A 72,089-nucleotide genomic window follows, 5' to 3' on the forward strand; every position below is an offset into this window, starting at 1 on the left:
AGATTCCTATGAAAATAAAATACTTATTATATAATTGGTTGTAACCATTGCAAGTAACTATTTTCAAATAAAAGTTTAAAAAGATAATGATATTTTACCCATCACTACATTTAGATGATATCTCATAAACATCGAGTGCTTGCTTAGATGGCATCACAGTCAAAAGGTTAGAGGTTCAATTTCGGCAAAGTCAGCCTCCAACTCCAAGGATGAAATCTCTAACTCCGTCTTGATGTTTGTTGAGAGCAGAGGGCTTGTTGGGCCAGACATGGGCCACTCGAGTGAATGGGCCAGGCCTTCACACCTATCACATGGTTGGCATTAAGAAAATGGTTGCATTGAGATAATATTTAAATTTACGAAGTTGAAGCTGAGGTGGCCTTGGAACGTCTGAGAAGCGATCGAAGAAGTCGTGGAGCAACAGCACTCTGCTTCGAGATTTTAACAAGATAAAAATATTGAACATATGAAATTGAAGACGAGGTGGGCTCTGAAACCCAAGGTCTAAGTTGTATATATTTCTCATTGTTAAATATTGTTAATATTATCATTTTATCATAAAAAAATATTTTCTAAATATATTTGCCAAATATATATTAATGTTTATAATATTTTAAAAATATTGGTACCAAATAGTAATTAATTTTTTACAAAATCTTCCGAAACCTGGCACTATTTTCTTTTGTTATTTAGGCAAGTCTAAAAGCTATATGACATTGATATTATCTATTTTTGCTATTTACTTGTAGACAAGTGGAGTTTATTAAGCCAAGAAAGTCCAATCTAATTTGATCTATAACTTTGAAAGAGGGTATGTCTAATAAAACTAGTTTGTGAAACCTAATTATGATAAGATAGAATACTCTCCTCATGAGGGAGAATGTATCTACTCTTCTTAGTTCCAAAATTAATAATCGATCATTCAAATTAAAGATTCACATAATTGATTGTGAATTACACTACTGAAAAATACCTAAAAATCAAAATTCATCTGTTTTGGTGGTTTTTAACTTTTATATCAAGTAAATACAAAAAATGGATAGTTTTCATTGTGCTAGTATGTTAAGATACATAATAAAATATTTATATAAAAAATTACCTTGTTGTTTATGATCTATACGTATTCAAAAAAATTGGAAATCAGTAAATTTAGTGAATATAGGGTTATATCATTTTGATCATATATCTTGTACCCACTTGCAACATAGATTAGAGATCCCTAAAATACATAATTTTAGTTTTTAAGCATTTTTAATAGTATATACCATGTACAATGTTATGAATCTTTACTTTGGATGCCCGATTATTGATGTTGAATCTAAGAAAAATAGTTACCCATCATCTCAACAAGAACATAATCCATTCTATATATGATTGTTAATATATAAATATTATCATCATCATGACCTTTGATATATGCTTACATGGCTTGGATAACGCAAGTTAAGGCAGCAAATAGATCAAAAAGCAAATTAGGACCAACTTGCATCACAAGATTTTTTAAATATAACAACTTGCCCATATCCCATAAGTAATTGTTCCCAATGCTCAGCCCCTCAACACTTACCCTATGCTAGATGCCAAGGTTCCTTATCCCTCCTTGATACACACCCTATCACTGATCCTCTTTCCTTGTGCACTTCCAATAATTGCTTGAATTATCCTATTTATTTGTAGTAAATGATTTTTGATTGATAGAACTTTTTTGGAGTTATCAAGGTTAACTTTTTTTGGAGTTATCAAAGTAGCTATAGATTGGTATTCTTCTCCGCTCTTATGAAGATAAGCACTTTTGTTGTACTTATGAGAGGGCAACTTGCTTGCTCTTTTGCTTATCAAAAAAAAAAGAAAAATAATTACAAAATGCCAGTACCCTAGAATCAAAACGAAATCCAAGATTTACTTCCTTTTAGTTAGGTTTTTAAAAAAGAAAGATGCTACATTTTCTAATAATTTTGGTGGTATCAAGATTAGGTAATCATTTTTAAGCTTAGGTTCTACTAGAGAAACAATAACATTTTTATAGACAATCTCATTGGCTTCCCTTGCATAAACAATCTCTTCTACTTCGACATAGCCAGCTAATTAATATCTTGCTGGTCAATGTTTATTCTTTCATTATTCACCAAGGTATGAGCTTGTTAGAAAATGAGAGCCCACAATTTTCTATAAAAAAATCATAAAATTAATTATTTTGTTCGTTGATATATATATATATTATGTTTCTTTTACTTATACCTTTTTTTATCTCCTTGCAAGTAGACTTGTCAATCACTTCCCTCTCATATATGCATCTTATTTATATTAAACACGTGTCTTCACGTTCCGTCTAAAATGAAATAATAGCAACAAGTAAATGAGATTAAATAAGGAATATGTTTGTCAAATCTATTTTAGATTAGAGGAATCACAATCCTTCTCAAGCATATCCTTACCTTATTCATCTCGAAATAAAAAAAAAAAAAAGCAAAATAGTAAATAACGCATGAACCTTATCCCTTTTAGATAGTTACATGTGGGAAATTTGATTGAATTGCACTTGAGCTAATATGTGGATATGATAACCAACACATTGCCTAATTTGACTGGGTCCCAAAAATTGAATCTCAATTTTATCATGTAAAAAGGTATATAATGGCCACTCAACAACATGACCTGAAGCTTTCTGAGACGTCCTCCAAAACAATCAACAACAATTCCAAAATTCCTGGTCTATGGCTACACGATTCTCCAGATATGATATAAAAGACTTGCATGGCTCTCTCAGCATTATGAGATCTAAAATTGGATCACTCGATATTGATTACACGAGAAAACAACCACTTTCTTCAGCATCCCCATGCCATGTGTATCTCGTGATTCAAATTCATGATCAAAACCTTGTCATTTCCAACAATGGTGATGATGTAAGGGTAAAAGAAAGTAACAACAAGAGCCCATCATGCCATCGACCCCCCCCCGGAGGGCTCCACCACGTGTCACGGTTCAAGCCACCCACCTCTTTCCGGATGAGGTGGCAAATCCTCGGCCGCTCGTGTCCCCCCAACGTGGTGCTGCTCCACGTAATCTATCCTGGATTTTATCCAGATCCAGGATTCCCCTGCCACGTACTCGCTCCACGAGGGGATGACACGTGGCTGGCGACGTCGACGTGACCTGCTGTGGCCATTATTGTACGGGCGGATTGGACGTGGGGCCTGGTCCAGCCAACAGGACGAACAAAAATGGTATAGGGCGCGTTAATATCAAGAATTATTAATATATCTAGAGGTGAAGTTAGTAGGTGAGTTAGTTAACCCCATATCCCGTCATAAGGGGTCGGTCGACGCTTGGGGCCACTAGCTGTCATTTTTTATTCCTTAACGGGAGTCCACGTTGAGAAAAATAAATATATCACCGTATCCTCTTTCTCCTTCGTATCAAGAAGAAAGGCTATTCATATTCTCTTTCTTTTCATCAAGCTTCCCCTTCTATCTAATTCTTCATCAAGCCATCTCTCCAACCCATCTCTCTCATCCTTCTCTCCTCGAGTTTCTTTCTCCTCCAAATTTTTCTCTTTTTTAAGATCTTTGTATCTAAGAGTTCATGGAATATGAGGAATGGTATGTATATAATTTTTTATGTTATAAAAAAGAAAAAAGTGTTTTTTAATCATTTTGTTATTTTTTTTCTTTTTTTCATAAATTAGCTAGGAAAAAATTGGAAGAGTACTCAAGAGGTGAAATTTCAATTTACTAAAAGATAGATCCCCCTCCCCCAACCGTGGAATGTCTCCTCACCCCATTCTTGGAACGTCTTCCAAACTTGGCCATTGCTTTTTTTCTTCGTACCAAAAAAAAATTTAACTATCTTGTACCAAAAAAACAAAAGAAAATCTATGGTCATAAGAAGGCCATTGCTTTTTTTTCTCGTACCAAAAAAAAAAAAAAAATGTTGCTATCTTGTATCAAAAATAAAAGAAAAGCTGTGGTCATCGGATGAACATGGTGGTAATGTCAAATATTTAAAACAAAAGTTTAAGATTCTTCATATATTAATAATTCTACTTTACTCGGTTAAAGTTTAAGATATGTCCGGAGAATTCTAATTGTTAAGGAGAGAGATCAAATCAAATCCATTGTAATTTGGTGAACCAAGTATCGAGAATCATTAATACATCATGAATCATTATTATACCTGGAGGTGAAGTTAGTAGGTGAGTTAGTTAACCCCCACTTTCTCTCTCTCCATCATTCCCATTGCGAAGTTGACACGGCGTCCACCATTCGCGGACCCCATCTTTTGATATTTTGATATTAACTAACTTCACCTCCCGAATCCCTTTGCCGACCCCATCTCTTGGACGTGGCCGAAATAGGGGCGCCACGCGCTTTATATGATTTTTGTTCGATTTTTATTCCCAACAGGACGACTCTTGTCGCCTTGTCGGTCACCGCCATGATGCCACGTCATCGGTAGTTGTTGGTTCACCCCCGAAAAGCGCCCGCTCTCGAGAGAAAGTCCTTGAGCTTTCGTTAAATTACTTTATTGCCCTTGAACCTACATTAGCACTGCATATAAGAAAGGGGTCTCTCTGTAATTTACTTGAAAGATTGAGAATACGATGGTCTTTTTGATGACAAGTTTGGGATCCGGGGGAAACTGACGCCGGTGAGTCTGCGTAGTTATTTTTTTGTATCCAAACAAGAAATTTCAAACCAGTCATCCGGATCAGCTACTCAGCCAACTCGATGGCCTATCGTAGATATCAAATAAAAATTCGACACGTAAAACAAGAAAACCCAAATTCGAAATACGTGGCACATAAGAAGAACCGGTCATGTACTAAATTAGTGAGGGAGCGTCCGGCTGATCACGTGACTTGGGGACCCGGCGACTGGCGTGAACAATTTCCGTGTCCCCAGCCGAAAGTTTGAAGAAAAGGTTCGTAGATTTCCGCCGTGATCCAATAGAACTCCTTCCACCGCAGCATCGTCGTTCCAAGTATAGCCTAACTGAGATCAACCACCGGACGGCCAGAATCGCGCCACGTGTCAAGCCTATAGGACTAGACTCTGCTGATTAACCTCCTCCCCTGCGGGCCCCACTCTCGCCTCGCGTGTATGGCTGGCAGCGCCACGTTAGTGCGGGCCCCGCTCTGCTTCGCCCCATCTCCACCGCATCATTCAACAGTGGAGCCTTCGGAGTGCCGTCGCCCCCAAAGCCGCTTAACCAGCGAGGAGATCGGCGAGACGCGATCCCGTCGCTTTCGTTTTCGGATGCTCGACCTTTAACATCCCCCCCTCGGAGGGGTCTCTCCGAGTCTTCTCCTCTCCTTTCCCTCCCTTTTCGCCCCCAAAAATCGCTGCTTTGAGGCTCCCCACTCCCCCCAGCTTTGTTCAGGACACCTCTCTTCTGCCAACTCTATAAAGCTAGGGTTTTGTTCTCCCCTCTTGCTCTTCTCGTTTCTTCTCTTCTTGGGATGAGAGATGGCGGCGAGCTCGAGGGGGCTGGAAGCACCGCCGTGCAGCCTTAGGATCAGGTGGATCTCGGCGTCTCCTCTCGCGCGGCCGATCCATGGACTGGGATTCAGAAGGGAATGGCTGGGAGGAGGGGCTCGATGTTGCTCTGGCGATGCGGAGTTCCGGAAGCTCGGAAAGGGGACGAATGCCGCCGCCGAGAAGGCCGAGGTGCGGTGGCTGGAGCCGACGAAGAGCTCCCGGAGAGTCTGCGTGAAAGCTTTGCCCGCGGTTCCCTTCCCTTCGCATCGGTATGCACCCATGCTTCTTTGATCTGATTGTTTTTCTGCTTTGGATGCTGGAATCACTATAGTTTAATCAATTTCGGATCTTTGAAATTTAAAAGCCTTCTCCTTGTCTGAGTTATTTGGTGCATTGTCCTGTTTAGTGAGGTGCGATAATCCTGATAAAAGGTTGTGCTGGTTCATAATAGTCGTAGACTAATTGGTATTTTTCTCTGTATGGTTATTGTTTTGGGAACTGAATTGTTACTTTGAAAGTTTATGGCTGGATTGAGATGTACTGGGAACTGAATTGTTACTTTGAAAGTTTATGCTTAGTTTGGTTGGATTGAAGTTTCAATCAATATTAGTGGAATATGCCTGTGTGTGGATTATTAAGGCTGTATTTTTACTGACTAAACGGATTAGTAACAGTGGATACAGTGGTAAACTGCAAGCTCTGCAGGCTCGAGTAAACACTTATAACTCTGTTTTCATAGTTTTCACTATGACTGAATTCATGGGATCATAGACAGGTTGCAAAAGTGAATGCTTTTCGTCCTTACCTATTATTAGCTCCCCAGTTGTTTCATCAGCTTTATCTATTGACTTCTGCTAATGTAATTATATCAGCAAGCAAGGTTGGTATATCAATGGGTTTGCTTGGATTTATGATTCTACTTAAGCTTGGAAATTGATCCGGATGCCTTAAAAGACAATAACCCATTTTCCCATTCAAGCCTGTCAGTTGATGCATTTGCAAGATGCACAAGAGGAAAACATTATATGTTTATCAAAGAAAAAAAGAGGAAAACATTATACCATATCTGAAATAAAACTCCGATAAAATTGGTGGACAAATGTTAACTTCTGAATCCAACCATTGATTATGAACTACACATATCAAAACTTTAGATGTTGTAAATCATGATCAATGATATAGATAATCAATTTCAAAAACAAAATGCCTACTCTTTTATTTTTAGTAAGACTGATGTCTGAGCCTTATTGAAAGGAGATAGTTTATCTCATTGTTGTTAAAGGTGCACATGAGGTGCAAGGCGAACCTAGGCACAATCTTAGTGCCTTGCCTACCTCAAGGTGATCAAGGCTCTCTAGCAGTGTGCATTTGTTGCCCCTAGCTGAGGTATGGAGGTGCAGAAAAGGCATGCCTCTGTGATTACATGTGTTGTATGTGTCTGCTGTCAGTTTGTGTGATTATTTGAAGTTGTAGCTGAAATTATTTAGGTTCTTTTTTGTGTGTGTTTGTGTGTGCATGCGTGAATATGTGTTTGTTTTCGTTATGTTAAGTACAAACATATTATGTATGCATATACATGCAAAAACATATATAAACATACAAATATATTTTTACACATAGAAATATGTGAATATATACGTTGATATGTTTGTATACTACATATGCACATGCACACATACATAGATAAGTATATGTTTATGTATATATTTATATGCATATGTTGTGCCTTTCTTTGTTAAGGCAGATACCTCACTTGGTGCATTGCATATAGGCTCCACAAGACCTTGGTACCTTAGTTTGCTTTAATCCTTAAATAACTTTGGTCTCCTTTTCTCTCTCTGCATTTATATTACCATGGTTTGCCGTACCGGTTGGTACTGGTGTGTATTGACTGTACTGTACTGTATTGGTCGGTACTTGTGTGTACTGACTACACTGTTCTATACCGGCACCGAATTAGTATATGGTACGGGGCCGTACCAACATTCAATATGCCAAACCGGCTCCCACACCGAGCATACCGACATTGTAATAGGAAGGTACCAGTATAGGGTCTGGTACTGAGACAACGAACCTTGTACATTACATTTTTTTCAGAAGATAATAATGCATTTTTATAAATTAAAGATGGGAAGTTAGTGGTTTACCTAGACTGGAATCTGTGGTTATTAAACTTGACCGAGTCTTCTCAAGGGGCATATTAAGAGATGACTTGTTGAAGGTGGTGATTTGTTGTTCTTAAGTACAATGTCTTAGAAGTTTTAGCTATCTTGAGGTGTGTTGGTTCTATTATAATTTTAGCCACATTTAAAGCCTATGGCAAGCACAGCAAAGACTTGGAGGCTGAAGCTCATGTCTTGGATGGCAATATCATACATTTGGATGGAGCATTGGAATTGAATAGTCCTTAAAGAACTGAAATAGTATTGGGATAAAAGGAATTATAGGCTTTCAATTACATATATTGTTAGTCAAGCCTTAAGACAAGAGCTAGAGCATGGCAAAGGAAGGCGGCAAGGGATGAAGAAAAGAGTATTTTTATGGTTTGTGCCACATAGGTGGTCTTCTCAAGGAATATTCTTTTATCAAGGCCGTAGGGGTTCTGCTGACTCTAAAAGTTTGATTCTTCTAGTCTTTAACAGGCAAAGGGCCCAAGGACCTATTTCTTTTGAAGCAGCAGGGCGTAAAAGGTTTCCTACTTGTTTTTTTTTTTCCTAAGCAAAATTACTGTGCAGTTTCATGAGAATTTAGGATTCCTCCATCTATTCATTCTGGCAGTGTTAAATAAACTCTGTGGGCATCTAAAACTTAGAAGTAATGCGATGAGCATTGATGCACATTGGATTGGGCTAGGCAATGCCAACTCATCTCAATTCGCATAACAAACGTGGTGGGTGATTACCATGTTGGGCTGAGCTTGAGCTTGAAAAGCTTGACTCAAATTCAGGCCATGCATGGTCTAGTTATTAGGGAACCGAATAGCTGAGTGAAACTTGGGTTGAATAAAACCTAGAAATGCATGGCATAAGAATATGTTTGTCATCAATGTACATTGTTGCAAAATAATAAAGAATCTTTATAGCACTTAGATGCCCAACATGTGGATATTAAGACTTTCATATGATAATTGTCTGCTATATGTGAAACTTTAAGAAAATTACTTTGGTAAATAAAAATTCTGTATGATAAAATTGGCTTGTTTTGGGTTCTTGGATCAAATCAAGTCAACAATGCACCATGCTATAGTAAATGATGTTGTGGCTTGGGTTTTGGTTAGGTTAGATTATTCTAAGCGTAGGCTGGCCAAAGCTTAGGACCATACTTTAGTAAGTGACCTGTTGAGTTACACAGTACCGTTAGCCTTGAACATTCTACCCAGCATGTGACCCCTTGGTTGCCTGAAGTAGGTGTGGGTGGCGGTATGCAGAAATGACATGGTTTAAAGTTAGGAGGTGGAAACGGCTAGAAAACATTCAAGTAATATATGTATGTATCTATTATGTGTATGTATGTGTGTGTATATGTGTATGAATATATAATATTTAGTTATAAATTTAAGGATTACAACCCATTCAAGTTGATTAAAAATTATCCCTATAAGTAAAGGACTCAATAAAGTAATTAAAACAAGGAAACTACCAAAGTCTACCTACTAAAGAAAAGTCACTAGCAAGTGCCCTCTCTTTTCCCCACTCATGCCTCAAATCTCTCTCCCTCAAATCTCTCTCTCTCTCTCCTCTTTCTTCCTCCTTTCCTCCTCCTATAGTTAGTTACCTATTTATGATCGATGGATTTGGCATATCTAAATAGGTAACTAACTATACACTTGTAGATTTCATATTTTAGAGAGATATATCTTTTATAGCTTCCTATTCCAACATGGAAATATCTAGCAGAAACTTGCAGCCCAATCCCAAAAATATGGTAACTAAAATAAAGTAGAACTTTTCTCCTTTTGGAATTCTTTTGAGTTTTTTTTTGCTATAGAAAGAATCTTCAGCATTTCCACTCAGAAGACCTGCAATTCGGGATCCTCAAGATCGTGTTTTCTAGCTGAATCAAGTTCAAAACTCTGAAACATGGTTCTATGATGGGTACGATAGGCTAAGTAGATGCTTCCTTCTAAATGTAACCCTACCAGTGAGACATCATTCCACATGCTATCAAAAATGAATAGCTCACTAACATGATCTTGAATCGCATCATAATTGTTCAACCTCTCACCGTTTATAGTTCTTAGGTATATGCAGAGATGAACTTTAGTATCATATGCCATAACATATGAGCATCCAATTTAGAGTTCGTAGCACATTGCTCTCCTTGTTAAGTCCATGGTAAGTGCTGTGTGACCATAGAGATTAGATGTGATTTTGGCACCGGGACAAATATGTTCAGCCTTGATCTATAGCATCCCATAACAGACGACTGTGCTCAGGCCATGACAGTAGTCTTAGAAAACACAAAAAAATGATGAAAAGCACTTTCGGGGGTGTTAGAATGGCAAAGCCTATGTAATGAACAAACCCACATTCTAGATGATCAACTTATATGAGATCAAGGAGTCGAATAGGAAACCCATTAGTTAGGGCGGAGCTATGTATAGTTGAGGTAGGCCCCCTCTCCCCAAATTTTTGGAAAGCCTTTTATAGGATATATAAATTGGAGCTCTTTTAATGTGAACAAGTTCCCCCTCTCCAGCCAGTCAATGAGAACACTTGGTTGCCACCATTCGCTTTCTTATGTCGTCACATCTCCAAACATTTTAGGCATGATTTGACTTCCTCCCTGAATAGGTAATTCTTCTGATTCAAAATTTCTAAAATTTTGACTATATATAGACGGCCAATTAGATTCTTGATAAATTTGGATGAGATAATCAAGGGTGTGTTGTTGGAACAACTATATTTCCTTACAGTAATATAATCATTTCCATTAAGTGGCATACAAGCATCAACCATCACTATTTATATGCCCTACTACTTATGGACATTTCAATAGCCAATTAAGCCACTCTCTTGCTTTATAATTGATGCACAAAACCATCCTGATTCTACACTAGTTCAGTACGACATGCCCCAAACTGGGCGGTTTATGATGGTTTCACCTTCCTTGTGGTCTGCTTATCCAACCAATATCATCCTAGACATCTCCATGCAAGAATGCCTGGGCATGATGCTGCCTCACCCCAAAATCGTGTCATGTTAGACCCTTTTTTTTGGGACTTATGGCTTACATTGTTGGCCTGCACCTCTTCTCAAATATCCAAGGTTTTTTTGGGTTTCCAATCTATGTGATATATCATGGCACTTTGCCACAACACTCCAAAACATGCTACACAAGGCCCTCAGCAGCCATATTGTGAGAAAGCCTTGCCATACCCTCCTACAGTCCAAGCTAGGCATCCAACCATTGGCCACCCCTAGGTTAAAAGGTCTTGTGGAAGCATATATTCTGACTTGATTTGGACTCATGTTCTGCTTGGCCAGGATGTCTCGTGTGTCTGGGATTCACATCTCACACACACCACAATGTCAATTCTTATGTCTATGATAGTGAGCTCCCAAGAGAAGTAGCTTGGAGTTTCAGTGCCCTATGATCTATAAATCACTATGGTTTTCGACATTGCGGATATTATTGCATTCCTTAAAAGGTATGCTGAACCGACCGGAACCGATGAACCGGTCGGTTCAGCCTGTACCGAACCGATGCCGACGGGCACCGGTACGGTACAGCATATAAAAACGGTTCCGACCCAAACTGGGTCGGAATCGATTGGTTCCGTGCTTGGACCGGTGCGAACCAGGCCGGTTCGCGCCGGTACAAGCCGGTCTTTCCCCGCGTGCCCACACGCGGGGAAGAGCGCCCACGCGGCTGGAGCCCGCGTGGGCCTCTTAATGCCACAGAGTGGCTTTAAGCGCCCACGCGGCTGGAGCCCGCGTGGGCCTCTTAATGCCACAGAGTGGCTTTTTACGCGGGCCTCTTAATGCCACAGAGTGGCATTTAAAGCCACTATGTGGCATTTAACGCGTCCGCGCGGAGGCGAATTTTTTTTTGGGAAACGCGCGCGGATGCGCGAGCAGAGAATGCGCTCCCGTGCGCGTTTCCCCGCGCAGGAATCGCGCCCGCGCGTGATTCCCCAGCAGGGAATCGTGCCCGATTGACGCGTCCGCGGATGCGTTTTTCTTTTGGGAAACGCGCACGTACGCGCGAGCGGAGAACATGCGCCCGCGCGCGATTCCACGCGCAGGAACCGTGCCCACGCGCGTTTCCCCAGCAGGGAATCGCGCCCGAGCGGGGCACCGTGCCCACGCAGGCTGCCAGCCCGCGTGGGGGCATTAATGCCACTCTGTGGCGTTTGACGCGTCCGCCCGATTTTTTTTTTGTTTTTTTTTTTGAAGTCCGCGCACTCGCCGCTGCGCGCGCGGCTCCGGTTCGATACCGGTTCCAAGCCGGTACCGAACCGGAACCGTACCGGTGCCGGTGCTCATCGGTACGCTGGTACAGTCGGTCCGGCGAACCCTGATGCCAAGCATCTTGGACAGTCAGGGGAACCTATGCCTAGATGAGCAATTGTTGCTTTGGTTGGTAGGCCCATCTAGCATACTCGGCACATAAATGTAAGCATTCTCAAAACTGCACCAATTTACCATGTCCACTCTGTTGATCCTCTCTTGTTGTCAATGCCTTCCCTTGGTTGTTTATATACAGACACAGGGATGCAGATTCTGTAGCTAGGTACCCAATATAATTGGTCTCTTGCCACTATAGTGACATAAGGTAAATTAATAATTTTGCCGCACCAGGTGTTGTGGTAGGAACAGGCTGATGAGTTGCTCTTTCCCACCTCATCGTATGCCAGTATCTTACCCACTGACGGAATTTTTTATTGATCAAATCCATATTCACCAGCATGATCGACTTGTTAGAATGTAAATGACCAAAACAAACATGGGATGATATACTTATCTTGTCCCTGTCCCCACAATACACTGAAAAATATTACTGATCAAATTGGCAGTTTCAGCTGTCTACTTCCAAACTGGGGATGCACCTGGTGGAGATGGTTACATTGATCTACTTTATTTAACAAGTCTGTCACTGAGGGTGGTTGTGCTATGGAACCTATGCAGCTGTGATTTAGTTTACATAACAAAAATCACAGAACGAGCCTTACCATAATGTGCAAAATCATCTATTAATATTATGAAATTGAACAGAATAATACATCAACTATGATTACTAATACAATTTATGCATCAACTTGAAATGTAAAAGATAAAAAACTAGCTGTCAATAAACTATATGAAGTGTATCATACATGTGTAAACTAGGCAAGTGGACAATTATTGTCTATTTTCTCGTGAGAATGTCGTCAACATTTTTAGAGTGAGTGGCTGGTAGCTGTTATTTGTCTTGGTATTAGATGGTATACTGTTTAGGACATCCTGATCTGGTTTAAGTGTACTAATAAATTAATTAGGAATTTTAGATTATGCATGTTGGGAATCTATCATATCAAGCTATCCTATTTATAGAACAACTTCTGCATATTTGCATGTTAACCCCTATAATTATCTTAGTTGTTGCAAATTCTTTTTTAAAATTAAGAAAAGAGGAGTATTTAAAGAAGGCACTTTACTCTTTAAAAAAGACATTAAAAAGTATCCTTGGAGACGCACTGATGAAGGAAGAGGATTCTGAGAGAAGGCACAATGAAATGAGAGTAAATGCCTTGGGCACCTGATCTCACTCAGAGTGGCCTATTCCAGTGGGAATTCAATTGCCTTTCTTATTAGGACCTATTTCCTCCACTACTTAACTATTAAGGCCTAGTGGTTGTTAGTAGAATTGTCTATATGCAGCTTTATATTTTAGAGGGGTCAATATGCAAATACTAATCTTTTTAGGATATGTATGTAAGTAAGATCATTCAAGGTTGTCTATGCAAAAATCATTGTTATTTGATAAATTTAAAATTTAACAAGTACAGTTTAATATGTGATCAAGTTTTATATTTAAATTCAACTTTCTATTTTTTTTTTTTTTTTTTTTTTAGGGTGGGGGGGGGGTCTGTTACATTGCTAATACCAGACTTGTCATGATGAAGCATAATCAAGTTTTCATTGGTGACAACACTCATATGATGCGAAAGGTCTTCTTTGAAGCAGCTTGTTTTCAAGCAAGAAATGTGCCATACTCAACATTCCCTATGGATTTATCATTTTTTTGCCTTTTCTTCCATTTCTTACTAGACCATGAGACAATTCCATCAACTTCAAGAACAGATCCAGATAAAGAATTATCATCTAAATCAGGAGCAGCCAGTTCCATATTAAGTTATAAACTCTTTGTTCAAGACATTGTTGCCATGCTTCTACATTTTTTTAGAATTTTTTTTGTGTGTGTGTGTCTGCATATCCACGCTGCTTAACTCAAGACATGAGTGAGCTATAACCCATTGTTTGTATATTTATAGGGTCATTGCCTGATAGTTTTTTCCATCGCATGCTTGAATTCCAGCTGACATATTTTTCTCAACTGTATGGTATCGAAGTCCAACAATCCAAGCTTATTTTCTGCTTTATTTGATGGAGAAATTGTTTAGGTCTGGTTCCTGAATTTTCTTTCTTTCATTAATTGTTGGGTTTTGGTAGGAAAGTATTTAGCAATTTTACTGTTCACAACTTTGTAGCGCAAACAATACATGCTACAGTAACTGTTATCAGCATATAGTGGTTTTCCTATTTTATTTGTAGAGTGCTAATTGGGCCAGGCAATTTTCTGGGTGGTTAGTAGCCTATATAAAAGGGTCACTGCTGGCTGTTAGGGTCGGTTCCGTTGAAGTTGATTTTGAGTAGGAAAGTAAGGAGGAGGCCTGGTATGGCTATTTCTCTCCCTTTGTTGTTCTTCACAACAACCCGCCTGTCCCCGCACACCACCACCCACCCCCCCCCCACCCCCCCCCCCCCCCCCCCCCCCCCCCCCCCAAAAAAAAAATCCTCACTTTTATTCTTATTTTTCCTCTATCCTGCAAAAATCTTTCTTTTATTATAGTTTATGTTATGTTTTAATTCTGTGGGCTTTAAAAAGAAAAAGGAGGAAGAAGAAGGAAGGAAGATCTATTCTTCTTTCCCTGCAGTACGGTATCTTTTGTGTTTAACTGTTGAATATATGCTAAGTAAATCAGATCTCTGCTGGGATTTGATCTAAACTTTTCTGAAATTTAATTTCGTTATTCCTTTGATCTCTTGATAAGCCCTAAACACCTGGAGTTTAATTCCGACATTGGGGAGAACTAGATTTTTGTTTTCCTTCCCTTCCACCCCTCAATTTCTGAACTCTGTGCACTGTTGCATGAACTTATACACATCAACCCTTTAGGCCTTGGTTTTGGATTATCGAAACCCTAGAAGCCCTTCTCTTAGTTCTTTAGAACCTGAAGCCATCCTTTCAAGGGCCACCATTGCACCATAAGCAACTCTAACATCTAGGGTCCTACATCAGTTGCAAAAAGGGCTGAGCTGAAAGCTTAAAAGTACTCATGTATGAGTTCTGAAACCATTCGATTGTTCTCCACTATAGTATGTGATTGTTGTGAAAGATCTATAAGATGTTGGCTGCACACCATGATTTGTTAACTCCTACTTTAGCTGTTTGGCTGTTCTGTATATTATCTGACCTATTTCCACAGTGCAAGCATTGACTTTTCCCAATTCAGATTTTATATGCTTAATCAACCTATTACGCCACTTGATCTTACATCGATGCTATCCCTTTTTCTGAATAATGTATTTTTTCAATGAACTTCCATTTTTCTCAAACCTGGCCTCAAAACAAGTTTATAAAAAATTCACATTAACTTAATGAACTTCTATAGTTAATGGAGCCTGTGACACCACATAAGAAGGAATACAAGGACAAAGATTTCCATATTCGACTTTAAAAAGATGCCAGTTTTAATTAATAAAAATTGTGACTCTAGTTTCAACTATTATTTGACAAGTTGACTTCCAAACTTTGTAGCTCACGGGGGCTCTCCAAACAACAAGACTTCTATCCTCGCTGCAGTCCAAGAAACTCTGGTCCTCAGTCTCGTGATACTCCACCAAAGAGAGGTGTGTTCTATTGCCAAATATTTTAGTTGATAATATTTATATGAATTTGTTAAAAAGGCTCCAAAACTATGGTATATGCTTTCATGTAGGGAATTGGTTCCAGCAAGAGCCATTTATGCATAAGCCAGCAACATGCACATCTTAGTGCCATATTTTTCTTGTCAAAGGAAAAGCTCCACGTCTTGTTGCTACACTTTAAATTTCTACTCCTATCACTTGTAGTTTCTAAGGAAATACATTTGCTTCTTTGACATCTTCCTTATAGACACTGGTATTGCTAGTGAGAAGGACTGGGGTATCAACCTGCTAGATGAAAAGGTCGACGAGTCTGGCACAAATGAAGATGGTAGTACATGGTACCGGGAAAGTGGAGAAGATCTTGGTGATAATGGATACAGATATCGTTGGGCTAGGATGGGAGGCCAATCTCGTGATGGTTCCACAGAATGGAAAGAAACTGTATGTTTTTTCGACTTTGTTTTTTTGACCATTTCCCAAATGAAAGTAGTTTTACTTACACAAGCTTTGCCTAGCAAGCAACAATGTGGCAATTATGTTTAGGACTGAGCAGATATTGTTTTTATATTTTAAAAAGTTTTTTTTTTGAAAAGAAATAAAATGCAATATTTTTGACCCTTTCAAGTGACATGAAATTTAATATTTCTATTTTGGCATACATAGCATTGATGTCCTTTTGTCAGTTTTTGCCTATCCCAACATTCAAGGAGTCAGGAAACCATACAATTTTTGTTTTTAAATTTTCCTATGATGCGTAAGTTCTTTTATCATTTGACTGACATCTGTTTTCTCCTAGAAGGTTATTGAAATCTTTTAAAGATTATGTAATGATTTTGCCATTTATGCTTTTCTCTTGTATAGATGGTGGAATGCTTACCACCTTGGTTACTTTGACATGTGTATATGGCTCAGACTAATGTCGGAGTTAATTATAACCAATAACTGGAGCCTTCTAGAAGTGACTTGGTAATTGGATCTTCTCAATACTTTGATTAGAAAACAACCATGCTGATTGTTCTGCTGCACAGTTTACTGAATTCAGTAGCTAAATAGCTAACATCAGCATCCAGACAGTCCTGAAGCATCACTTGATTTGATATTTTCTTTGAAGGTTTTTCTTGCTTATTCACCGTCTGTCTGGGTTGAACACAACTGTCAAATTGGCAGGTCAGTTCTCTGCAGTTGCCACAGTATGGAAACCTGCTGTTGCAGCTTGATCTCTCTCATCATTGGACCACCAAATTTGGATTGGAGGTCCCTCTCTAGTTGCTGAATCATCCCATATAATATTATGAGGGTTCTGACTTGAGAGACGGTCCTGAACTGGACTGGCTGTCTATTAAATCTAGCTGTTCATTTTATGTAGCCCATTGTTCGTGTGCATGTTTTCAGTGCATGTTTGAGTGCTTTCTTGTCAAATTAGTCTGTTCTAGTGAATAGGATTTCAATGCTTCTTAGGCTTTTAAGTTGGCTTTCCTATCTGTCTCCCCTTTTGATCTCAAAGTGTGGTTTTTTCTGTCCCTATTTATTATTCTGCTGCATTTAATTTCATTTAGGTTCTCTCAGTTTGGATGTGTTTCTGGATCTTTCTCTCGTTCTTTGTCCTTCTCAATGTACAGCAAGTTTTTGATTACTTGCTACCATGTGTAATCAGTCTAATTGAATGTATGACTGTCAAGCATGAAGGACTATTAAACTATCATATCTGAGGTCCATTTTGTGAAGTATTTTGGATACATGAGATATTGATGGCATGAATTTTGAATTCTCAGTTTTAGAGGGCTGAAAGGTCATTTGTGAATGGACCTTGGTTAATAAATTTATTAGGCCCTTTTGTCTCAGACCATTATTTCCGTACCTCTGCTTTGATCATTTTCTGAAGTGCATACCATGTATGATCACCTTGTTAGATTCTATTTTCAGTCTGGAGTCATGCTGGTGTCAGTTGATAGGGTAGAGATACTTGGCATACACTGGTGCTTACTACATACAGGCATGCTGTTCAATGATAGTGGATCACTAGTAGCCTTCAATGCATAAATATGGTCTCTATGCATTATGCATTTTACACCTGAATTTAGGCCCTGTTTGGGGGAGCTATTAGTAGTAGAGCTTTTGGAAGTAGAGCTGTTGGAAGTAGAGCTGTCTGAAGCAGAGCATTTATAAAAAGCTGTTTGCTGTTTGGTAACTACATTTTTAAAGTGCTGTGGCACTTTAACATGTATTTGGTAAACAAATTGAGAAAGTACTTTTGTGTAACAAAATGACAATAAATGACATTACCAGTATTATACAACAGAACATAATAAAATATAATACGTATTAACACATAAATATATGATATAATATAATATTAATGTAATATAATATAATATTATTATAATATAGTACTATAACATTATGTATTATAGAATAATAATTTAATATAATATTAAATTATTTACAACGTATTATGATATAATGTAATATAATATTATATTTATAGTATAATACAATAATAAATATATAAAATATTATAATTATTAGTGTAAATTAATTTTTCATCCTTCTAATGACCATTTATCTCTCTAACAAATTTTCTAGCTAGGTGATAAAATTGGTTAAATAATTACTAATATTTTTATTTATTTATTTATTTATTTAGATCAGATTATTTGCCACTCACTTATTATTTTTCTTTTTATTTTATTTATTTATTTATTTATTTATTATTTTATTTATTTATTATTTTATTTCATTGAAATATAGAAGGATCGCCGGCCATAGGTGGTGGCTGACATGGTGGCTGCCACCATGGGCAGCCACGAGCTCCCAAAACAAAAAAAAGAAAAAAAAAAGAAGAGGAAGAAGGAACAGAAAGATTTGGCGCCGCTCACTAAATTCTGTGTCCCTGCTCTCAGTCATTGAATCAGCACCAGACTGAGGATGGGGGGCCGATCGACGTCGGCATTGAGAGGAAGAAGGAACAGAGAGGGAGAGGGAGAGGATGGGTGAGAGAGGAAGAGGTGGGATGAGGGTTTTGGAGAAAAAAGTGAGATTTAAATGGGGGTATTTTGGTCCAAAAAACAGCTTCCCGACAAAGCTGAAAACAACATTTTCGGAAAGCTCCAAATTGGAGCTTATCCTCAAAAGCTGTTTTCAGCTTCCCGCAAAAGCTGAAACAGCTTTCCGAAAATTTTACCAAACACCATTTTTTATCTAAAAGTACTTTTGAAGGGCCAGAAAGTGCTTCCTGGCCCTCCAAAAGCTCCCCCGAATAGGGCCTTAGTCTGTGTGTTGGTAGATTCTTTCACAGTTGTGACTGCCTTATATTGGTCCGCATTGCTTGAGATTCTTTATATCATCTAGCATTGTATCCTTGCTACACCATAAACTGATGCATCTATCTTGGACTCACCCTGCTCTTGGCAATGAATCTTGCGTCTAATACACATAAGGGCAGTCAACTTGGACCTTTATGTTATCCAAGTTCCCATACTTGACATGAACCTTTTTTTTTTTTTTTTGGTAGTCAACTTGTACTTCATCGTAACCTCTCTGTGTGCGCGCGCGCGCGCATACACGTGCGTGTGTGCTTATTGGGATAGGTTGTAGACCAAGGTTGTCAAGGTGGTTGGGTGGTTCCTAGTTGGTAGGGGCCTTTATTGCCTTGGTGATCAGGTGGATCACCTAGTGAAAACTAGGCAGCCAAGTTTAGAAAAAGACAAAAAAAACCCATAAATGGTCATAACATAACACAGCTAAATCTTTTTCAGATCATACAACAAAAAAATCAAACTACTATAGCATAATAGGAGATAAGATTAATTAAAACCAAATGATCATTTCATTGCATGTGAGTCCACCAAGTCAGATATAAGAGTGACAAATAATAAGGAAAGCAATCAAATCCAACAAAATTAGAGAAAAATAATGGGATAGGCTGTAGACCAAGGTTATCAAGGCAGTTAGGTGATCCCTAGTTGGTAGGGGTCTTTACTGCCTTGGTGATCAGGAAGATCACCTAGTGAACTAGGCCCATTTTAGAAAAAAGGCAAAAAAAAGCATAAATGGTCACAACATGACACGATTAAATCTATTTCAAATCATACATAAAAAAATTTGTTAAACTACTATAACATAATAGGAGATGACATTAATGAAAAGTAGATGATCATTTCATTGCATGTGAGTCCACCAACTCAAATATAAGAGTAACAAATGATAAGGAAAGTAATCAAAACCAACAAAATTAGAGAAAAATAATGAAAAATCACCCTAAAGGAGAGGGATTAGGAGAGAGAATAGAGGGATTAGGAGAAGAAGGAAGGGGGATGAGGCAGATGGGGAATGATAGTGGAATGGTGGGGATTTTTAGGGGGGAGGAAGGGATAGTGGCCGGCTGCGGAGGGAAGCTGGTTGATGGTTGATGGTTGATGGTAGCGCTCGGAAAGAGGGGCAGCTATGGGGCTGTTGCATGGGGAAGAGGGAAATGGGGGGATCGCAGAGGAGAAGAAGAAGAAGATCAGGGGATTACTAGGGCTTATGGTGGCCAAGATCGGCCGGATCAAGATGGAGACATCTCTAGCATGTAGAATAACCATTTAGATCTTGGAGGATATGTTGAGGGACTGTATCTTAGACTTGGAAGGTGCATGGGATAATCATTTTCTTTTGTTGGAGTTCGTCTACAATGATAGTTGCCAAGAGAGCATTTAGATGGCTTCTTTAAAGGTATTGTATGGTAGGAAGTGTAGTTCTATCTTCTAGGATAATTTTGGTCAGAAGAAATTGTTGGGAGCTGAGATAGTACAGCAAGTTGTGGAAAAGTTTCAGCTAATAAAGGGCCGCTCCATATAGCTTAGAGCAAGTAGAAGAGTTATGTAAATAACAGAAGGGGTGAGCTAGAATTTCAAGTAGAGGACCATGTTTTTTTGAAGATGTCTCCTACTAAGGGTGTGATGAGATTTAGAATTTAGGTCTAGCCGAGTTCCAGATATGTGTCCATTTGAAATTCTTGAAAATGAAATAGCATATTGATTAGAATTTCCACCTACCCTATCTGAAGTGCATAATGTGCTTCATGCATCAATGTTGAGGAAGTATGTGTTGGGCTCTAGCCATATAGTAGAGTTTGAGCCAATGCAGCTTCAGGAGGATCCGACCTTTGAAGAGCATTTGATATGGATTGTAGATAGGATTTAGCAATTTTGAGAGGTCGCCCCATTCCTTATGTCAAGATTCAGAGTAGCAATCACATCAAAGGAGAGGGTACTCTGGAGCTCAAGGATAGGATGAGGACTAAGTATCTTCTTTTTGAAGATTCAGATATGTCAATTTGGAGGACGAAATTTTTTTAAGGAGGCGAGGATGTTAGTCTATGATGGCACATAACTCTACATTGGCTGTGTTGAGGTGATCTTAGGTAGAGATTTTGAGTACTTATACAGGGCCAAGAAATTCAAATAATACTTTATGACTAGCCTTTTTGTGTAAGGTCATAGGTCATTACAAATGGTATCAAATCAGACTAAACCCACGACCCATATGGATTGGGGAACACTGCTGCACGGGTCCATTTAGCGATGACCATGGTCAATTTTGGTGTTTGTAATTGGATCAAGGTCTGCCGTACCGGTCCGGCTCGGCGTACCGGTCGCCGGCCGGACCGGTACGGTACCGGTCCGGATCGGTACGGTACCGGCCGGGCTCCGCGAGCCAGACTTTTTTTTTTTTTAATGTTGTCTCTGTTGGATCTTAAATTAAATGAAAATTGATGTTTTTTTATTACTTTTTTCATGATTTTTGATATTTTCATATTTAAATTTAGGGTTGAAATTTGAAACATATATGATGCATCATTGCATGTTATGTTTTCCTCCCGTTCGAAATGATAAAATCATACACATAAAATATCTTCGAATTAAGATACAATCATTTACATACATTTAAAGTACTCTAGGATATCTAAAATCGGGACGAGTGCCGATGGCTCTCGTAGATATCTGGATCATAAGTATAATCAGGAGGAGGCAAATCAACCCAATCAGAAGGAACACGCGCCAGGTTATAAAAACTGTCGGATCTCTCGCTCACGCTCTGGCTCTGAGAGGTGTCCTCTGATTGTGTAGGGGCCCATCCAAATATGGCGGAAGCAAAATCCAATGCACCATATCCGTATTCGTCAGGCTGAGGCTGTGGATAATAGAATCCGTATCCGTATGTCCTCGGATCTGCAGTCGTATCCTGTCTTCCTGAATGACCTCGAGGAGCCCGTCTTCTATATCCAATAATATCCTCACGATCTCTATCAGGTGGTCGACCGTGGTCCGTATCCTGTGTAGCACCCATAAATTGGGACTCACCGGTGAAATAAAGACCACCCTCCGGCTGTGTCTCATGAGTACCATACTGTCCTCCGCTCCCTCCATGGCTAGAAGATCCATCACCACCAGAACCTTCATCGCTGCTAGTCCAAGTCTCTTCCTCGACACTCTCCATTGGGATTCTTTGTTTTCCTTTCCTGGCCCTCTCTGTCTGGCTCCCCTGTGCCTGCGGCTGATCAGCTCTGGGAGTGCGTGGAATATTGCGCTCAGCCCATTGCTCTGGATCGACCCCAGCTTCGGTGGCTATGAAGGTAGCTGGTCGTGGAGGCGATCCTGGCTCGTCAAGCTCGGGCTCCTGCTGCTGGCCTACAAGCCAGCCGAGTAGTGGATCATCGTCATCAGCGGTGAAGGACCCGTAAATCGGATCTGTATACTTGAGCTCCACTTCCTCCTGGATGCACTTTAGCCTCAACCGCAAATTGTAATGCACATAAACAAGGTCGTTGAGGCGCTTTTGCGTCAAACGGTTTCTTTGTTTGCTGTGGATAAGGGCGAAGGTGGACCAATTGCGCTCACATCCACTAGAGGAGACTGTTTGGGAGAGGATCCGGATAGCTATCCGCTTTAGATTTCTCGCGGATCCGCCAAAATGCACCCACCATTTAGCTGCAAAAATATTTATGAAGATTACATATATGATAGTTCCATAATAGTAACTAAGTAACACCAGGTGAATGTTTTGCTGATGTGTCACGTACCTGGATTCATATTGTGTTTGCTGACGACAGCCGCTCGTTGGCCAAAACTGTAGCTGCCCTCTCTAAATAATTTGCTCTGTGAAAAATAAGCATAAGAAAACCATGTTAATAATTGAAGATGCTGATATACTTACACATGCTAGTAATTACTAAATCATAATTACCTCTTCAAGACATAGGGCCGCTTTTTCTGAATCTGCCTCCATCTTGTAAATCACATTACGCAAAGCATCCAGAAGTGTTTCATCCATACCAATTCCATCTATGCTGTACTGAAACCGGGGGTTTAGGTAGTATGCTGTACATATACGAGACTATCTTAGCATAATTATATAATTATATCCATCACTATAATTGTCACTATAATTATATCTTAGTTTACCTGCTAGATGTAATTCCGTACCCATTTGCGCTCCCCACCGTTGCTCAATGATGTTGATGTATGACCGGCCATGTGCTGGATCTGCCTCCATAATCTGATCGTTTGCCTTGACCATCATGTGATACAAAAACCCCATCTGGGGGTAGATCTCGCTATCTACGGCCCGCAGCACTTCATATAATGGTTTGATAGCCTTGACTATTGTAGTAGCCCGCTGCCAGAATGGCTGTCTCGTCACCAAGTCTTCTATCTTGCTTCCTTCAGTGCCGGCATAAGAATATCTACTATCATACCACTCGGGACTGGCAAACATCTGACGTAGGGCTCCTCTCTTCTCGAGTATGCTATCAAGTGCGATGAAGTTGGTAGCAAATCGTGTGACTCCTGGTCTTAGAATCTCTCCCCCTGCATACTTTCTCATCAATGAAAGAATCCAGTTATGGTTATAAATATACCTCGTAATGCGTTGGGCTGTCTCCACCGTTTGTTGCACCCTACGGATCTTTCCAATGTCCATCAACATAAGATCGATACAATGTGCAGCACATGGGGTCCAGAAAATATGTGGCCGCCGCTCCATCAAGACCTGCCCGGCAGCCTTATATTGCGGCCCATTATCAGTGACGACCTGCACGACATTCTCCTCTCCTACCAGATCAATCACATCCTCCATAAGTTTCAGCATGTACGAGGTGTTGTGCACAGAAGCCGAAGCATCAATCGACTTGTGGAAGAAGGTCTTAGCATCACAGTATGTCAGAAAGTTGATAATGCTTCGCCTGGTCGGACCGGTCCAACCATCGCACATGATGGTTAGTCCATATATGGGCCACTTGCTCTTGTAGGAGTCAATCCAATTCTCCAGCTCCTCCTTATTGTTGTCAAGAAGCTCACCGTATATATCCTTCGGGCCTGGAGGAGCTACACCGGGACCGGCAGCTTGTATGGCGGCAATGGCAGACCTGTAGTATGTATTGTCTGCCACATTCGCTGGGATGTGGCTGAAGTGAAACCAGGATCCAATAGCTCGCCACATAGTTTTCTTCTTATCCTTCATCCACATTGTGTCTACCCTCTGCTGCCTTGAATCTCTACTGGGGAGAGCATGCGGATCTACATCATGAATTGTCGCTCCTTCTGCAACTCCTCTAGATGACTTCTTTCAGCTACCAAAACAACCCAGCATAGATGCAATCCGGCCACGTTCTTTGCCGACGCCCTCCCTTACTGAAGTTGTCCTCAAGAACTCTGGATCTTGTCTAGTGCTTCGAGAACCGCCGCCCGACTCGTATGCAGAGGGCCCAAATCGAGCCCTATGCCTAGCCACCTCCTCCTGCTGCCACTGATCATCCAGGCTTGCATGCATGGCCGCCTGAATATCTGCCTCCTCCTCATCTAGATCCTCGACCTCCTCTGGCTCCCTTGAGTGATAGGAAGGTGGCTCTGCCGCTTGGCGATCGACCTCCGCCCTCTTCTTGGAAGCCATCTCCTTCGCTTCTTTGGCCTCAGCAAGATTCTGCCTCATCAGCACACGAATCTCATTAGGACAATTTCGGCACGTAGCAACCTCACCGGAATTTCCGGCTAAGTGTTGCTTCAACCTGGTTACCCCTCCTCCCTTGAAAACCTTGTCGCAAAACTTGCATTGAAACTGGTGTCGTTGCCCCTCACTTTCCAGTCTTCGCCCATAAGACCAGCCAATATCACGCTTTGCAGGGTTCGTTTTTCTTGATGGCTCCATTTCTATCATAAAAGGACAACTTATCAAAAAATTAAGCTAATAAAGTAAATTTTTGCATTATCTTATTATTTAAGTAATTTATAAACTATTTTTTTTAAGTAAATTATTAACAAAATTAATGAAATAATATAGGATAAAAAAACCGCACCTTAAATAGTCTCCGCTGGATTTTTTGGGCAGGACCTCCTCCTCGCTATCTCTCAAATCTTTCCGTCTCCGCACCTTAAATAGAACCTCTCAAGTCTCAACCTCAAATTGTTTGGGAAAGAAGTGAGCCTCGTTCGGTTTTTATAACCGAACGAGAGGCTTAAGATCGTGCTGTTAATCCCAGATTAACAGAAAATCCCAGCTTAATATCGTTAAATTGGTACGGAAAGAAGTGGCCGGTTGGCCACTTCCTTGGTTTTTAATGGGAAGGAGTGGCCTCCGGCCACTCCTTTTCCCATTAAAAAAGGGAAAAAGCTGTGGCCTGTCGGCCACAGCAATTTTTTATTTTTTTTTTTCTTTGAAAGAAGTGGCCGGTTGGCCACTTCCTTCTTAAAACCACGCGCGGCGCGTGGTTTTTGAAACCACGCGCCGCGGTGGTTTTGGGAACCACAGCGCCTCGCTGTGGTTCCCCAAAAAAAAAAAAAAAAGTGAAAGAAGTGGCCCGTGGGCCACTTCTCCCTTAAAACCACGCGGCGCGTGGTTTTTGAAACCACGCGCCGCGCGTGGTTTTTGAAACCACAGCGCGAAGCTGTGGTTTCTTTAAAAAAAAAAAAAAACTACCGGCCGGTACACAGATGAAAACCGGATATACCGGTTTTCATCTGTCTCCGGTACCGGTCAAGCACCGGACCGGTTTGTACCGGCCCGTACCGGCCGGTACGGACCGGTACGGCTTTCCTTGAATTGGATGATTGGATTTAGATCCTTAGCCTAAAGAGAATGCCGGAGTTTAAATAGAAGAGTATGTGAGGACCGTGTCCGTATGGGTGTAAGTTTAGTCCCATATCTGTTGTGCATCGGGGAGATCTTGGATATTTATATAGGGCCAAATAATCCAAACAATACCTTTCAGTTAGCATTTTTTTGGGGTGAAGTCCTGAATATTACAAAATTCAATAGGAGAGAAACAAAGAAAAAATTGAAAGGAGAATATAAAAAAAGATAGAAAAGGGAAAGAAGATGAAAGGGTTTAGAAGAGGGCAAGTAAAAGAGGGGAGAAAAAAGAGAGGGAAAAACTGAGCTAAGAAGAAGAGCAAGGACTAGAGAAGAAATAAATGAAGAAAAAGATAGAAATTAAGGGAGAAGAGTAAGGGGGAATGAAAGATTATTCAAAAGAGAGAGGGGGAGCAGGATTGTATAGGTGAGATGAGATTATAAATCACGAAAACTATAACATAACTTGAATTGTCATTTTCAGTCGTCTATATCTTATTAAGTCACGAACATTCAAAACTAATTGAAAGGGTTAAGTGTAATGCCAAAACGAAGGGGTTAAAGCAAGGTCGGCCGAACCGGACTGAACTATCTGGTTCGGCCAGTACCGAGCTGACCCGGTCAGGGACCTCTATCTGATATATCATATAAGATACCTTTATCTGATATGTCATATAAGATACCTCTGAACACTTAGTAATTTTATTAACTCAACAATAAGTACCTCTACTTGATATTTATTGGATATGGAAACAACATGTAGCTTGAACTTTGAAGCATATGTGTTTCCTAGTTAGTCAAAATTTATGTGCGATTATTTATGAGTATCAAATGACTTAATAAGCGAGTGATGACTCAAGAATTTTAGACAGTAATGTCTAGCTATTGGCTTGAGATTCAAGCCATAGGTATAGGGGAACTGCTTATAATTTTTTATAATCATTTTAATTGGTGCTCCCCAAAAGATAGGTGCTTTGTTTAAATGTAATGTGTTCATATCTGAGATAAAAGTAGTTCCTACTTTAGATGATTTTATTGTGAGATGAAGGGCAACTGTACTTGGGTTTCCTTTTCCAAAGGGGAGACCCATATTTTCCCTATGCTTTGTTTCCAAAAGGGGAAGGTGATTGGTCTTCATTCTCCTATAGCAATTATAAACTGATGTGCAAAATTTTTGCCACATTGCCAGCAACAATTTTAGATTATCTTGTTTAAGAACTTTCTCCCTATATTTTCTGGGAGGAAGTAAAGTAGTCAACTTTAGATCAGCTTCCATGCTTATTAGCATTCAAACATTTGCAATGAAAAAAGCAAAGGCTTTAATTAGGCTCATCAGAATTTGTTCCTTTGTTATAGAGCATTATATATATGAACCATTATATGACTGAAATGAAATTATTGTTCTTTCCATGATCACTAACTCAGGTGAATGCATTCACTTGTCTTTCTTGATCTGCTTGACAGTGGTGGGAGAAAAGTGATTGGACCGGATACAAGGAGTTAGGTATGTATTTACTTAGAGATTAGTAACTTCTGCCAATGAACTTATTGAATCAAACCAAGATATGCTTGATTTTAGTTGATGTATATCCATCAAATTTGCCCAATAAGTTTTACTTCTAACTCCTTATAGAACATTGTCAAACATGTCTCTTTAAATCTATATCTTTATCCTAGGTGCTGAGAAATCTGGAAAAAATGCTGAAGGAGATTCGTGGTGGGAAACATGGCAAGAAGTTCTGTACCAAGATGAATGGAGGTATAATCTCTAACAGCATTGCTTTGATAAACTAATATTTGTTCATGTCTGTGTTCACAGTATGAAAAATACAGAAATACATTCTGTTATAACAATTGGAAACTTAGATAGTGTTTACAGAACCAGTTAATGAAGTGACAATTATAAACTAGGACTGCGATGTGAAATGATCAGAACAAATAATATTCGAAAAGAATTAAAATAATTCATATAAGATTACATTTTCTTATAAAGGTTCACTTATATCCTTGAGGCCACTTATATCTTCATTGGTAAAGCAGATAAGTTGACTTGTATCCTCACCAATAATTCAGATGAGGCTGCTCATATCTTTGAGGTTAACTTGTATCACTTGGCTGAAGGTCTATACCAAGGTCCGCCGTACTGGTACCGGTCGGCGTACCGGTGGCGGGCCGGACCGGTACGGTACCGGTCCGGTCCGGTACGTACCGGCCGGTATCGGTACAGTACCGGCCGGTACCGCGAGCCAAAAACCACAGCGCCTCGCACTGTGGTTCATTAAAAAAAAAAAATTCGTACCGGTGCGAACCGGTTCATAAAAAAAAAAATTTCGTACCGGTGCGCACCGGTACGAGGCCGGTACCAAGCGGTACCGACCGGTACGGGCTCCGTACCGGCCGGTTCGCACAAGAAAACCGGAGATACCGGTTTTCTTGTGGTTCCGGTACCAGTCTAGGACCGGACCGGTACGTACCGGCCCGTACGGGCCGGTACGGCATTCCATGGTCTATACATCCGCACTAATAATTTGAATGAGACCAAATATATCATTTGGCTAGACTTCCACACATACCGTGTCAGTAGTTCAACTGGGGCCAAATATGCTACCTGGCTGGAGGTCCACATGGATTTTTCAATGATGATGTTTTCAAATATATCCTGTCAATAGTTCTGATTTGGCGAAAAATTACAAATTCTGTAGGAATATTCATTAGAAAGCTTCAATGCAAAATAAAGTAAAAGAGTTTCTATCAGCAGCACATTTCTAACTCTGAACACATGCATACAAGTTCAAATGTATATATTGAAAAAGTCATATGATGTATTTTCATATAGAAACCAAATCATAAGTTTAAATGAACATAATACTTAATTTTCAGTGACGAATACATCAAGAGCTTTGTACTTAATCATATATTTCAACATAAAAATTAACTATAAAACTTGTTGCCGACTGTGGAGCCAAAGAATTAAAACAAAATCTAAAGTTCTGGAAATAATTATGAGGTTTAAAACTTTAAGATATAATAAAACTCAAGTTGATACAAAATTTAGAAGACAACAAGTTAGAAAGTGACTAAAATTCAGAGTTTCAAAAACAATACATAGCAAGGTCCGCCGTACCGGTACCGGTCGGTGTACCGGTGGCGGCCCGGACCGGTCTGTACCGGTCCCATACCGGTTCTCTAATGATAAGCTACCGGTACCAGATTCCACGCTGATCCAGTACCGGTCCCAGGCCGGACCGGTACGTACCGGCCGGACGGACCGGTACGGCAGACCATGATACATAGACTTGCAATTGATTACAAGGTTGAAAAACAGATTTTTTTTTTTTTTCGGTAGGATAGGGTATATAACTTAAATTTTTTTTCCCTTCTTTCTGTCATAAGTCTATGCCCATTTTCTTCTCTCCCTCACTTGTCCTTATGGCTTCTGTATAAGCATGCAGAGCAGTTCACTAGGTCATGTCTAAGTATAGTTTCCCAGGGTTAGTCAAGTAGTTCCATTAGGTACCATGACTGTGTAGGCAGATTTTAAATATAGCTATAGAGAGACTATTAAGTAGAGACAATAGATTACAAGACAGACCTTATTTACAATGAATATCATTTAACCAAATGTCCTCTTATTCTTCTTATTTTTTTATTTAGTTAAGATATTATATGTAAATGAGGAATTAGCCTATATTGGAGTCCAAAGAAATACTTAAAAATTGAAATATAAGAATAAACAGTTGATTTTCTAGTTCAAGAACAAAGATTCCAACGTTAAGGTTTAGGCCAAAACAGTGACTAATCAACGCATAGCACATCGCCAAAATGATTTTTTTTTCAGGTTTATGTATAGAAAAGTTTTCCTACCTACTAGCTGGATTGTTAAAACGAATGTGTTGGAGACTCAAAAGATGTAAATACTAGAAATTTTTTTGATGCAGTAAATTGATGACAAGTGGAGAGATTGGTCAAGCTAACTATGTATGAAGGATTATAGGTGAAAATATATCAGCATAAAGGAATCCACGTAAGCTAGGTCATGTATACTTCCCCAGTAAAAGAAGAAAATAGGATGGAGAGTATGTGGCCAAAAGCAACAAGAGCAAGAACCATGTGGGAGATAAGGATCGGAATCCAATTAATATGAACTTCAAGAGAGACCAAATGGCATAGTAAGGTTCTACAATCAATAACTCTTAAGGCTTATGACTTATGGACCAAAAAGATGCCAACGGATATAGCATGCTTGGCGATTGAATAAGATAAATCTAATCACATTTAACATGTAAAATTAGGAAGTAGAATATCTAATGTAAAGATGTGTTTAGTTATCATGCTAACATAAATCCATAGCTTTAGCGATGAACAGCTGGGAAGGTTAAAGTTCTTAAAATTGAATTTTCTTATTCAGTGAATTTTCTAATTATTTATGGGAAAAATTTAGTGGTAGACTTTATTACAATTAAGCTAAAGAGAATTTTAAGGCAAGAAAGCTCCAACTTTTGAATACATTTTTTTTCCTTTTTTAAGTCCTAGTTATAAAGAAACACAAAAGCATTTTGTGTATAACATGGCTATGTCAGATATGAATGCTCTAGTCAAAGTAATTCTTGATCTGGACGAGATGTCCTGATTTTTCCCATTGATTTCTGAAGAAGGCCATTATTTTTGTATTGAACATGATTTACCTTTTTGAAAATAGGATTCTACCTATAGATCTAGCATGAACGTGCAAAACATGATTTTTGTTGCATTGTTGCATACAAACATTCAGAAAAGACCATCTTGAATGCTCTTAGGTTTTGTTGCCTACTGTGTCAGTGACATGAGTTATTGACATCTTGAAGGAGGAAAAACGAACCAAATAAATCCTGAGATTGATACAATATACAAAAACCACCAATTTTAGCATGCCTTTTATTACATCTATTCATAAATAATTTTAAAAAAATACCTTAGGTGGTTTTTGCTTCATTGAGGACTATTTTTGTTGCCAGTCCAACATAGGTCCTTGGAAAGATGCTTCTTCCGACGCATTAGCTCCTCACCTGCCTTTTTATGTGTCAGTCCGTTGTTTTGGGCACATAAACAGCATACTTCTCCTCAACCTCCTCTATTGCATTTCTCCATGAATCTAAGGATGTACTAATGGTCTTGGACATGTGCAGTACAAACTTATGGAAGATGATTTCTCTGTTGCAACATCCATGTAGTTGATTTGTCTCATCCTCATTAATGTAGTCACTCTATTATATTTGAAGTTGATGATCTACATCCTGATCTTCATAACCTCTTACTTAAGGTATGTACCAGAAATCTTGTAAGGGATAGGAGGCTTGGCAACTAGCCTGGCCTTCTGAACCATGATGATCATGGATCAGAGATGTGTTTTTTATGCCATGAACAAAGGGATGTTGCTGAAGTAAAGCTACTTTGCTATCAAGCTGCCAATCTCCTTCCCCTCCTTTCAACAGTCATCTATTCTATTTTGCTTCAACTCTAAATCTGGAAATACCAAGTGACCTAAGATGGGTATTTTCTGGTAATTCCCACGTAAAGGTCGAGGAACATTTCTCTTTTTCTTAATAGTTATTTTGGGTGCAATTTCTTGAGGTTTTAAAACAGTATACAAATCATGTCAAAGTTTATCAGCAGCTTGGGCCACTAATTATCTTAAGAATTTCTCTGTGATTTCTTAAAATATAAATTCTTGTGATATCTCAAACAAAGAAATTTTGTTTGCTCATTTCCAAATTCTACTAAAGTTAAATGCATAAGATGATCCTGATGATTAATCTTTTCAGTGTAGAATTAGGTTGGACCTTTGAGAATTATTTCTAATTTAGCTTTAATTCCACCACCTCTTCCATATTTTAGTTTACATCTTAAGTTCTATGCAATAATTATTGTTGTAATTCTAATAGATTATTTTATAATCATGAATTTGTATTAAAATGTGCATTTGATGCATTAAATGTTATAGTCAAATCCCACTTCGAACTGGAAAGAAACATCATCCAAAGAAAATATCATCTCATATTCTTCATAACCTTTCATATTTCGATCAATATTGCACTTGATTCTGAGGCATTCTCATTCTTCAGCTTTGTTAGAATGATCTTATGTCATGCAAATTGCCAAAGGCCGGTTGTGAATTGCATCTTGCTACCCAATTTCTGAAAAAAAAGGGGGTTATGCTTTTACTTAATCTTTCAGGCATTTACTTATTTTGTTGTCTGTGATACAAATGTGCACATTAAGAAACAAAATAGGGCAGTATGATGTGGTACCGGCTTGTATGGGGTGGTATGTCTCGGTACGGGCGGTATGAGGCTTGTACTGGCTTGAAGTTAAGTTTCGTACCAGTTTTTCTTCCGGTACGGTATGGTACGCATCGTATCATGCGGTACGGCAGACCATGAGTGCGTGAAATGCAAGATGCTCTTTGATAGGTCTCAATTTAATTTCAGTGAAATGCTATTACCTATTTGTACTAACCTATAATCATGCTGTCATCCTGAGTGCAGTAATCTTGCAAGAATAGAGAGGAGTGCACAGAAACAAGCAAAATCAGGCACGAAAAATGCTGGATGGTATGAGAACTGGTAAGAAATATCTCAAGCGTATGATTTTAACATGCTTCTTCACATTCAGTTTGCTCTCTTCAATCACTGAATAGTTGTAAAGTCCAAGTATTTTTACTTTGCTTCTAGGTGGGAAAAATATGATGCAAAAGGTTCAACAGAGAAAAAAGCCTATAAGTACGGAAGACTGAATGAGCAATCCTGGTGGGAAAAGTGGGGAGAATATTATGATGGAAGAGGATTTGTAGCTAAATGGTTTGCTCATCTTCTACCTGCTGCATATTGGATAAAAATTCTTTGTGAAAATACTTTAGTGTTGAAACATGAAACCTGTTCTGTGATTATGAAATATCAATAGTTCTATAAAAGGCCATCATTAATATCTTTTAAATATTACATGCCAGATCGAACTAATTTTTCCTCTTCATTTTCAAGTATATACATGCAATAGATTGAGACTGTTTTATCTTTGAAATTGCATTCATTCTTAGGGGACTCAATAAACGGCGGGCTTGTAATTCAATTTATTATTTTAATAGATGGTGGGCTTAGGCCCGCTCTTTTCCTTGAAAAAAAAAAGATATTGCATCCACTTAGGTTTTTGGAGAGCATTTCAAATATATGAAAATGACTTGTCACTCATGAGGACTTATATGTGTCCTAACCATAGTATGCCGTACCGGCCCGAATCGAACGGTACCTGATATAGGTTGCGTACGGACACTCGGTACGCCAAAAAATTTCGTACCATACCATACCGTATTAACGCTGTGCTAGTATGGCACCGGTATGGGTCCGGTACCGAGACGACGAACTTTGGTCCCAACCATATGGAACATGAGTAGATAGAAGAGTACAAAAATAATTTGATAGAAAGATTTTCGGTTTTAATTTTTATTGAAATATGAGCTAAAAGAAATTCAACAAAAGGATAACAAGTGCTTCTAGACTTTTTAAAATAAAGATGATCTAATTTTTCCCACCCTGCCCCCCACACCACACCCCCCCCCCCCCCCCCCCCAACGCACACAGAAGAGCTACGATTAATCTTTCATTACGTTCAAACGTTTGTACATAACTTAGTTCTTGAGACTATCATCTGAAATGCTACTCTAACTTTCAAGATAGAGATCATAAAATCGCGACATGGTATATCAGTTGAGGAATTTTGGTCTTCACAGGATGTATTTTGTACTGAGCATTCTTTTTGTTATTATTGTTAAAAATCATATTAGAAATCATATTAGTTGAACATCCTTCAAAAGAAAAATAATCAGTTTGTTGGTAATTGTTTTAGGTTCTAGTGTTTAGTTTTCTAGTATCTTCTAATTTTTTCATTTTGAATTTTGTCCTGTAAAAACTAATATCTTCATCTTTCTTATGCTTATTCATGTACTGCAACCCTCGTGTCCATATTGATCTCAAATGATATCAATTTTTATATGATATTTATTGAGAAGCATTGCACAAACTAATGGTCCATTTGACTGGATAATTTAGTTAGATTTGCATGCGGGTTAGGTCAGCTTCAAAACTACACAACCTTAAAATAGTTTTGACTACAGAAGGTCGTAAAAAAACAGTGTCATGCTTATTAAAACTATTCATATTTTCACCCATGTGATGCTTAGGTTAAAAACTACCAAAGTAAATGATCTTAGGTTTCTATTTCCTAGAATTTTGATGGTGTAGATCATATTCGATGTTTTGGATCTTCAATTTGAATGGTCCATCAATGATTTTCAATTGCTACATCTTATACCAACAATTTAACATATAGCATGTAGTCTAATACACTGTGTGTGTGTGTACAGGTTAAATTTCATGTGTTTATGCACGTGAAACTCCAAAATTAGTTTAGTATTTTATTATCTAAAATTCCTAAGTTGTAAAATTTAAATAAATCAATCAATTAGTTATATAACAAATAGTAGACCTTGCATGCACATAATGCCAACTGATTTTGGTTACCATTTTATAATTTTATTCCTCTCTCAGCTGTATGTTATGTCATGAAATATTAGGTAAGAATTACCATGTTATGGAAATATAAGCTTGAATAGATGCACCGAAGGGTGTGGCAGTTTATTAGGTCATGATATACTACAAATTTTATGGCATATCACTTGGAGTCTTGGATTATAGTACCATCTATGTTCTCTCACCTAGTAACTATTGTAATATAAAGTTATTGGTCTAGTCTTATATAATCTATGTTTGGATCTTTGGATCATGGGTGTTGCTGACTTGATTACTAGCAAGGTTTGCCATACCAATCCATACTGTACCGTACTGACCAAACCGGTATGCAGTCTTATACCGTACAACACTCGGTATGCCTCATCGTCTCATAACATATTGCATACTAACATTGTAGTAGGATGGTGCTAGTATGGGGTCCGGTACCAAGACGACGAGCCTAAATTCCCAGTCTTATTAGCAGAGGGAAAATGGAGAATGGAAGAAATTGAAAAGAATAGTAGAAGTGCATATATTCATTTTGGATCATGGGAGCAATTCTTAGTACAAATCAACAGGTGTATGTTGAAATATTATAAATATATACGTTGACTACTAAAATTTGTGTGTATTTTAGGAGTAAAATAAATTTTGAGATTATTAGTTTCTTGCAAAGCTAAATCATTTTTAGAAGTTAGCAATTGCTAGGTCTCTTCGGACATAGGAGTAGAACGACCTTGGTGCAACATTGAGTCAGCTCCATTGCAACTTGGGTGTCACAGGTTTGAAACGTGGAACTAGCCTCTTCACATAGCAGGAGTAAAGCTGCATACATTTGACCCTCAGTCCCTCCAGTGGTGGGAATCTTACGCATTGGGATGCCTTTCAAGCATACAAGTAGGGGTGGCAATCGGGTCGGGTCGGACATAAACGGGTCGGGTCAGATGTAAGTCGGGTCAAAAAATCATAAACCTGAACCCGACCTGTTTATTAAACAGGTCAGAAAATTCCAACCTGAACCTGACCTGTTTATTAAATGGGTAACCCGACTCGTTTAACCCGACCCGTTTAACCCGTTTAATAAACAGGTAACCCGTTTAACCCAACCCGACTCGTTTAACCCAACCTGACCCGTTTAACTATTGGACTTAAATTAGATAGTTAGCGTATAAGCCATTAACAGTGCCAACATAATTTACGATAAATCCACCAATATTAACACAGTCGAGCAAATTTTTTTTTAAAAAAAAATTAACCAAAAATTAAAAAAAAGAAAACACGGAGAGGAACAAGGGGAGGAGAGAAATTAACTGATTACAATTTTCTTATTGAAAAAAATAAAAGAAAATGGAAACGGGAGCCCTCAAAATCTCTGATCTAGGATTCTAGGCGCCATCCCTAAATTTTTCTCTCCGAAAATCATCGACGGCTTCGATTCGGATGGGGGGAAAAATCTGGAAGCCCTAGCTTTCGCCATGAATCAAACCATAAGAAGTAAAAACCAAACCATTTCCCTCCACCGGCATACCTGCTGCTCCGCAGTAGTCGCCGCTTTGAGGAAAAGATAGAGCACGCTCACGTCCTCCGCCGCTTTGAGATCCAAGATCCTCAAGACAAAGAAAGAGAGACAGAAAGAGATGGCGGAAGGAAATCAAAGATAGCATGACTATACTACTAGCGGAGAAGGGGAGAGAACGCACGGATAGAACGGGAGGCGGAGGCCGTCGTCGTGGAGAAGACAAAGCAGTCACCGTCCGCCGGCAAGTCGCGAGACGACGAAAAGCCCCAAGAAGGCGGAAGCGACGTCCCAGGAACCCGTCGAGCCGCCGCGGTCGCCGTCGACGGGGAGGCGGAAGGAGTCGGCAAGGGGGAGGAGAGGGCGGAGGCGGAGGTCCGGAGGAGAGGAGACTAGGAGAGGGGAGAGGGACTGAGGGAATAGAGCTCGGGCGGCGCTCACAAAGACAAACCCTAAATGGCTAAACCTAAGGAGAAGCAACGCCTTACGGCCTTAGCGACGCCTTTACGATCCAATCAACCTCGCGGTGAAAGGCTGAAAGCAGACGGTGGACCGTGGACCTCGCGGTGAATGCAGGCCGAAGCGGGGAGTTGGGCCGAGGCGGTGAAAACGGGCCGAGACAGGGAGTTGGGCTGGCCCTTATTTATCAGCCCAACAATTAAACAGGTTATACGGGTTAAACGGGTCAGGAATTTAAAATCTGTATCCGACCCAATTAATAAACAGGTTAAACGGGTCAACCTGTTTACGACCCGAACCTGTTTAAGCCAAACCCAAACCTGTTTATGGCGGGTCGAACACGGGTCGGGTTGGCGGGTCGGGTCATATTTTGCCACCCCTACATACAAGTCTTAAGGGTATATATTGAGCATAACAAGCTAAAACTTAAATGTATTTTTGACATACATAGACCGAATCCTTGTGTATTATTGGTAACCTAATGGTGTATTTTGGGTATAAATAAGCAGAAAGTTCGTGTTGTTTGGGTGAAGAGTGAAGGTTTTCACATGGAAGAGATATTGGTACTTTATATATTTGTTAGTATATGTTTGTGTATATATACATACATATATGTATGTGCATGTACCTAAGTATTTTTATATATATGTAATATATGTATATGTTTATACTCAAATACTATGTCCATATATCATTATATATTATATCTTTGTATGTATATATAGACATACATGTGTATATATTCTTCTCCTCTTGCTTATTGTTTTTTTCTGATAAATGCAAAAAAATATTAGGCTGAAGTTAAAAAACTATACAGGTGCTAGGGAAATAAGAATTAGAAGTCTACAGTCCTTATTTAATATTCCATTAGCAAGTTCAGGTAGTATGTGTAGAAACAAAGGTTATGATCAGGTGACACAGCCAACCCAATATCCTTTCTACTCATATTGTTATTATGCTCCGCAAATTCATGAGAATATTGGTACATCTTCACATTTTGTTACATTTTGAGGAGATTCTCTTGAGGAGGATCTGCAGATTGTAATTCAAATATTTCAATGATTGTATCTTGTGTCTGTGTAAACTGGAAAGTTCTATTTTTGTGACCTTAAATAATGAGATTTTTTTTGGTGGATAAATGGTAATATCTTTTATATTTCTCATGAGATATTCTGACTTGATAAATTACGTGTCAGGAGATTATCTTCCTAGATGTTCTATGGATCTAAATTTTATTTTAAGATCTGCAGCTTAGTATTTCTCTTTTTTCCACAGGACCGATAAATGGGCAGAAACTGAGTTAGGTACCAAATGGGGAGACAAATGGGAGGAGAGGTTTTTTGCTGGAATAGGTTCACGACAAGGGGAGACATGGCATGTATCTCCTACCGGTGAATGTATGTTTGGTCCTTTATTATTATTTGGTCATATAGACCTTTGATCTTCCCATTCAACTATGCAGGGTATCTGCTGTGAACACAATTCTGACATTAAATGAGTAAAGTCATGTTTTAATGAGCATGTCATTATAGAACTTTATATTTCCTAAATTCATAGTTAAGCAGGTACTTTATGATATTTCCTACAGTGTTTGGAAATGACTTCTCCTATTTATTTGGGACCCATTTCTTTTTATCATTAAGCCATTGGAATTGGAAAGTAACAATTGACTAATTAATAACCACTCAACTCGAATGCTAGACCAAGGTTTGTCATACTAATCGGTACTGTACACGTACCATACTATAGCAGTACTGAACTAGTACGCATTCTCATAATATATTGACACTCAGTATGCCTCACCGTCTCATGCCGTACAGGTACGGACATTATAATTGGATGGCACTAGTACAGGGTCTAGTTCCGAGATGGCGAACCTTGCACTAGACACTTTTACAAACAAGGAAATATGTCAATTTAAATGTGGAACTATATATACATAGTCATGTACATACTTTAAGAGAGAGAGCCTCCTAGACTAAATACATAAACATTGTACACCCAAAACCTCTCTTATCTTCCTGTTTTTCCTCTTTCATTTATCATTTTCCTTCTTTCTTGTTCATCTAAATTCTTTCCAAGTCTTGGAGGTTTCAAAGTGATGCTCCTTGGTTGCTTGAGCTCAAACTACAATCATTGAAGTCACCATGCCCATCAAGTAGCCTTTTATGTTTCATGGCAGTTCCCCTTTCTTGCCTAGACAGACTTGAGGTAGACATTTGGTGCGATTCTCAGAGGGTTTGCATTAGGTTGACAACAGTTGCATAGATATACAAATTGTCCATGGGACCTTCTTGACTTCAACTTGCCATATTGCCAATACAATTTTAATAGGTGAAGACTTGAGTTAAATCGCAACATTCACATTTCATAAACATGTAAAGTTGGTCTTTTATGGCTTTAGAACTCTATTACCACCCACAAACCCCTCTCGCTGCAGCTTGGGTGATTAACAGTGTTTTGTGGTTTTTTCAATCTTCATTCTTTCTCATTTATGCCACCCAGACCTCTGTTTATCATTCTGTTCTAATTGACAATTTCTTTGTTAGGATTTCTAGTCAAGGATGGTTACTTTGCTCGTCACTATTGTGTGAACAAAGATGCTGCAATATTATGGTATAGCTAGGAGTTGATAAGTTATCTAGTTAATGGGATTTTAATCCTTTACCTAGGTCATTCCATATTGCGGGCCATCCCTAATTGGTTTTGCATCACTTCTGTATAAATTTATCCTCTTAATATATTCTGTGAAGCATAAGTGTGAATTGTTAGTTTCATTGTCCTTATTTTTCTCTAGCTTCTATTGAAGCTCCCTTCAACTCTGGCTAATAATGGGCCTAGGCCAACCCTGACCCAATGGGCTGAGCCAACTTGGGGCCAAGTTAGGCTGAGTGTCATGGGCCATATTTTGGGCCTGGTCTTTCAATTTTAGGCCTACAGAGCCCCTAGGCTTCATCTGGGCAAATCCAAGCCCAACCTGTGAACCAGAACTCCTTTGCTTAACCCTGATCCCTCATTTCTTTGGTATATATGCACCTCCCCTCTCTTCTCTTTCTCAAGATTCAAATCCCAACCCTATCCTGCTGCTGCCGCACCCTCACTAAAGACCACTTCCACCTCTTCAGTGGCAGCAGTGCCAATGCCAATTTGGTCAACCTCGTTGTAGTCCAACTGGAGGCGGTGGCATTTATCACCTCTGCATCCCCCAAGTTGTCTGAAGTGAATTTCAGTACCACTAGAGACTAGCCTCCATCTCCATGGTCCTCCGCATTAACACCCCCAAGGGTGATGAGCAGTGAATGGAAGGAGTGGCATTAGTGATTTGTGGACAGAATGAGCAACGAGTGGCAAGCGGTGGAGCAATAAACGACAAGTACTAGACGATAGGCCATTTCTGCAACTAGCAGTGAAGGGGAGGCCATGGTAACTGTGAGCTGTGGAGGGGGGTTTGTGTTGGGTGAGAGGTGGAGGTGTGTTTGATATTTTTTACTCCATTTTCTTAACATGGTGATAGTTTAGGTGTTGGGTCCATGATCCGTGGGTCGAATGCGCGGTTTGGGGCTGGAGACCTTGTTGCCTTTGAACTATGCCACACCTGGGCCTTTTTTTATCACATTATATGGGTCTATGTTGGGCCTGGGCTGATTACCAAAATGACAAGCCAAGGTTGAGCTTGAGGTGGGCTAGATTAAGCTCGACCCAGTAATAGCTCTACCTTCAACAAATAAATTCTAGCCCCTTACCCTCTCGTACAACATGTGGCCTTGGAAGACTGCATTTCTACAATTTGATTATCCCAAATAGCATTATCAGGCTCAATTTTCATTTCTGATTAATTGATACATGTTCCTCTCCTTTATTTTCTCCATGACTTGCTTCATATTGCTTTCACAACTGCACCTCTTTCAGTATAACTGCTACTTGTGGAATCAAAAAAACTAAGTGATATAAGATTATTCTACATAGTGGAGGATGTTTGACCCCATTTAGAATATATATTATTTATCAAAATCTTGCTTATTACTACCCTTATAACTGTAATCCTGTAGCTCGAAGTAACACCCAACCAAACGATATCTTCTTTTTTTTCTTTATATGAATCAGTTTAATCTTTTACTGAATAAATACAATAACAACTAATAAAAATTTAAGTATCTCTTTACAAGAGCTAATATGTATAGAAACTAAGAAAGCATCTAAATTATCTTTGTGGTTAGTTCTTTATCATGATTATCATATTCAAGAAACTCTAATGTTTGTTGGTCCCAAGGTTTGCCGTACTGATCGGTACCGGTGCATATGACTGTATCGTACCAAACTGGTATGCAGTACTAGGGTGCATACCAACACTCAGTATACTGATTTAGCTCTTGTACTAGACATACTGACATTGTAATAGGATGGTATCGGTACAGGGTCTAATACCGAGACAACGAACCTTGGAGGTCCATATAGTAGATACTTTGCCTACTTTGGTGTACTCTATAGGGTAATAACACTATAGCTCTTCTTTTTATTTAGACTTGTATCTTGATCATTTCTTCCTAGATCTTTGAGTTCAAAATTCTCTTCAATTTACATCAGAACAAATGTTTGGAACCTGGTGATCTGGACTAAGCCACTCTATAGTGGCTGGGTTACCTGTAGGTCGACTATCCAACTCCACCTCTTACATATTTGTGTGCATATGCTCATATGAAGGAAGCAAGGTAGAAAGCAATATACAAATCTTTCTTTGCCTTGAAGTCAATATTTTGCAATTAATACAAAATCTTGTTGAACTTTTAAACAGTTTCAACCAAGGTTCGTTATCGCGGTACTAGACCCTGTACAAGTACCATTCTATTACAATGTCGATACGCCGTACGGTATGAAACGATAAGACGTACCAAGTGTCGGTATGGTATGAGACTACTTATTGGTTCGGTAGTACTATGGTATGGTACCGACTGGTACGGCAAATCTTGGTTTTAACATATACTTGCTTTCTATTTTGCTTGACGATAATCTGTGGACTTTTCTTTTTGTAGAACTCCAATCCCAAGGACTAAAAATTCATCATGACATTATACCTTGCATTGTCCATGAAACAAGGCTTTCCTGTGTTGATTCTTTTCATTCCAACCTTATTTCATTATTATCAATCATTCTTGATGATCATGGGTTTTTATTGCAGCGGAATGTAGTAGTTCTTGTTGCATATGACGTCCTTTACAGTTCTGCCAACGGCCAATGTTGTATGTCTTTGAACTATCTTTATCCAACTGATTGGGGGTTCCTAACACTTCCCTATCAAGACTGATTCTTCTGAAGTCTAAGCTCTAATATACCTTCTGTGATGCTCATGGGTCTCAAACTACAAATATCTTTGTCATGGATTTCAGAACTCTAATCCATCCCTTGGATTCTTCCAGTGGCAGACCAAGTGAAGACATATTTCACTAATAGTTAGGCAACTGAGTACAAGTAAACAAGATAAAGGACATAAGATGTACATTGTTGACCAAGATGCCTGATTCCACGGTGGAGGAATGAGATGTAGGTATTTCCTAATATTATTAAGAAGAATCACTTTTTCCCCCTCATCATCGGTCCACCCTCTATCTATGAGAAACACACATATGACGCAGGCAACATCCCCATGAGCATGAGAATGGAACACTTTACCCCTGCTCACCCCTCCCTCTTTCACAACAGAAAAACCTAACTAAACCAACTCAAGAGAATGAACTAAATGTGAGAATCCATCTACTATCTCCTGATTCCTCTAAATCAAGAGTTGAATGGACATCTTCCACATGCCTGATGGACATATTAGCCCGCACTATAAAGGATCACTCTTTTTTATCTTGCAAATATGCTGCTCTTAAAAGAGGTGATTATGCAATATATTACAGAATCAATTGTTAAGTTTTATTATTAGATATGAATATATAATGCCATTATAAAGAAGTTCAAACCAGAATATTGTGGTGCCTGTTAAGAACTGACATTTCAAGCTGTTTCCACCCACTGAATAGTTCTTATTTTGTTTACTTCATTTGAATGATCAGTATCTTGATCTTCTAGCCATGCATCTTGAACTTTTCTTTTGTTCTAATGCCATTATAAAGTAGTTGAAACTAGAATATTGTGGTCCTTTTGTGGCGCCCCTATTAAGAACTTTTCGAAATGTTTCCACCCACTGAATAGCTTTTATTTTGTTTACTTCATTGGTATGATCAGTATTTTGATCTTCTTGCCATGCCTCTTGAACTAATTCTTTTTTGTTCCTTATTTTTCAAGGTTGGTCAAGAACCTGGGGTGAAGAACACTTTGGAAATGGGTATATGCCCAAGATACCTTATTATTTTACTTTTTTTATGTTTTGCATCATCTATGGGTGTAAATATTAGTCTTGTCTGTTGATGAGAGCTTGGAAACCATACTTCATATGAATTAATAATTTGGTCAAATTAATTATGCAGATGATTTTTATATCTTTGCTGAACTACCATCAAAATCCAATTCTGCCAAGAGATAACTTGATTTAAGCTTTTAATGAACCTCCACTTTAATAGACAGAACTATGCGTCCAAAACTTATAATGATCTACCAATTAATGTCAACATACGGAACTGTCATGCTTAGTCTTATGATTGATTTCATATAAGTGATTATCAAATTCGTTCTGGCAGTGATGGTTTAAAGTTATATATATCTGGATGTTGTAAAGCTAAATATATTTCTTGCTTTCTAGTTGCTTACTGCAGGGACCTATTTTAGCCAGAAAAGGTTGAAATATTCAAGCCTCATCCCAGGTTGTTTGGAATTGGCTTCATAAATCTTGCCCCGTAATAATAAAGAGAGAACATTAGAGAATGAAAAAACATACAATACCATTAGCTTATCTGACAAATTTATGGATAACTTTATAAAACTATCAAAACTCATTACTTTAAAAGCAGTAATATTTTAAATGTCTCCTTGCTGAAAACAGCTTATTATAGAGGATGTATGATGATTAAATGTCACAGGAACTAGTACTACAAAAAATTTTATATACAGCACTTTTCCATCATTCTCTTGGTAAAGATTGTATATCTAATTTTATATGTTTCAACAAGATTTTTCTAATTATTATACACACTACCAATCAAAATCAATGTGTTGTCCATTATGAAGATTGACTTGAAGAGGAGGTTTGCATGGTAACCTACTTCCGAGAGTTTGATAAGCTTGAAGAAGTTGGGTCAAACTTTGTCTGAAATTAGCAAGGTAAACCTGCAGTCCCTGCAGGTCTTCATATTTTAGGTGCCAGCTTGAGAACAGCAGAAATACTTATTGCTGATACACAGCATATCGAATGAATATGAGTAGTGCTACTGTTGCACAATAATTTCACATGGAAAAGTTGCACATAGATATCATGTAACTCACCCATTGGAGTTCTCACTGACAGCTAGTACCTGAGGTGGCACAGTCTGCAAACTTTTTTGTGTAAGACTTCCATATCAGCGGTGTGGTTGTGTATTTTCTGTTTTACTTGTAGCATTTTCCAACACATATATTTAGATATTTCCCTGTCATGATCCCTCTTTTCTCTGTCAGCATAGAATGATTCTTGAATGAGCTATTCAAGCCAAGTGGATATCTTGACACCTGCAACTTTTTATGTTAGAGTTTCCTCAAAAAAACTTTTTATGTTACAGGAAAGTACATAAATATGGCAACAGCACAACGGGAGAAAGCTGGGATATTGTGGTCGACGAAGAAACCTATTATGAGTAAGATGACCTTTTACATATAGTTGGAACTTTAATCATGCTATGTCACTTCGGATGTTTTTATCAACTCATGATCGTGTGCTTTGCATGTGGTAGTTTTTAAATTTCATTGGTTTTATGAAACTGATGTTATAATACATACTTTCTTCTGAAGGGCTGAGCCTCACTATGGATGGGCAGATGTTGTCGGCGATTCGACACAGTTGTTATCTATACAACCTCAGGAAAAGTCACCAGGTGGGTATACTGGTCTTTATTTTGGGTCATCGCCACCGGAAACAGATGATCCACCAGATACACCTCCCACCCCTCCACAGTGAAGAGTTTATTGTAGGTAGCCCCAATTTTTTATTGGACTCCAGTTTTGTGCTAAATACCCTTCTTGTATAAAAAGACATGCCAAAAACTCATTCTTCAGTTCATCAGTTCATTTATTCCTTGAAATTCTCCTTGGTGGCATTTCATCATTCTGATACTATGTAACTGTTGGAGATTTCTAATGATTTTTTTTCTTGCTTTGATCTCAAGTGTTAACATGGTGTGGTTGAGTGTCTCTGTTTGGTGTATTATCCAATGGAGAAACCATTTTTTCTAAAGGGTATTACATCAGACATGCAATGATGCTGGAAGCATCATACACAAACAGATAAGAGCATGCCTAGCATTAATCATGTGTTAGAGCTTTGATCTGATGCATGTCATGAGGGCTGAGTTCTGCTCGGTTCATGGCAGCTTAGATTGTTGGAAATCATGACATGGATTAGAATCTCTCTTGAGTGGTTTTCTCCCTCCACAACCGGTTAAGTTGAACCTGTTATGTTTGGCCTACCAGAGATGGTCTTGCAAAATAAATTAGATTATGGTTCGTAAGTCCCACTCTGGCTCCTAGCCAAAAGCTAAGACTCCATCGACATCTTTACTGGGATCAAAGAGAACGTTTTTGCTTAGGCTAGGAGCCATGCGTGGGAACCATGGACCAGCAAGAGCTTGGAGATCGATGGTATGAAATATGAAATAGTAAAAACAAAGTCCGCAGTACCAGTACCGGCATGCATGCCGTGGGCTGATGGTGCGGTATACATCCATGCTGTGTTATTCCGATCTGAATTGATGGAAAGACCCGGCAGGGGGGGGGGGGGGGTGGGATGGAGAGAGGTGAAGAGAGGGAGAAGGAAAGAGAAAAAAATTGAAGGTTGGAACCATTATAGTCCGTCACCGGTAGAGTTCGGGGTGGTTCTATTATCCTTAAAATGTTGTAGCAATATGGAAAAATTTCGGTGCCATCATTTTGTTTTGTAGTTGCAGAATGCTGAGGATGGATCCTTTTTTTAATGAAATCTAGCTGGTCGGCTTCGATCTTTTTTTGCTCCATGTTTATCAAATGCCACTTAGAGACTGACTTGCCTGGTCAACAAATTAGACCGATTTTATTTAATTATCGATAATATTTTTATAAATTTTGAACTACTCTTTATGGCACCATAAACATAAATAATTATTAATCATTTATGTTTCTAATAAAAATAATATATATGGTAAAAGATGTAAAATTTATTGATGTTTTAATTATTAAGATAGGAAAGTTTTGAAAATACTCTAAATAAATTATATTTATCTACTTTCTCTCAAAACAAAAGGAAAATTGATTATTGAAATATATACAACTTGCTGGAAATATAATCTTTGTATGCAACTTACCTGAAATATTTTCGTACGTATGATGGATCATGATAATAAAATAAATTTAAATTGTTTCTCAATGGTTGAGTAGGTTTTAATCTTTCACGAGGTTGAGGGTTCAAATCTGCATTCTAATTTTACGGTGGAACAAAATGGATAAAATGAAGAAGCAACCAATCATGGGAACATTGCCAGATTACATGCTTTGAAAAATGGGAAAATTCTTATGTTTGAATGTATCAATTTGACACCATCCATTGTGCAGCACTTTGGACGCATGACTTGAAGAATAGTTTAGATTTTGAAGATGTTAAATTTCACTTGTTCTAGGGATTGTGATATGGATGTGGACTCGATCATTGGTGGGGATATGGTTTGGGATAGAGACTTTGCATATGAACAACTTCGTATTTTGGCAATCAATATGGCAACTTCTGCTACTTGAATATTATGTAGCCTTTAGGCTTGTTTATCCTTTTCCATACCATAAAAGGAACCTCTTTATCTCTCACAGTCATAATATATTAAAAAAAATTTAAAACATAAAAGCCTAGGAGTTATAATTTTAATCAATTGTTGTTTCATTATTAGATTGCTTGTCACAAGTTTTGCTAAAATTTTCTGCTTCAAGTTATCACTTGTTGGTGTCTCTGTTCTTGTTAGGGAGGCAATTTACAGATTTTCTGAAACCATATTGGTTTGCAGCAGCTTGACCCCAGTCATAAGAAAGGTATCTTGGCCTAGAGTTGACATCAGGACATCTCATACCATTACATACATATACACACATGTAGAATCTATATTTAGAAAGCATCTCTCGATGCACACTCCTCGTAGAACAGCAAATTTCTACTCGATTACATCAACATACCAGAGTTGATACCTGTCGAGATACATTTACCAAGGTAAATCAGCAAACAGGTACATACATTTTTTTTCTTCCAGCAGTATTGAAAACATTCTTGATTCAACAGTCAGGGTCGGCCCAAACCTTAGGCGACTGAGGCGGTCGCCTAAGGCCTTGGCTCAAAGAAGGCCTCAAAGACAAAACAGAAAGAAAAAGGGCCCTCCTTAGTGAGTTCACCTTAGGCCGGCCTATTGTAGAAAAGGCCTCAAAGACAAAACAGAAAGAAAAAAGACCTCTCTTAGTGAGTTCGCCTTAGGCCCCCAAATGCATTGGGCTGCTCCTGTAACAGTCGCAAGCATATGCTGGCCTAAGCTCATGTGTTTGATACTGGAGGCATGACAACTCATTTTTGAATAAATGAATCATAAGTCAGGAAGAACATGCACAAAAACACAATTTTAGCAACACACATAGAGATCGATAATTGCCAAAATTTATAAATACTTAATCAAAGTTCTTCGTATACAACTGCAAGTAACCGAACCTAACTGCAGTGCTGCATCAAATTTACAGACAAATACATATGAAAAAAAAAAGTAAAACATGGAGAACAGAATTCACCAGCAAATGACAGATTTCCTCCCAACAAAACAAAGAAAAATTGTTTCAGCAATGCACATCAAAGCTCTGCAGTATCCAAGCGGATTTAAAATGTTGCTTTGATTCTGAGATCAGGTGTACGAAGTACCGTACAGTTCTATATACAGTGGTATTATGGTGCCTTTCCCTATAAAGCAAAACATAAAGAACATCATGTAAGTAAAAAAATATAAACAAGAAAGAAAGAACAAAAAAAAAACAAAAAAATAATAGTAATAATAACACAAGCTTTGATATTAGAATCTGCTTCTATTATTTGGTCTTCATGGACTAGGAACAGGCATACAGACCTTTCTGATATAAAAGAAGGATTAAACAGCCTGTCAATGAAATAAAACTATGAGCATCTCATAGTTCTCCAGGAGGGCCTATATAGAAGACTTATTTCTAGTAGAGGGATGGCCACTTCGGCATGCAGAAAAAGCCCCCATGATTGGTCCTATTTAATGGGAATATAAAGACTATAACCATTGACACATGAAAACCAAACAACGAAAGGAAAAAATGGAAATTTAAAGTTTCATGTTCTGTATCGTATTCTTATCTGCTTTACCTTCTATTTACCTTTCTCTGATGAAAAAAGACACTGCAATATGTTGAACGATGGAGCAGTGGTGCAGAGATCAGTTGCTTGATGAGGCAAAGCTTTCAAAACACTAAAGAAATATAATAAAAGAATGGGTCAAATGCAATGCTCTGTTTGACAGCCAACTGACTTTTCTAGTCTGAAAGCATTTCTTGCAAGTCTGGAACTTCAGATCTGATGAAGAGGTTATACTCCTGGTCTGTTCCATTCAGTGAGCCCCCTAGAGGTGTATTTTCTCCATAATCAAAGTCCCTCCAATCCGACTCCTCATCAGTAGAAGGATTGTCTGTCGGTTCCCCAATACTTCTAGTTGAATTAGACTTCCCATTTTCAATTCCAATCTTTGACTGAATGTGATAGGTAGTTGCTGATTCTTTCTTGGAATTTTCACATATACATGTTGAAGGGTTTTCATGAAATTCTCCTCTACCAGGTCTAACCTCATTGGGCTCCCCCATGAATCCCTTTTGACAAGTGCGGACCTTGGATGCAAACGCTTCCCAGGCCATGCAGGTTCGGTTCAGAAACACAGAGTACAGTTTCTTAGCATTTGGTCTTATGGTTCTCCTATGTCCAAAATATCTCCTACAGATTGAGCATATCCTAGCAGGTGAATGGAGTTGTTCTTCATTATCCAATGTAAGCACAATGAAAATGGAGACTTACCTCCGACCAGCCAACATCCTAGCCATGTTCCCGTTGTTGTTTGTTACAAATACATCGCTGCCGTCGCATACAATGAAGTCAAGGGCAGCCATGCGAGATGAGAATGCTGCAAATGGTGCCAACTCCACCTTGCTTGCTAAAGTTTCTTTCGAGTGAAAGTTAGGAAAGACTGCCTTCAGAGGTGCCAATGTCTCCTCTCCCCCATAGACCTCACCAGATGCCACATAGATGTGAACATCTTTGCCAAACCCCAGTGCTCTCAGCAAAAGGCCTACCTCCTCAGGTGTCAATGGGCATTTCCCATGCCTGCGTTCCTTGTCCGAGTTGCTTGTCTGCAGACATATTATTAAAGCAACTAGTTTCATCCAGATAGAGAGGTAATAATTCTTGAATAACACCTTCACCAACAAAAGGAGTACTGCTGGCCTTACATGCAAGGTTTTCCACCTCTTGCGTATGGCACCCAATTCTGTCCTTTCCTTTTCTCCTCCTCCATAATAGCACCCAGAGAAGGCAAGCATATCAGGTTCAAATCTGCCACAACAGAAATTTTCATTTATCACATGACATTCTATAATCTTTATTGAATCCTTGGCTGCATAGAAGTTTTAGAGGACCCGATTGCATATCATGGTAATGGACCAATAAGTATCTGAAGAAAAAAGGTTCTTCCACAAGTAGCTCCACTATTTTATGGATAATAGTAACGCAACACGTAACACTAGTTTCTCATTTCTCTGACAAAGTTGAGTAATTTAATACATGTGCATATTGTCATTTAGTTTAAATAGGGAAGAAAAATTTTATCATACAATCACCTCTTTGTCATAGATTTTGTAGAGCAATTTCACAAAATTTTTCACAAGAGCAAAAATTTCACAAATGTTGACTCCTAAATGTAAAGGGAATGAGAAGGAATGAGCATGTGATGCTCTCTGTGTGAATAACTAAATACTGGAAAGGAACATCAGGTGGGGTATGGCTCATAATTTTCTTCAAAACTGTAATTTCTTGACAGCAGATGATTCTTTTGATTATTAATAGTATAATATATAAAATTGAAAGAATTGTCAAAATGGAGAAACATAATAGAGGAGAAAAAGAATAAATGGAAGAAAAAGAAAAGTCAAGCGATATAGTGGTGGAAGAAAGATATGCGAAGAAGTTTGTTTGAAGGTATAGGAAATTTTAGAGTCAGAAGATTCACTGTTTGCAAGCAAGGGTAGGAGCAAGGAAAGGTTGACGGTCAGGAAAGTGCAAAAGAACCTTTCATCTTACGCTGGAAAAAACATGACATGGTTGACTCAAAAAATTCAACTTGCCTCAGTCAACTTTTTTTCACAATATCAAGGGAAAGGTAAAAGTATGGCTCAGATACCAGCATTTACAAGTGGAACTCAGCAAACTATATATCTTCAGATTCTAGATCTTTTGATGCTAAAACTATATATACCTAAGAAGACTGGCGAAGGGACTAGAGCAAAATAGAGAATGAAAGGAGAATGAGGCAATGATGGATTAAATGTTGTTCACAAGTAATATTTGGTGCAGGGAATGGAAACAGGATCATAACCTGTGAAATGGCTCCAATATCATTGTGTAGCAATCTCTGTTTCTAAGTGCAGAGCAACTAAATCATTTGAATAACTATGCCACAAATCTATGTTGAACTACTAGCTTAGGTCAACTCGTGACCACATCAAAAACTTACCTCAGGTGAAGGGCAATAAAGTGCTTGCTTCTTGCCTTCATTCTCCGAATCAGCCTATCGCCCATTTCCTGTATAGGATCTGTAAATCTAAGGGCATGATAATTAACTCTACATCTCAGTTTTTGAAGATTAGTCTCCAACTTGTTTGAAAGCCTGTAGTCGAACTTCGTTAGCTGAACAATCTGCATCATCATGAGAGAAAAAATGTTGGTTTTGCATGCATGCATAGGTCCAAATAAGCAGGTACTTCTTTACCATAGGATACATTTAGACAGAAGAAATTGGGAAACCATACAGCAGTGACTAAATCTAAGTAAGGATTGAGAACAACATCAAAGTAAATCCTCAATTACAATAGCATTGCAACATGAAAAAAAAAGGACATTAATCACATACATTTGTATTCTTGATGTCTATTATTGTATCTGAGAAAACCCTATTTTCTGTAATAAGACTTTGAAATAATAAAGAGTTGCACCTTTAGAAGTTTAGCATAAAACACTCGCTCAGCCTTAACCAATAGCCATATTCCATATTACAAGGTTTAGGCGTTTAGCCTTATGGAGCAGTAATGTGATTTACTAAAATTTGAAAAATGCATGAAGACTGGGTCTCAACTTAACAACACCCACAATACATGTAAACTTTAACTACAGTTAAAAAATATAAACAAGTCTCAAGAAGTATCACTTCAAACAAGTAATCTTCGATCATATTTAAGCACGTACCCAAAATCAGTTTGAGCAGCAATTCTAAATTGAAAAAGCTTTTAAATCTCATAATTATTCTGAAACTGACATAATATGGCAAATGTAACAACTTAATACAAAATAAGTTCAATATATTCTGGTATACTGTTTCTTCATATGCTGCTCAAAATTTTCACTCAATTACTCAGATGCCCCATACGACTGCAGAGATCAGCTCAAATTCCAATTACCCATAAAACATACAATCATGCCTCTTTGCAAACAATATATAAGACTGGTCATAACCCATCCAGTGGGATGAGGGTATGCATCCAACAGCGGTAAAAGAAATAGCCAGACCATGTGGTCTAGTATATGCTCATCCTACAAAATTTCCAACAAGAATATATCATGCATCATCTATGATGTTGGTTCAGCCTATGTAAAATAAGATTTAAAGTAGACCATAGTATCATACTCATATGACGAAGCATGAGTTGAGTCCATGGATATATCAAGTTTTCAAATTTCAACCAAATTGCCACTAGTTCTTTGAGATAAGTTTTCCAAAAAATATTCTATTGGAATCATAGGGAAAATATTAAAACATTATGTGCCGTTGATCAACCACCTCTCCCCCACTTATCTATTATTGATTTTTATCTTCCAAACTCTATTTCAGCGATCTCAACTTGATTGTCAATTAATCTCAAACTTTTCAGTCTAACTGTGTATTTGCACATGGCTATATAGCAATACAAGAAAAGGTCCACCTTATCTACTAATTGACCAGAATATCGTAATGTTCATAGAGAGCCTAGATATTATGGATAAAAGATGCCAGTCACAAGAAATGACAATAACTTATTCCATTTATGTTCATGATAGAATGTTTTCTGCAAGAAAAAAAAAACAATTATGCTCATGATAGGACATCAGCTAGCTGATCTGGAAGAAGCTTGCCATGGAGAAAAATGTTGCTATTAAATTTGAATACCATTGGAGAAACAAATCACAAGATTTTGAAATACAAAATAATTATTAGTATCATCCTTAAATAAGTGCATCCCCTTGGGATACTGGGATGCATCCATCAAACTTATTGCGGATCTATCTCATAAAATTTACCAAACAGAAAGCCAACATTATGACAATGCAACTTACAGTAAAGATTTGTCAGGTCTGATACTTCATTAATCCAGAACATGAGTAAAGAAAACCTAATATTTTATAGAGATACACACATACAGCTTGCATTTTTATCTGTTTCTCATAATAAAGCTAAAATATTAGGAAGGCAATGAAACGGATATGACAAACTGACATCAAAGAAACTAAAAGCAAGAATCAGAATTTATATACTACAGAGCTAAAAACTCACATGCTTTTTCAAAAGAACAGGTAAGACTCGAGTTTCATAGCATGTTGGTGCACACTTCCTTGGAACACGCATTGTGTAAGGGGTTCCAATTACTTTTCCACCCTTTTTGGGGAGCTGTTTTATAATTTTAACATCCTTTGAGAGAGAGGATATGAACCAGTCAACATCGAAGATTTCAGCAAAATCACTGCACAATAGAATCATAAACAAATGCACAAAATGTATTCAGTGTACATGTTTGATGACTTGTTTTATCAGTGCTTCATTTGTTTCAGAAGCTAGAATGAACAGTATTTGGAGCATACCTAGCATCCTTCCAGAATGATTTCTGATCCAGCTTAGGAACCACAAGCGTCGCATTCAAAATGCGCGCTGCAACAACAGCATCTGTTATCTGAAACAACCAGAAGTAGCAGCAAATTTTCCATCAGTAATCTTATGCTTATGTTTTGGATATTGACCAAATGGAAGAGCAGAACAAGAACTAAACCAGAGTATTTTGGTGATGGCTAATATGAAATATAAAAACCATTTAGGACTCTAGCCAGTCCTCCATTTTTACACTGGCATAAAGCATAGAAGGTAGGACTGATTAGTGCCCAACCTTAGAGGCTATCCCCAGGGCGAATAGATGATCCAAGAGAACCAGGGTTAAACAAAAGGCAATGGAGAAAGGATCCAAGAGTATCACCGATGGTGAATTGATTTATCTCAGAGCACCACATTCAAATGAGAAGGATGAGGCTGATGGTGTCCAAAAATGTTTAGGAAAAAGGTTTGAAGCAAAACATTCCTTCTTACCGGTAACCAGAATGACTAAATTTTGTGACTCTTTTCCATTATTTGCCAAAAATGGCATTATTAAGTTTGCCTTCAACGAATTATGGATCATTATATTGATTGCACATTCAAACAAATTATGCTAAAAAAAAACTTCTATACGAACTACATTTGCACCACGAGTGTTGCTGTATGAATAAGACAAAATGCTGTTCACCTCATTTTGACCACATTCCAAATAATAACAATGACCATTAACTCATGAAGGAGAGCTAGTTCTCCAAAGAGGACCCTAAAAGGCAAACTATACATAAAGTGAGACAAATAAGTGATAGAGTTTAAAATGATCATAAATATCATCCATGATGAGTTCAAATTTCAAAAAAACTTATGTTAATGGAAACTGTAAATAAGTAACTACCAATTGGAACAAGACAGAAAATCTTAAAACATTAGGCCTAACACCCCAAAACTGAAAAACAAAATATTTCAGTTTCAGTCAGAACTGCTCCAAAAACGGGCACAAGTTTGGAAGTTTGAGGTGAAACTGACTTATGTGGTCAACTTTATTTGAGCTATTTATGCCAATTTTGTTTATATTTTCTTTAGAAGAATCATATCGTTATTCAAGGTAGTTCCATGAGATTTGAAAAGCTTTTGGGAGCACCAGTACATTCCAAAAGATTTAGAGAAAGAGTTAAAAAAAAAGATATTTTAAAAAATATTTTTTTACTGTCTCCAAAGGTCTCAAAAAATATGCATAACTTTAAATTGACTTCTTATTACTTTGTTGACTTATTAGAAATTCTTCTTTTTTTTGTTATTTGATTTTTAGTTTAAATTATTTATATATATCAAGACTGTCTAAATTGGATCTGAATCACCAAAAATGCCGAAGATGAATAAATTGAAAGTTGAAACTCGTTATACCGGAGAAACCAAAACCATATTTTCAATGTTTACTTTTAGCTTATAGGTACATTTTATAAGTGTAATTTCAATTTTACTCAAAGTAGACCTCATTACATAATTTTCAGTACATTTTTATTCATTACAAAACACAAAAATACAAATTATTTAATTGAAAACAAGTATGGAGTTTACCATCGAGCTCATGTTCGGACGGAATCGTCCCTTGCCACTTAAGGGGACAGGGTTCAATTACAGTTGGAGTCAACCCCAAGGGTAGGGTGGGTAAAGGATAGTAAAGGTAGTGATTAGCTCCTCCTAACCTTAAAAAAAAAGCCAGATTGTGAACCTATTAATATAGTCAATGCGATCAAATAGTGAAATACTAGATCATCCAATCTGAAATACCTACTGAACTACTGAATACTTCATAAAAATGCTCACCGTAAACCTGAAGCAAAGATGAGGTAAAAACTTCCAAGACAAGTAACAAAAATTTATGAATTTATCAAATTATCTCATGCAGTAATATCTATCTTGCTTCACCTTTTTAGAATAGCATGATATGGTTCTCAAGGTTAAGGCACATTATAGTTCAAAGACAGAATGACTTGTGGATCTGAACCAGCATGTTTCACAAGAAACAAAGTGAGGCTAAACATGCTCACTTGACAATCCTGATTAAAATGAAAAAAATACATAACACGTCCGCAGATAATCCTGAATAAAATAAAAAACAATATATAACAAGTTATGCATGAAAGGATTTTTCTTTTTTTCTTTTTTTTGTTGGAGGGGTGGGGGGGAGGTTGGGGGTAAAATGCATGAAAGACCTTTTAAACAGAGTAATTGTAGCAATAGACTGCCATAGACTGAAATGGACAGCAAACAAATTTTAAGGAAATGATTGCCAATGAAGGATCTATGTTGCTCCAATTGAGAATTCTTCAAACAATGATGATATAGTCATGTATAGATGACACAGGATTCCAATGATGACTTAGTAATATCAGGTAATTTGGTGATGCATTCAGATGGATTCCTAAAGAAAAGGAAAAGCAGGCATAAGCAGGAGCATCTGCAAATAGAAGTAGTGCACATGATCTGTCATAGAACTGGGAGGATTGAAGTAGAAGAATGTACTAAAAAGTTGACTCTGCCACGAAAGGATTCCATGATGTCGAAAAAGATAGAGATTCAGAGCTTCTGAAAAAGATGTGATAAAAAAGCCTAATATAATGTTACAATGTAATTTGAGGCAGAAGGTTTGTAACATTATACAGAGCACTTAATGATCATGTCAGTAATAGGAATTAAGATCAATTAAAATCAAATCTATCACTGAATTTAACTTCATGGGCAAGGCAGACATTGTGGCCACTTCCATATTGGAGGATCTTGCGAGGATTGCTAGGAGGGCAACATCAAAAAGAAGTGAGTAAAAAAAGCAAGAAAGCAGCTAGCAACTACAAGAAACATGTTTCCCATGATTATAGTACACTGCCAGAAATCTGTCTCATATCAAAACAGTGATGTTGATCAATGTCTTCCTCTTTGCCTTTAAGAGCATCAGTAATCCAATCTGGGACAGAGATGGAAATATCTTAATTTTTTAAGTAAAAGGATGGTGTAATGATGTGGAGATATAATTTATATTATCAAACTGCAAATACAATCAGTAATTCAAAGGTCAAGTTCCAACGAACTTATCATAGATCGTTCAACAAGGTCAAATTCTTTTCCCATAGAAACTTCAAAGCCATAGCTGGTTTGGTCAAACATCACCAAATTCATGGTCCCGATCGGACTAGTTTCAGTGAAAAGTTCCCATGGAATTCCAATTGAATCAAAATTATCCCACATAAAATACAAAAAAAAAAAAAAAAAATTGATAGAAATGTATTAACACCAGAACAATATCTCACCCCTGTTCGCTGCTGGTTTAATCCTCCACTAGTCGCGATCATCAAATACCGATTGGGTTGAGTGATGGCTTCCTCTTCTGTAAAATAGAAGAAATTAACCAACTACAATGACGCGAAACAAATACCAGTTTGCTTAGAAAGAAGTATAATCAAATAGGATAAAAATGAATCAATAGTATGATTTAAAACCAAAAATTCAACCAACACAAAACATAAACCTCAAAATCATCAATTTCCAAGTAATCTGTGCATTCCATTACAATTTTCCAGCAAAACAACACCAAACCAAATAAAAAGCTAACACATACTCGCAAACTCACTGCTCGCATTGCTGCATCCGTAGAAGTATTTGGCCTGCTTCGAACCCCAGAGATCACTCACCGGACTCCCCCCTCCACTCTATATATATGTATATAAAAATTTAAATAAAAATCCCAGCTGAACAAACTGTCAGCCATGGACGCATTGAGATCAATCGAGATGATGAACAAAAATACGAACCGGAACACGAAATGGATCCGCAGCAACCACATTCCTCTGCAGCTCCACCGGATTCTTGAGCAAACCGAAAATGGCAATGAGAAACTCGAACAAAGAAAAGAGATTAAGGGAGAGAACGGATGGAGAGAATACCAGGAGGGAGGGGAGGTGGGAGCAGCGGTGGCAGAAGAGAGGATGGGGGAAGGATGGGTGGTCGGGGAGGGGCGGGGCGAGGAGTGAGAGGAAGGCGAAGACGACGAGGAGGAGGAGCGCGGCGGTGGAGAGGACGTAGGTCGGCGGCACCGCCGGGATCACCCACCGCTCGGGGTGGCGCCGCCGCTGCAGCCCCATGTCTTCCTTTCTTCCTTTCGTTATTTAGAAAACTCTCTCGTTCAAATATAAGCACGACGACGACGACGACGACGACGACCAACTCTCGTTCTCCGGCGACAACGATTCCATTGGAAAAGAGGAGATCTCGAAGGAACCGCGACTCGGGGAGCGAAAAATATACAGGGGGGAAGTACAGTCTGGTGGTTGTTTTATTCGTTGGGTTGGGGGTTAAAAGGTGGCAACGAGGTGGCGGGGAAATTGTGACGATGATGGTTGAGATAGGGGAGGGAATGGATGGACACATGATCGGTGCACCAATCTCGAGACAAGATTGAGATGAGTTCTTGTCCTCCTGGATAAGGGCGTTGTCGGAATAGTGGTCTGGATCATGGAGGGAGGGATGGCCAGTTTTAGTTGGAGGTTGCCCGACTTTTAAAGCAAGATCATTTCATTTGTGAGGAGCTGACTTGTGGTTTAGACGGTGTCTTGTGCTTTTGTGAAGGTTTGGTGATCATTTCAACGTCTCTACGGACTTTGGGATCATCGCCGCCTTCACCGACGTCACTCTCATCGTCGTCAAGCACGGAGAAGTCCATCCCCGGAAAAAGCCACTAAGCTCGAGCTCAGCATGCCTCGAAGCCCTTACCAAAGGCGTCAGCCGCAGTCTCTAAAGCCTTCTTCTAGAACTCCTTCAAAGTGTGGTACTCTTCAACCGCTTTTGCAACCCTCGCCTCAGCATGAAAGGCCTGCTCGATGGCCTCGGTAGCCGTCGGTCTGCCTCATTAGCCCGCTATTCAGCCTCTTAGGCCCTCTGCTCGACCTGAGCTAGCTTCGCAAAAAGATCTGCCACATTCTGATCGGCGGCTTTGAGGGCCTTCTTGGTTATGGATATCTGCGCCTCCTTCACCTCTGCCTGGATCTGCATGGCCGAGGTGCGGGCTTCTGCTGACCTGGACTCATCCTTGACGTACTTGGCCTTCACCTCGTCTGTCATGGTCTTCACTTCAGCCAGTTTAACCCGCTTTACGGTCGCTTTCCATTGCTCCTCGAGCGTCAAAATATGCTTTGAGAGCTTCTCGGCCAACCGCTGCATCTCGCTGACTAGTGACTATATGGGCATGCTAAAAAGGGAAATGAGATCAGTAACCAAAGTGAAGGTTAGAAACTATATGCACTAAATGCTAACAATGACATTTTGGTCTTGCAAGTAAACTAAACGCCAATTCTAAAACTTAGCAACGTTCCCTTAATTAAATATTTAATCACTCAATACGAGATGTTCCCTTGGAGCTTTAAACATTGTTCCAGTTCTCAAAGTGTCCCCATAACACTAGATGCATTACGGATCACCTAGTTGTTGTCTACAATATTTATCAAATTAATTGATAAATAATAAGTTTGTTTGGGATTTGTTGAACCTTTCTCAAGCTACCATCAGCCAAAACTTTCTCAATGCATTATAAATTCACAAAGTCCAAACAGCACAAACTTTTGCGCAGCCAACCTCAGTGCAATTCACAGCAACTCCATTGACCACCCAAACTTGTTGGCTGGTCAAGTTTATATACTTCTTAGCAAAAGCAAACTAATAATTTTATAAAATTTTATAATAATAACAAGTTTATACACTCACACATCCATGCCTTAGTAGGTGTTAAGAATTATAAAATGGTCTGATAGTATGTCCATCTCCATCATCCATGCTCTCCTTGGAACGTTATTCATAAGGAAACTTGGAAAAGATGAGTGAGAGATTATTCTTGAAGCAAAGAATTATCCACCAAATATTCGAGAAATGGTAAACAAAGCAGTGCTGTTAGGATAAGTAGTTCATTCAAAAAACTTTATTCTCTTAATTATAATTTTATTTCTATCTATTTGCTAAATGCACTAGAAAGAAGGATTTGTCCTTGTAATAAAGCCCAAATGATTATAAATATCGATGCTTTCACTTACCTCTCTGCTATTAAAGATAAATTAATAAACATATTCAATGGAATAAAGTATGTAGAAGGGATAACAACTGGGGCAGGCTTCGATGGCTACGAGGGTTGTTGATTGGCTGCAGAGGTGGGGCCCAGGGGGGCAGGAGCCGTGTCATATGAACAAGCCGACGAGATTTGTCTGCAGTCTTTTGGACTGCTTCCTCGGAAAAGAAAGCAGCGGGCGGTGCAAGGAAAGACGAGCGGGTCTTCATCTAATTGACCGTGATGCTCTCTCATCTGCAAGGCTCCATTTGGATGCCTCTGGCCAGGCTGATACTTCCACCTTGGTTTGTGCTTTTCTTCTCTTTTTTTTTTTTTTTCTTCGTTAAGACACTAAAAAAAAAAAGGATGAGGAGAACCTCACCCGCATAGATAGAATATTTTTTACTCATATTTTTTTCATTTATAACAGAGCTCCACCAATATGGCAACCCTATCTTCGTGTGAGTACGTCACACCAGCACCACCTAAGTACCGGCAGACTAGATAACGACTCTGGTTCGTACTTTTCTTCCCACACTTTTCAGACCTATATCATATCCAGCAATGAACAGGGTGGTACAATTAGGAGTGGTTATTTATAGTTTGATCCATAATTATTTCATTTTAAGCATATTTGAATTTGATATAAATAAATTTGAATCATAAATAAATTAACTTGTTTAAGATTCCTTTATTAAATAGATTAGATTTTAGATTTAGACCAATTATGACATGTTTAACCCCTTTTGATCAATTTAAAATTGTATCGGTTATGATCTGATCAATTTTAACTCATTGAAGACTTGTTTAATAACGTATTTTACTTATTTTATCTTGTTTAATTTAACCTGCTTAACCACTTTAACTTGTTTATCTTGTTTAACCTAATTCAATCTGTTTAATAAATGAGATATGTAAGTCAGATTGAGTCGCTTGTTACTTGGCCCAATTGGCCGTAGGCCCAAGCTCCTTTGTAGTGTGGGGTTTAGGCCCTCTCAGTCAAGGTTTTCATCTTGTCCGAGATCTTGGCCAAGATCTCGACCTATGTCGGTATTGAGCATCTCCCGACATGATATATCAATCAAGATTACGATATCATATCGATCGAGATTACGATATTTTGATTCGAAAATATCAATCAAGAACTTGGAAATCTTGCTTCCGTCCAAATTTGGTCCCTTACCATTCTAGTCGATATAAATTGAGACCTTAGCTCATCTCTAGCTCATCAAGATAATGGATATATTGATATTTAAAAAAAACTAATCTCTAGCTCATGGTTGAATGAGATATTCAATCTCTCAATCATGACCATTTTTGTTTTGCACAAGAATAATGATTAGTAAGGCCTCATATACATATCATGGTGATATCGCAGCATGCCATATATCATAGCCCTATATTGATTAATAAAAGGAGTGCCATATGGATTTATTATCCTAGTCTAACTTAAGCTTGTAGACTGTGAGTTTATGACAAGTGGTATCAAAGCGAGGCCCAATATGCATTACAACCTTTATTAATCATGCGGTCTCCTAAGTGGCTTGGTTATAGTTCTTGGAAGAGTGGACACCTATAGAGATATAGTGAAATGTGGCTTTTGGAGAGCGGGTTCTTGGGCTAGAACGCACGTTGCACTCAAAAAATTTAACTTGGCACGGAGCTTCATTGAAGAGTATTGCATTGAACTCGAGGAGAGCTAAAATTGGCTCACACCTAAAGGGAGAGAATTTTTAGGATCATGCGTGAGATCGTGTGAAATAATTAGTGGAAGGTTGATGGTTTGGCATAGACTGAATCCAAAATGGTTTAAGCTTCTAAATTAAATTGGGTTCTAACTTATGCCTCCTCTTTCTTGAACTCGGAGTCCATACTATGGCTCTTGAAAAGTTGGTTCTTAGGCTGGAGAAGTAACACATGTTAAACTTCGAAAAGTAACTGGGTGTAGAGCTTGATTAGAGAGTGGTAGAGTGGATTCGAGGAGGTGTTGAAATGGGTGTGAAATTGAGAGGTTCGCGCCTACTCTGGCTTTCGCGAGACATACAAGAAACGATAATAAATCTCATCGTTAAATCATTTAAATTTTAATAGTTTGCAAACCCCGAGATATTACTACTATGAAGGATAAACAAAGATCAAAAGTTCTGATTCAAATGGGAAGAATGCTGAGGATCATGTACGAGATTTAGTACCATACATGAAATAATTAGTGGGAGATAGATGGATTGACATAGATAATTGAACCCAAGACTTAGTGGCTTTAACTTTTTAAGTTAATTGAATTCCCATTGTACCACCCTGTCAAAAGCCCCTCTCAAGCATGTACTTGCAGGCTAGGAGTTTGCTCATGCAAGTTTGATGATCCTTAGAAACCTTGATGCCGTACATAATTTACCAAGCTGAGAGGTTCTTATGTTCTTGACCCACTATAATCACCTTTTCCAGCTTGGTAGAGCTTTGATCACAGTGATGGCTCAGGAAGCTTGTTTATCAACCATTGTATAAGCTTGGTTATAATGGAGTAGGCCTTGAGGAAAGTCAAAAAGAGAGGAGTTTTCACAGGAAGAGCGGGGATTCGAAGATTGGAGCTTGGGAAGAGAGCAGGAGGGAACCAAACCAAAAAATGGTTGAGAAAAAAAAAAAGATTTTCTTGTTTGGGAATACAGGCATATAGTTGAGACTCTGATCCTTTAACCAACTTCACTGTTACTAAAAGTTCAGGTAGGCTACCTGAAATCTGCTTATCTTTAGATCAGGACATTAAAGGGATGAACCTTTTCAATTTCAAGAGAGACTGCTGTATTTAACTTCAGAAATGATTTTAGTATTCAGAATTCAGTTTACATTTCACAAATGGATATTGATGACACTACTCAGAAATCAAATAGGTCCAAAGACAAGATTTCCTTATCCTCGATTGGATCTCAAAGTTTGCTTCCACCTTTCTTAGAAAGGCTTCCCATGGCCCTAGCCTTCTCCCTAAGAATAAACTTCTGTATCTTTCCTGTTGAAGTCTTTGGAAGATCCTCAAACACAACAGACTTGGGAGCCATATAATGAGGCAACCTACTACGGCAGAATTTATGACATCCTCTGCAGAAACACTAGCACCCTCCTTCAGCTTCACAAAAGCACAGGGGGTCTCACCCCAATGGTGGTCTGGCCTCCCTACTACCGCCGCCTCGAGCACCGCCGGGTGGCTGAAAAGCACCGACTCTACCTCAATTGTGCTTATGTTCTCGCCACCTGATATAATAATGTCCTTCGACCGATCCTTCAGCTGTATATACCCATCAGCATGCCTGACACCGAGGTCTCCTGATCGAAACCATCCACCCGCCATTGCCTCCTTCGTTGCACTCAAATCTTTATAGTAACCATTCATCACTGTGTTGCCTCGAAGCATTACCTCGCCAATGGTTTTCCCATCAGCTGGAACACTCTTCATAGTGATTGGATCCTTGATGTCAACCTCCTCAATTCCGATATGGTTAAGCCCCTGGCGGGCCTTCATCTTCGCGCGTTCCTCGGGAAGCAAGGCATCCCATGCAGGCTTCCAGATGCAGACAGTCGCTGGGCCATAAGTTTCTGTGAGACCATATCCATGGGTGACATGAAAACCAAGCTCCTCCATCTTGAACAGCACCTGGGGTGGTGGAGGAGCAGCACCAGTCATCACACCTACCTTGCCTGGAAGTGGTTTCCGTTCGGTGATCGAAGCGTTCACGATCACGTTGAGGACCGTCGGAGCACCGCCCATGTGTGTTACCTTGTGAAGGGCAATGTTATCAAAGATTGCCTGTGCTGTAACATTTCTTAGGCAGATGTTGGTGCCTCCCTGAGCTGCCATACCCCAAGCAAGACACCATCCATTGCAATGGAACATGGGCACGGTCCACAGGTACACCGGCATTGTAGTGATGTCATTGAAAAGGATCGTCGCAATGGCGTTCAGGTACGCACCTCGGTGGCTGTAGATGACACCTTTCGGTCTGGATGTAGTGCCTGAAGTATAGTTCAGAGAGATCGGGTCGCATTCATCAAGAGGCCATTTAATCTCAAAGCAAGGTGAAGCAGTCCTCAGAAGAGTCTCATATTCCATATTTGCTGAAGCAACAGGACCTCGGATTGCAGCAACTGAATCATAGGATTCTGCAATTATGACCAGGAGAGGAGGCTTGACTTTGGATTCAGAGAGAATCTTGAGTGCCCCTTGGCCAATCTCAAGAAGCTGAGAATCGACAAAGATGACCTTTGCATCCGAATGCTTCAGCAGGACCGAGACCATGGCTGCATCAAGCCGGGTGTTCAGTGTACAGAGGACTGCACCGGCCATGGGGACACCGAAATGTAATTCATACATTGCTGGAATGTTAGCAGCAAGTGCAGCAACCTGGTGGACAAATATAAGTTCACCGAGACAAGGAATCAACATCGCAAATATGAACTAGAGATCTATGTAAATACAGCAGCAGATTAGTGATTAATTATGACAGTGAAAAGCCAGAAGGCTGGCAATCCTGATTCATGTGCCTAAATGTACACGCACACAGAAGTGTGGTAAATACTGCATAAACTTGTTATCGAAAGAGAGAACTGCTTCAACTTCTGATACCATGATAATAGGGGTTTCAGCAGTTCCATGAGCAGCAATAATGCACAAATAATCAGAGCATAAATCTGTACCATGAATCACTTAGATTCGCAATTGTTATTTTTAGGATAATTAAATCTGAAACTTGCCAAACCGAGTTCAGATACTCTCAGGCAGCTTAATGTATCTCATATGGCTAGCAGATGCTTACTGAAAGAAGACATGATATATTTCTGAAAAAAAGAAAGAAGATGCTTATATGCATGAATGAACAAGAACCAGATGAAAAACATTAGAATTTGTCCTTTTTTCCAGCTAAAAATAGGGAAAATGCAATTATACATGAATTACAAGAAGCACCGCAAGTAGGTTTGCAATAAAAATTTCATCTTACTCAATCCCTTTAAATAAGTCTGCTAGGGGAAGCAAAATGATCGGTAAATCCTGAGCACAGCTATCACCATTTCAAAGGAAATAGCAATAATATCAGCTAATCAGGTCAACTTTTCTTTTTCCCTTTCTTTTCCTTTTTTTTTTTTGAGGAATACAAATTAGGCCAATTTAATAGTATATTTTCTTGCCTATTTCCAAAACAGAAAAAGAAAAAGATCTACTTGTAGCATGAATTTCCTGTATAGCTATCAACAACATAACCATAGCTTCACAATTTTCTCTATTAAGTGTAACAAGTTAGCATCAAATCCAAAAGCGAACATGAAAACAGAGATATCAACAACATATAGCATGAATTTCCTGTATAGCTATCAACAACATAATCATAGCTTCACAATTTTCTCTATAAAGTTAAACAAGTTAGCATCAAATCCAAAAGCGAACATGAAAACAGAGATATCGAACTGCATATCATGAAGAACCAAACAATACAATGTGGGGATATATTATTGATCCAATGAAACAATTCATGCATCTTCCACCATTTTTCTCAGAAGGAGAAAACTGTAAGAGCCATGCTGGTTTTAGACCGATGGTATTGGAATTAAAACACCACCGAACTCATTACCTCCGCCATCGTCACCTCTGCTTCTAATCCAGTTTAACATAAATTTCGAGAACATATACCCAAGATATCAGAAGTAAGGCTTATCAAAGATGATCACCCAGAAAGGACTCATAACTTAATCCATCCCAAGGTTTAGCAGGCTATCAAGACTCAAAAACTAATGATGCAGCACGATGTTCAGCAGTATAGTAAAAAAAAAATTGACAAATATTAGATAGAAACACAAAGCTGAAGAACATGGATGGTTAAGCAAATAGATAGCATAAATATCCAAATAAATCAAAACCCAATTAAGCTAGCTAAAGTGTCCAGAAAAGTTCATCAACAGACAAGACATAAGAGATCAGAACAGTAATTGGCAGATCAACATGTCCAGAAAAGTTGATCAACCAAAAAGAGCAGAGCCCAATGAGCAACCAAAGCAGCAACAGATGTAATTTACCAAACCACATATCAAAGTCAAAATCCAATAAAAGATAAGAACTATACTTCCCTCAATAAAATAAAATAAATCAGAGACATAAATAGAACAGTTGAAACAAAAAATCGTAAAGATAGAAGCGCTAAAAACAGTAATAAAAAAAAAGCCTTACGACGTCGCCTCGAGAGATCCCCAAGCTGGTGAGAGCAGAGGCGAGGCGGAGGCACCGGTCGCGGGTCTGGCTCCATGTATACGTGGTGGAGCCATAGACGACGGCCGTCCGGTCGGCGTAGACGACCGCGGCGCGCTCGAGAAAGCTGAGTGGCGAGAGGGGGACGTAGTTGGCGGAGCATAGCATGCTTCCCTCCATGACCTCCTCTAACCCACTTCCAGAGACCCAAAACAAAAAAACAAGAGGAGAAGAAGTGGGAAATGATTGATGAAAGACCGTGGAGTCCACAAGAACAGTATATCTCAAGAGAGTGCATTTTTATCATTTTTTTTCATACATATCTTATTAAATATTAAAATTTATGTTATTTTTTTAAACAAATAATATATATATATATATATATATATATATATATATAATATTTATTTTGTGTGTATATATTTTTTTTATTTTTTTATATATGTCTGCATCATTTAATACCATCAAAAAATTAGCGACTCAAAAAAAATATAAAAATATATATTAATAATTTATACGTAAAAAAACTATAATTTTATTTTTTTTTCCTCCATGACCATGGAGTCGACAAGATAAGTATCTTTTAAGGGAGTGCATTTTTTATTACTATGGAAAACAAAGAGATTAGCAATCTAAATTAAGATGTAGGACCCATCAAATAACCAATCACCATCGATCACACCAAAACGTTGACTAAAGCTTATTGGCCCCTTTTCCGCTGGTAGGTTGGAGAAGCGCGACCTGGGTGCCCCAACAACAACACCACCACCAACAAATAAAATTACACAAATACCCTTCTAAATATCAAATTTTATATAAATATTTTTTCAAAATTAATATTTATATATATATACCTTCGTAAAACATTTATTTTACTACTCTATTCTTTTTTATGCTTATTTTTGCATATATATATCCGTCGTTAAAAAATTAATGATTTTCAAATAAAATGACTAAAATATTCTTAATGGATGATGTGAAAAAAAAAATATTTATATGACGATCACAATAAGAAACAAAAAAGTAATTTACAAATTTTATTTTATTTTTAATTAAAATAAATATAGTTTTTATTAACGGTGTTAGAAAAACAGTTATATTATGGGTATTTGTGTAAAAACAGTGTTTTATGAGGGTACAAAAATAAATATAAATTTTAAGAGATTATTCATGCAAATTTAAATTTTTAAAAAAATATTTATGAAAAAAAATCTAAAACAAAAATTAGTGTTTTGGAATTTGTGCAAAAGAATGATTGATCTTCTTTCATAAAGGGCATCCCTCACAGCACTTGTACTGTTTTGTTATTATCCATCTATGCACATCTCGAAGTGATGATTAGGTGATCCAATGGTGGCTTCGCACGAAAAAAGGTGAATCCTTCTTTGGTGCGAAAGATACAAACCTGAGTCCCGGAGCGCCTCCTTTGACTGGCCGGCTTGCCGAGCCCACGGCGGAACCGGGGGAGGAAGGGAAGGGGACGACTCTGTGGAGGCGCGAGTTCACACTTCACAATGCCATAAACGTTCCACTACGTCGGATGAAATATTGACCTCAAAAGGCCGTGGTGGAGGTTAACCGTTTGGAGCGTCAAACCAAATTCCAATACATAGTTTATTTTTCTGGTTTATGAGTACTTTGACTTCCTAAGTATTTTTGTAATATGTTTAATAAAAATCAGTTTAATTATTGATTTTATGAGAGAAAATATTTTAACATACCAGCATAATAAAAACAGCCTATTTCCACTTCTAAGTTACAAACTATTAAACTAGATAATTTCAAAATTTTAGATATTTTTAATAGCGTAGGTCATCATTAAGATCTGGATCTTTGAGTCGGATTCAAGAGAAATAAATACCTTCTTTTTTTTGATAAGTGCAAAATCCATCATATGCATATGTGTAAGTATATATATATATATATATATATATATGTATATTTGAAAAATAATACTTCAAGAATTATTTAACAGTTCTTGAGTTGGATAATCTGTTAGTGGTCTTGGAGAACCTTCTTTTTCTTTTCTTCATTAGAGCAAAATCTATGATATACATACATGTAAGTATCTGCATATATATTTGTACGTACATATATACATATATCTATATATATATACATATGTATTTGCAGAATAGTACTTTGAGACTTATTTAACAGTTCTTGAGTTCTGAAAATTATTTATTAGAAACAATCAAATTGCTTTCTAAGTCTTAAAATATGTCCGCATGATTGGGTTTTTTCATGAAATTGACATACTGTTCCTTCCATTGGATTTGTCTGTGCTATCTAAAAAAAAATGTATGAACAAAGTTTCTAGATAATAAACATAAATGAGATTCCAATGTTCCAAACCAAACAAACAAGGAAAACGCTGGGAAGTAAAACCCACATGAGATTTCATTAGCTTCTGTGCAACGCGTAACCTGCCTCCTGTAAGCTCAAGTGCGATGCTTTGAGACTCTGAAAACATCAAGAGTCCAATGAGTACTGAAAAAACTAAACAGAGCGCGTGAAAGAGATTCCAAATCAAAGAAACTCGTAACATGCTGGGAAACAAAATCAAGTTAAAATAATGCTACAGCCTGCTCATTTTATGCCTACAAATTGTTTTCCCATGCGAGTTATAGAATTAAGTACTTGGCAAGAGGTGATGCCATTTAAGCAAGTACCTGTTGATGTGTAGGCATCATATCTTAAAATACCTTCTTCTTTTTTTTTGTCCACCATAAGAACATATGTAATAATTCAAGACCTCATCCAAAATAGCTAGTCGGAGTATATTTTTTAAACTTTTTAGTTTTGTATAAATACTCAAGATCTCTTCAATAGCTAGTAGGATTCAAATTCATTCAAATCTAATCATAAGTACCGTGATCGGTCCATGGTCAGCTCAATAAGCCAGTGCCGCAGTATTTTCATAGGCCATGGGTCGAGTCCACTCTGATACCATTTTCAACAATTCAGGATTTCAACCAAAAAGACTAGATATAAGGTATTTTTGGAGTTTCTTAGTTTTGTATGAATACTCAAAAACGCTCCGGTGAATAACCGGTATGGACTAGACATGCGCCCGCACGGATTCTCATAACATCCCATTGCAATTGTAATAGAATGCAATCTAAAATGTTTTCTGTCTACTACAACCGATTCCTACACAAAGGGCATGGACTTTTAATCAATGTCTTCAGTTGAGGTCTTGCTCCTGTTGCAATTGAAGATGCGGTCTGAACCTACTCCTTAAAACAAGACATCAAGAGCGAGTCTTGCTTGCTCTGTGTTCTGTTTGCGTTGACAATAATCCTTATGCCATGCTTATTGTTTTTTGAGTATTGGTTTATTGTTATTGGTTGCTAATGTTCTAGACTTCTGGTCATTGGTTGCGTTGACCAGAGGCACAGTGAGAGTGGACTTGTGCAGCACGCCGGACTTGGGCAGGAACTTCTTTGGGCCTCTAAAATAGGAGGTCTAACTAGTTAAGTGGGAGTAAAAGCCAACGAGGGATATACCTATCCTTGGAAGGGAACAGAAGACAATAAATATTGTTTAATCTATTAATTTTATTTTTCATAAAATATTGGATATTGTGGTTTTTTTTTTGAAGGATAAAATAAGTATTTTTGAAAAGTTAATTAAGTACATTTGTTTCCAACTTATATTTAGGAACAAATTGCTCCACTATGTAAGATGGAGTAAGAGCAAAGAGGAATAAGTTAACCTATGTATTCAGAACTAATTAATTCTACTTTCAAATGCAATTTTAACATATTCTTGAGAGTATAAAATTTTGCTAGCTTCGTATTTGATTGATTAAAGTTTAGCAATAAAAGGTAGGTTCAAAGTTAAGATTTCCTAATTGTTGGAATCCAAGGTTGGGCACCCATGAGGGCGCACTCATATCTGGCTCGAGCCTTAGTTTAGAAGTTATTATACGGTGATAACTACTTGGTATAGTTATCACAACCCCCATGAACTTTCATAACCCTGGGAGAAATCAAGTGAGAAGAAATCTCCTCTCTATTCCAAATCCTCTAGTTTTGTAGTGGAAATTAGAGCATACCATGTTTTTCTTCTTTTGGATGATAAATTTCTCTATTTTCTTCTTTGTGTGTGCGCGCGCTGGGGAAGTGAGATAATAGAGCAATTTGCCTTTTAGAGGCCCTAGAATTGCCGACGGCACCAGGTGCTAGGGAGAAAACGGTGCTTACGCCGCTACATTGATTCACTGGTGGACCTCGACGGCTGGCAGAAGCCGTCCAAGGTAGCTTGGCAGAAGTCACTGGAGAAGACTACAGGAGGACAATCAAATGTTGACTCGGGAGGCAGGTAAGTCTACTCGGGCGAGTGGCTCAAGCTCAGACCGAGTCGAGCAACAAGGCTGGATCGGACTCTCCAGGCCAGCAACCTGTGGGCCGGGCCGACAGCTCGTCCAAATCGCAGCCCATAGACTCAAAGGGTCTCGGACGGGGAAGCCGGGCCTGGGCCTGCTTAAATCCAGCGGAGGGCCGGCTTGTGGAGCTAGAGTTGGGCCGGATAAGGGACCAGGCCTGAGCCCATTCAAGCGGGCCAGAAGCCCGATAAAGACGAGATCAGGGGGCCTAACTGACACCTGTGGTCTACCTGCATCACCTTCTACGGCCGAAAGCTCGAGAACACGGAAGGTGGGAACCCGCCAGAGGAGCCAGAGTTCCCACCCGCCGACGGCTACGGCGAACGGCAGGCCACCCAGGGTATTGCTGGCGGCGTGGTGGGCTGGAGGCCAAAAGAAACGTAGGAGGTCGGGCCCCACGTTGGTGGCTCACCCGAACCTCCTCGGCTGGAGACCTTACGGTGGGTATGCCGGCGGCGGAAGCAGTGGCAGTGACGGCGATATGCGTGGACGGCCCTGATGCGATGGTGGAGGGGAAAGGTGAGGCAAGCTCAATGGGTGAAATCGGCAAGGGGAAGGAAGGCTATAATGTATCAGGTGGTGGAACAGTTGATGTTTCGTGCCATTTGGCACGGGAATACGGTGGCCCGACTCACAATCAACTGCTTATAAAGATTATGGAAGCAGTTCAGAAACCGGCATCAAAGGAGATGAGTAAGGATAGTGATCTGGCTAAGAATAGTGGGCTGGTTCTGAGGGTGAGAGCCGGGCCAACAACTTGGGTTGTCCATGAAGATTATCCTTTGGAACCATCGGGGGGCAGGTAAACCCACCTTTGCTCTGGCTTTTCGAAGGTTGGTGTAGCAGCACAACCTAGATATTTGGGTTTTGTTTGAGCTCTGGTTAGCTGGGAGGAGCATCTTGAGAGCTAGGAGAGCTCTATCGAGATTCTGGGGGTTCTATGCTGTGGAATCCCAAGGGTTATCTGGAGGTATTATTATCACTTGGAAACTTGAATGTTGTAAGATGGACATCTTTAATGTATACAACCAAAAGGTAATAATGGTGATCTCGGAGGGTAGGGGAAGGCCATGGATTTTTGCTGCAGTCTATGCCAGTATAGAGTTTAGGGTGCTGAGGATTTTGTGGGAAGAGGCATCAAAGCTGGTGGACCAGGGACAACCCATGCTAATGGCAAGAGATTTTAATTGTATAGATGGCCCACAGGAGAAAATGGGGGGATGGCTTTTTCCTATAAAAGAAAGGTGAGGGAATTTCAGGAGTTTATAACTGCAAATGGGCTGATAGACTTGGGCTTCTCGGGACCAAGATTCACTTGGTGTAACAACCGGCAGAGCTCGACTAGAGTGTGGGAGAGGTCAGACAGGGCTTTTGCCACGGCTGGTTAGATTTAGGATTTCCTAGACTACCATATCAGCCATCTGCCGAGGATAGCATCGGATCACAGTCCGATACTGGTAAGTATTGATCGACCTATTCCTTTTAATTGCCCATTTTGGTTCGAGAAACTATAGTTCTGCTATCCTCAATCATGGGATGCTGTGAGTGAGACATGGGGTATGCCAGTAAGAGGGGATTCTATGCACCGTGTGACCCGTAGACTGGATCTGACCAGGAGACGCTTACGGAGGTTGGAACAAAGAGAAGATGGGGAACATCTTTAGAAGGAATGAAGAATTAGAGGATGCCATCACTAGGTTATAGTCACAGGAGGCTTGGGGTGGGGGGGGGGGGGGGGGGGGGATTATCGGCAGATGAGCTGTCAAAGCTTAGATCTCTCCTAGCAATGCATGATTATCTCCTTCGTCAACAAGAGATCTTCTGAAGGCAGAAGTCAAGAGTGCAGTGGATTCTGGAAGGGGATAGAAATACCAAATTCTTTCACCAGTTGACACTTATCAGGAGGCAGCGAAACAAGATCAAAGCTATCAGGGGTGAGGATGGTCAGACCACGGAGGACCCGGATATGATACGCAGGATTTTTGAGTAGTTCTTTAGGGCTAGATGGACAGAGCGGATGGGGAGTTGGATTTCTTCTGATCTTCCCATGCCATCAGAGGGAGGTTCAGATGAGGACACAACAGTGTTGAATAGGCCGGCGACGGGGAGGGAGATTCAGGAGGCGGTGTTGTCCCTAGCAGGGGACAAGGAACCTAGGCCGGATGGCTTTCCACCAATATTTTTTCGCAGGTATTGGTCGATAGTTGGGCAGAATATGATTGAGGCTATACAGCAGTTTTTCAACATAGCTGTGATGCCCTCGGAGTGGCAGAGGACATTTGTGACCCTAATTTCTAAGCATCAGGATGCTACCAAGCCGGACCACTTTCAGCCGATTAGCCTATGCACTCCATTGTATAAGGTCACGGCTAAGATCTTAGCAACCAGACTGAGGGAATCTTATCCAGAATTATCAGTCCAGAGTAGGGAGCCTTTATAAGGAGGAGGAACATATCAGATAATGTCCTAATTGCTCAAGAGTTTATGTTTGATCTCAACAGGGCCCCGATGAGGAGATGCGTCATGGAGGTCAAGCTTGATATGAAAAGGGCATACGACAGGATGTGCTGGGAGTTTCTTTGTCTGTCTTTATAGAGCTTTGGCTTCCACGAGATATGGATCAGATGGGTCATGGGTTGCGTGGGGGGCCCTCCTTCTCCATTTTGGTAAATGGTATGCCCTCTCGTTTCTTTGATTCATTTGTTGGATTTTGCCAAGGATGTCCTATGTCCCCCCTACTCTTCATTATTTGTATAGATGCGCTATCTAGAGCTCTTCGGCATGCCGTAGGGTCTCAAGCTCTGGAGGCTTACAGGCCAGCGCAGGGGCTATGCCGATTTCTCACTTGTTGTTCATCG

At 38.9% G+C, this 72,089-nt stretch overlaps 4 protein-coding genes and 1 long non-coding RNA gene across 7 annotated transcripts; 1 reads left to right on the forward strand and 4 right to left on the reverse strand.

The window, feature by feature from the left end:
* The first annotated feature begins 5,180 nt into the window (after positions 1 to 5,180).
* LOC103708710 lies at positions 5,181 to 44,522 on the forward strand. Its single transcript, XM_008793766.4, has 11 exons — positions 5,181 to 5,749; positions 15,504 to 15,595; positions 15,861 to 16,054; positions 27,185 to 27,224; positions 27,398 to 27,479; positions 32,245 to 32,322; positions 32,431 to 32,556; positions 37,511 to 37,632; positions 42,521 to 42,560; positions 43,927 to 44,001; positions 44,156 to 44,522. Exons 1-11 carry the CDS (start codon positions 5,469 to 5,471, stop codon positions 44,319 to 44,321), a joined length of 1,296 nt encoding a protein of 431 aa, XP_008791988.2. The 5' UTR covers positions 5,181 to 5,468; the 3' UTR covers positions 44,322 to 44,522.
* Positions 22,661 to 22,953, reverse strand: LOC120109955. The gene is made up of 2 exons (XR_005510777.1): positions 22,841 to 22,953; positions 22,661 to 22,752 (listed from the first exon to the last, which is right to left on the reverse strand). It is a non-coding gene; the product is annotated as an uncharacterized LOC120109955 (long non-coding RNA).
* On the reverse strand, positions 24,054 to 25,423 carry LOC120109954. Its single transcript, XM_039123847.1, has 2 exons — positions 24,948 to 25,423; positions 24,054 to 24,801 (listed from the first exon to the last, which is right to left on the reverse strand). Exon 2 carries the CDS (start codon positions 24,797 to 24,799, stop codon positions 24,221 to 24,223), a length of 579 nt encoding a protein of 192 aa, XP_038979775.1. The 5' UTR covers positions 24,800 to 24,801; positions 24,948 to 25,423; the 3' UTR covers positions 24,054 to 24,220.
* A 2,237-nt stretch (positions 44,523 to 46,759) lies between the features above and the next one.
* On the reverse strand, positions 46,760 to 56,730 carry LOC103708736 (O-fucosyltransferase 16-like). 3 transcript variants are annotated; one of them, XM_039123850.1, is made up of 11 exons: positions 56,469 to 56,730; positions 56,337 to 56,390; positions 56,144 to 56,234; positions 55,836 to 55,912; positions 52,527 to 52,615; positions 52,222 to 52,408; positions 50,152 to 50,333; positions 48,872 to 48,974; positions 48,441 to 48,772; positions 47,742 to 48,359; positions 47,188 to 47,315 (listed from the first exon to the last, which is right to left on the reverse strand). In XM_039123850.1, the coding sequence occupies exons 1-10, from the start codon at positions 56,664 to 56,666 to the stop codon at positions 47,909 to 47,911; spliced, it is 1,764 nt and encodes a 587-aa protein (XP_038979778.1). In that variant the 5' UTR covers positions 56,667 to 56,730; the 3' UTR covers positions 47,188 to 47,315; positions 47,742 to 47,908. The 3 variants fall into 3 exon arrangements, with proteins under 3 accessions (XP_038979779.1, XP_038979778.1, XP_038979776.1); XM_039123848.1 differs by having other exon boundaries at positions 56,337 to 56,730; XM_039123851.1 differs by lacking the exon at positions 47,742 to 48,359 and having other exon boundaries at positions 46,760 to 47,315; positions 56,337 to 56,730.
* Positions 56,731 to 61,390: 4,660 nt separating this feature from the next.
* LOC103708711 (probable acyl-activating enzyme 1, peroxisomal) lies at positions 61,391 to 65,090 on the reverse strand. Its single transcript, XM_008793767.4, is given in 3 exon segments — positions 61,391 to 61,697; positions 61,700 to 63,008; positions 64,824 to 65,090. Coding segments are annotated over 3 exon segments (1,665 nt in total). The 5' UTR covers positions 65,022 to 65,090; the 3' UTR covers positions 61,391 to 61,539.
* Positions 65,091 to 72,089: the final 6,999 nt, after the last annotated feature.

The sequence above is a fragment of the Phoenix dactylifera genome, chromosome 2 (assembly GCF_009389715.1).
Source record: "Phoenix dactylifera cultivar Barhee BC4 chromosome 2, palm_55x_up_171113_PBpolish2nd_filt_p, whole genome shotgun sequence".
NCBI lineage: Eukaryota > Viridiplantae > Streptophyta > Magnoliopsida > Arecales > Arecaceae > Phoenix > Phoenix dactylifera.

Excerpts from the sequence above, each read along its gene's own strand:
- LOC103708710 (XM_008793766.4), top strand. The coding sequence starts at position 5,469 with ATGGCGGCGAGCTCGAGGGGGCTGGAAGCACCGCCGTGCAGCCTTAGG. Across the intron at positions 27,480-32,244 it reads CTGTACCAAGATGAATGGAG|TAATCTTGCAAGAATAGAGA; the intron begins GTATAATCTCTA and ends TCCTGAGTGCAG. Across the intron at positions 44,002-44,155 it reads GACGAAGAAACCTATTATGA|GGCTGAGCCTCACTATGGAT; the intron begins GTAAGATGACCT and ends TTTCTTCTGAAG.
- LOC120109954 (XM_039123847.1), bottom strand. The coding sequence starts at position 24,799 with ATGGAGCCATCAAGAAAAACGAACCCTGCAAAGCGTGATATTGGCTGG.
- LOC103708736 (XM_039123848.1), bottom strand. The coding sequence starts at position 56,666 with ATGGGGCTGCAGCGGCGGCGCCACCCCGAGCGGTGGGTGATCCCGGCG. Across the intron at positions 52,616-55,835 it reads TAAACCAGCAGCGAACAGGG|ATAACAGATGCTGTTGTTGC; the intron begins GTGAGATATTGT and ends TGGTTGTTTCAG. Across the intron at positions 48,773-48,871 it reads AGAGGTGGAAAACCTTGCAT|ACAAGCAACTCGGACAAGGA; the intron begins GTAAGGCCAGCA and ends ATATGTCTGCAG.